The sequence below is a fragment of the Brassica napus genome, chromosome A2 (assembly GCF_020379485.1).
Source record: "Brassica napus cultivar Da-Ae chromosome A2, Da-Ae, whole genome shotgun sequence".
Classification (NCBI taxonomy): Eukaryota; Viridiplantae; Streptophyta; class Magnoliopsida; order Brassicales; family Brassicaceae; genus Brassica; species Brassica napus.
Window position 1 is genome coordinate 21,993,656 of NC_063435.1, and position 62,330 is coordinate 22,055,985.

Genomic DNA, 62,330 nt, shown 5'->3' on the forward strand with positions numbered 1-62,330 from the left:
AGATATTTATTTTGGATCTTTAGTAGTGTACATTTTTAAAAAGTTAATCTTATATTTAAATGTTTATATAACTATTTCAGATACAATAATTTTATAATTTTATAGTTTATATGTTGTAGTTAATCAATTATTGAAAACCGTCATATATTTTTTTTTGCTTCTTATTATATATTTACCTTATTGTATCTGCATTTGGTTATCAAACAAATTAATATATGCATGAAACAACATATTTAAAATTATTTTGTATTTAATTTATGCTAAATTTTGACCACCTTTCAAAGCTAAATTTCCTTTTAGCAATATTTTTTACATTTATTCATTTTAGATACTATACTATTGTATATATAAAAATCTTAACTCTATACATTTATTATATAGTTTGCTAATGTTAAGTCATTTTGTTAGCGTATTATATTTTTAACATGAATATTCACATGTCTTACCAACTTACTATATTTTGTACATATATATTCATAATTATGAAAATAAATTATATATAAATTATTAGTTTAATATGATTTTACCATATTTAGCTCAATACAATAATTTTATTTTGATACGATTGATTATGATTATATAATAGATAAAAATATGATATAATTTTTATTTTTTATTTTATAAACAATAACTAAATATATTAATGCATAATTATATTTCAAAACTAATTATGTAATTAGTGATAATATTTACATATAATTTTTGAAAATTAAGATCTTGTTAAAATCTTTTTAAACAGATTTTTTTTAAAATATATATTTAAAATGAAAAGATATCAAAAGATATTATGATTAAAGTAGTTTAAAGATTCTGTGTTATTAGTTTTAATAAAATACATTTAATAAAAATTTAAAAGATTGTCCAAATTAAAAAAAAATCACACATGAAAGAAACAGATATTTTATTACTTAAACGATAAAAGTAGATATTGCATTGATTAGTTATAACTGATTAGCACTTAATCTTGATTTAATGTGAATATTAAATAATATGTATATATTATTGTTGCAACTGAATGATAGTTTTTTATCTTGCGTTTGAAAATTTGTAACTACTAAGAGGTTGATTGGTTTCCCCGCTACCACACGCAAACGCAGCTTTTGCGGTTGGTAGCGGTTGACAGCGTTTCGAAACAATCATACAAACCGCTACAAATCGCTTCAAACCGCTCCGAACCTCTTAAAATCAAAAGCTGGTTCCAGCTAGCGTTTGCGGTTGCGGGCGGTTGCGGGAAGATAATTTTTTTTTCTTTTTCTTTAAAAACCATATAAATACAAAAATAAAAATATTCAATAATTTTTTTAAAATGGAATTATAAAAATACTAAAATATATCTATTATATTTTAATTAATATTATAAAATTTTAAAATAAAAATATTTTCTATAATTTTAAAAATTTAAAACTATAACTTTGAAAATATAATTTACATATTTATTATAATATTATGATTTTTGATATTTTTATAATTATATAAAATGTAAATATTATTAATTTATTATTTAACCGCTGCTGTATTTGGTAGTTAACCAGTCATAAGTATCCCGCAAACGCACCAATTTCTAACCGCAGAACCAGTCGTACAAATCTCTTAAAACCGCTAGAAACCGCAACCACCCGCATCCGCAAACGCCCGTAGCCGCAACCGCAACCGCTGCGTTTGAACCAGTCAGACCCTAAAATATAGTCATAGATAGATGGGTTTTAAATGATTGAGGTACAAATTCTTAATGACGTTAACAATGCACCAACTTCATCTTCTCCAAATGCTCAATGTGTTCAGTAAGTTATTAACAAATGTTCAAAGCTTACAATCAAATAATCTATAGTAAATGATAGGACAACTTAAATCAACGTAATTGTATCAAGCGAGCATAATTTAAATATTGTCTTCAAAACACAATAAGTCATAGAATCTTGGAAGACGTTTGTAACGGTCAAAATTGACATGAATTTGATATTCATTTAAAATCAGAAACTAGAAAGATGATATTAGTTTACTATAGAGTAACACTTCCGAGACGTGAATGAATTATAGACGTTTATGTCTTTGACCGAAGAATAAAAGTATTCATTTAAAGTCATGAGTTGGCTCGAAGATATGAGTTCATTTGGTTATAGAGTAGATATTGAGTAGATATCCGGATGTGTTTCTAATATTGTTTCTATTTAATATTAAGATTATTAATAATTGAAAAAATAATGCGATCAATTCTAGTAGATGGTACATTTAAAAATATCACACGTTAAAAGAGTCATGACTTCTATTTTAATAGAATAGATGTGCAGAATCGAAATATAAATATTTGTCTAGTATATATTCAGCAGTTTGGTCAAAAAATCATCTAATTGTAGAACAACAAAACAAGTTATTTATTTTATTAACCTACGATCTTGAGGTTTAGTTACTTAAGAGTATATCGACCAAAAAAAAAATATATATATATATAATACTTTACTATTCTAGTATATGTAAATTATGAATAAAGTAAAAATTGTTTGATTTATTAAATGATAAACCAGAAAACTTGTAATAAATAGTTCAAATCTCTCATTCTTACAATTATAAAAGCTAGATAAGGTATTAAGGAGAAACAAATATTAGACGAATGATCAAATCTTTCATTATTCGAACAAACTCAAAAGGAGGAGATTGTAATTTTTTCATGATATTTCATTAAAAGTTTTTTTAGGATAAAAATCAAGACTAAAATATTTAATTTTCATGAAATAATATATATATATATATATATATATGGCTTCCAATATAAGAGATTTGAAATAGTGTATTTATGAGATTTTCAGGATCAAATAACATATTAGAAACCACATATTTAAGAAATAATTTGTATTCATAAGAATATATACCGACTCATTTACTTTATATATATTTAAACTTTAGTGATATTGACATAAATATAAATCGATATTTTCATATAAATATTTATTACTTTATATATAAATATTTATTATTGAAATTTGTATATAACATATAACAAAAAATCTATTTTCTTATTATATGATTAATGTGATTGTTTAATTTTTTTAATAATATAGAATTAAAAAAGAAGAGAGAGAATACAAACATTGTTATCCAATATGTATTATTCAAAATAATTAATTGTCATATAAATGTTAATTAATTAGGTAATTCCGTTAGTTTACTAAAAAGTATAATATATATTGATATGAACCAACTTATTTTAAATAAAAAAATCATATTATATTAATTTTTACTACCTTAAAAAAATGATATTTAATGATAAAACGAATTTAAACCAATGATGTTCAAAGATATTTTAATGTTAACTTTTAAAATTATAAAGATTTTCTTTTAAATAAAAAAAAATATATTATCTAACAATTATTAATCTTTACTACCTTAAACCAATGAAAACAAATTTTAAACTATATAGTTTATTTTAAAAATTAAACAAAAACTAAATGTTTAATTATTTACTCGATAATATAAATTTATGAAGCGAATAGTTTACTTTTTAAAAAACTTTCTAAATTTGTGAAACGTTACAATATCTTTAAATATGACAATAAAAAAATAATTTACTAATCTTTATATATATAGTTACAATTTTAATAATAAAATAATAATCCGAAAATATATATATATAGATGAAGATACAAATACATGTGAAAGTTTGAAACAATCTATGCAATGAAAAAATAAACAGTAAACTTATTGGTGATGATTGGTTTGACTGTGGCTGTAAATTTTTAGCTGTAAAAGTTTAGCTGTAGATAAATTGATTGTAGCTGTAAAGTTGTTATTGTTGATTTATTTTTGCAGAGACTTTTCTGTAATTAAATTTGTTATAGCTGTAAGCTATACGCTGCAAATATTTAAAAATAAAATATGTGAAATATGTGATGTATATATAAAATATTTATTATTTTCACTTAAAATAATTTATATTAATATTTTTTAAAATTATCAAAGTTTATTGTTATTTAAAATGTGATATGAAAATAATATTTATATTATTTAAAATATTTCAATAATTTAAAAGCACCAAAAATTATAGTAAAATATTTATAGATGTGTTTTTATTATGATATTATGATTATCTTATTTATTTGATATTATAGATATTTTTTTTAATTCTACAGTTTCTACAACCTATAAATGAAAGATGTAGGTTTTTTTAACTAAAATACATAAGAAAAATGTTTGCTTTATTTTTTTACTGTGGCTTTAAAAATAAAGCTAAAGTATGATTGGTAAAAATTAATAGAAATTTGATGTAGGCTTTAACTTTGAAAAGTAAAGCTAAAGCATGATTGGTAAAGTTTAATGATTTAGAAAAAAATAGAGCCCAACCAATCATCCCCAATTATGTTTTAAAAACTGATAGACACATATATATTATAATATATACCAATTTATAATTGAAAACAAAATATTTATATAAAAATAAATAAAAACAAAAACCTGCGCGGTGTGCGGATCGAAATCTAGTATGTTTTAAATGTGAGATCACGATTTTGAAAAGGTTATGCAAGATTGATATTGTGTGATACACATACCAAATATTGCGTGATTTCTTACCAAATTTGGGTGTTTCTTTTGATATTTTAATGTTCTAAAGAAAAATTATTTAATCTAACCTTTTATTTTTTCACTTTTCTAATCTGTTTGGTTTGATTTTATATTTAGGTTTTCATTTTCGACATAACACATATACACTATGGTACAAATATACAGGAACATGTAAGTTTTTTGAGTACTTACAATCAATACTATTAAAACAGAAGACCTTTTTTTGAGGCCCCCTTGAAGTTTTCAAGTATTTACAAATTTCTACCACTGGAATATTTTTATGCTATGATTTTAATTAAATTTACTTTTTCAAAATATTAATTTTACGATAAACAAAATATGTAGAAATACTCGAACCATGAATCACGCTTTTTTTTACCTACCATATCTTCAAATTATACACGAGAAATTTATCTGAACAATTCTTAAATAATATTCGAACAGAAATACGTGAAATATCTTAAAAATATTCGAATATCCTTAATAGCTCTGCCGCGGTTAAGATGGCGAAACCATCTCAAACCTAACAGCAATGAAGATTTGAGGTGTTACTGTGTTTCTTTATGGTTTTCCAGTCATATTAGTCTGAATTAAATGGATGAAAGAATCGCATGCTACAGCAATGAAGATCGAAGAAGTTTTGTGAATCTCAATCAGTGGAGAATATGCAATTCTTAGCTCGGAGATTTCCATATACCAGCATAAAAGGCAAGGCTTGAGATGAGGTAAAGGTTTTGGTGGAATTTTTTATTGTATAGATGAGATTGTATGCCATTTCAAAAGAACAACATGGTTTATATACGGTTGAATTGGGGTTTACTCTGTTCTGATTTTTTTAGAAGAGCAGACATGTAATGGATTTGAGGGATAGAATTGTTATTCATAATAGGTTAGGGTGTAATAGGTAGTCTCTGCTCCTGTTTTTTTTTTCACTTTTATGTTTATTATAATTCAGTGAAACATGTTTCTGGGTTCAAAACGAACTGATAAATTTGATTATTCTCAAATTACAAATGGTACGGGTGATAAAGGTTTACTCCAGATGTCTTTTGAGTTGAGGGCTCTCTTTGAGTAGCACGGAAGTCTCCAATGGTCCTCAATAGAGTTATACAAAAGGCTAGGTTTTTTTTTGGTGGTGGAATGTTGAACGTAGATCATTGAGTTATACAAGGAAGTATCAGTTTTAAATCATCTAACATTTGACAAATTTGCCATTATGATATATCTCCTTTTGGGTTGTAGGATCTGTTCTATTATTTCTAGTATCACTTTCACTCTTCCGTTCTTGTACAGGAGAGCAAGGGTAATTTTCAATCATATTTAACTATGGATAGGGGTGTCAAAATGGGTCATGACCCATGGGTTGATCCAACCCAAGTTGATACATTAACCCAAAATGAACTGTTTATTTTTGATCCAATGGGTTAATGGATTAACAGGTTAATGGATTAACAGGTTAATGGATTAACAGGTTAATGGATTAACAGGTTAATGGGTTAACAGGTTAATGGGTTAACAGGTTAATGGGTTAACAGGTTAATGGGTTAATAGGTTAATGGGTTAATAAGTTAATGAGTTAGCAAGTTAATGGGTTTATTGGATTGGGTCAACTTTGACTCATTTTGTTTTCAATTAAGAAAACCATGAGTAAACCATCCAATTCTAAGGTTTGATAGAATTGAAAAATCATGAGTTTCTCAAAAGTTCAATCATTTATTCGGTGGTAAAATGCGTTTTCTGCTAAAACCACAAAAATAATTTTTTTTCCGCTAAAACCGCGAAAATACGTTTTTTCCGCCAAAACCGCGAAAATAAATTTTTTCCACCAAAACCGTAAAACGCGTTTTTCCGCCAAAACCGCAAAGCCGTATTTTCTGCCAAAACCGCAAAAAACGCATTTTTCCGGCAAAACTGCAAAACCGCAATTTTCCGCCAAAACTATAAAAATCAGTTTTCCGCAAAAAGGTGTTTTCCCACCAAAACCACAAAAATGTGTTTTCCCGCCAAAACCGCAAAAACGCATTTTTCCGCCAAAACGCAATTTCCCGCAAAAACGCAATTTCCCGCAAAAACGCGTTTTCCCGCAAAACCGCGTTTTCCCGCCAAAACCGCAAAAATGCATTTTCCGCCAAAATCGCAATTTTCCGCCAAAACTGTAAAAATATGTTTTCCCGCAAAAACGCAGTTTCCCACCAAAACCACAAAAACGCGTTTTCCCGCCAAAACCGTAAAAACGCATTTTTCCGCAAAAACGCAATTTCCCGCAAAAACGCAATTTCCCGCAAAAATGCGTTTTTCCGCCAAAACCCAAAAACATGTTTTCCCGCCAAAACCGCAAAAACACATTTTCCTCTAAAATCACAAAACGCGCTTTCCCGCCAAAACTGCAAAAGCTCGTTTTCCCACAAAAACGTGGTTTTCTACCTAAATCGAAAAAACTTGTTTTCCACAAAAACCACAAAACGCATTTTCCCGCCGAAACTGCATAAAACTCATTTTTCCGCAAAAATGCGTTTTTCCACCCAAACCACTAAAAACGTTATTTCGATCAACTTGGTCTTAACTTAAAAATAATTCATTATAAATATGTTGGGTTGATGAGTCAACCATTAACCCATCTAACATATTTAATTTAGATCAATGGGTTGGGTTGATCCATGATCCATTAACAGTAAACCCATTTGGGTTATGGGTTGGGTTGACCCATTTGATCCATTTTGACACTCCTAACTATGGATAAAAAAAGTTTATGGTTGTAAGGGTGGTTCTAAAGGCTTCTTTATGCCCACAAGAGTTTCAAACTTCAATGGAGATTATGGAACAAGGGGTTCAATTGATGGAAGTTTACGGTGATGGTTTTCTTGCCTCTGTTAGAGGGATCTACTGGTTTTATATTCGAGTGGCTATAATTCAAAGAATGGTACTCGATCTAATCAGTATTTTTGGATACTTTTGGAGATTCAAGGTACAAATACTCATGGGAGGAAATAAACAGTCGTCTCCATCTGGGTTTTTTGTTGCTTTTTTTATTGTGTTAGAATTTCAGAAGATTTTAATAATCTCAAGGTCTACTTTTAGTCAAATTCGAACCTCAGGTTTTCATACAAATAAAATTATGGAGCTAAAATGGTGTATGTGGGTGGGTGAGCAGTATGGGTTACAGAATGTATGGATATGAGCAAAAATACGGATGACCGGATGTGATACTGGCGAGTCTAATTCACAAATGATTTCAAACTTTCAAATGACCCATATATATATATATATATATATGCGGAAGAAAAGGTGCAAAGGTCAGAGATTTAATAAGAACTAGGTTGATGAACATTATATATACACACACATATATATATATATATGTATATATATATTATTTTTATGTATTATATGTTTTTATATATTATGAAATAATAAATATATATTAAATAATTAAAAAGTCAATAACTATTACGTATATAATTAAATTTGTGCAAACACATAAATAAAATTTATAAAATCCAAACAATCATTTTTTTCTATTTTATATGGTATATCATTAAACTTAAATGATACTAACATATATATATATATAATGTATATTTAATATTTATATCTATTAAATGATGTTTTCTACTCATATGGTTTTTGATCATTTATATATTTTAGTAACAAAAACTTTAAAACACTGACAACAAATTTTCATTTGTGGGATTAATAGTTTTAGTAATTTATATTTTTTTAAAAAAAATTCAATGCAAGGTTTAAAATTTAAATATTAAGTTGTCAATATTTGTTCAAAGTTTTTATCAAAAATAATTTTGTTCAAATTTTTTTTTTGAAATTAAAATATTTATGTATTTTTATATGGTATATATAGCTTATATTATTTTGTATCATTTGTATCTTCTCTTACAAAAAAAATTAAACCATGGATTACAAAAGTTTAAACGTGAGATTTTTAATAATTTTAGTAATTTATAGTCGTTTTTAAATTAAAATATAACATATATAGTCAAAAATAAAATATTATTATATGGTTAATATGGCTGTTTAATTTATTTTAATAATTGTTTGATCAAAAAAATTATTTTAATAATTTAAAATTAAAAAAATATGATAGATGATCTATATTTTATCAAATCTTTATTATTCAAAATCATTAATTATCATATATATTTTAGCCATATTAGGAAATTCTGTAATTTTTATTTAAAGAACTAATGAAGAACATTAGTAATGAATTTATGGTTAGTTTAAAAAAAAAATTATTATATATTATGATGAATCAACTTATTTCTCTAATGATTATATGTTTATAATTGTTTAATAATGTACGAACATGGTAAATCGTTCCCATTAGAGTGAACCAGTTTGGTTAAATGTTAGTTGATGGTTAATGGGAAAAGAATATCCCCTATATATTAAAAGAGAAGCATTACAACATATTTTTGTAGCCACATATCATCACCACAATCATTCTTAGAATCTTTAGAAAAATATGTTGGTCCATATAAATATATAATAAGTTTTTTATTAAACTAACAATAAATTAATCATAAATGTTCTTCATTGTTTCCTTAAATAAAAATCACAGAATTACCTAGTGTGGCTAAAGTATATATGATAATTAATGATTTTGAATAATAAAGATTTGATAAAAATTAGTCTATTTTCTATCATTTTTTAAAATGTTTAGCTTATTAAAATAAATTAAACAACCACATTAACTATATAATAAAATTTTATATTTTTTCCTATATGTTGTATTTTGAATTTAAAAAAACGAATATAAATGATTAAAGTTGTTAAAAATCTCACATTGAAATTTTTGTGATCCATAGTTTAAAATTTACGTTATAACAAGATACAAATGATTACGAAATTACATAAAATTTATGTTATAACAAGATACAAATGATTACAAAATTACATAAGTAGAAAGAAATGTTTGTCTGGATTAATAAAATTTATTTAAGTATTTGTACCAATTTAATTATATATGTAATAGTTACTAAATTTTTAATTATTCAATATATATTTATTATTTCATAATATGTAAAAAATATATATTACTTAAAAATAATTTATATATAATATTCATTCCGCGTAAAGCGCGGATCTTAACCTAGTTATTTTAGTATAAGAGATAAAATGTTTGTCGGTTAGTAATGAGAATTAAATGATATGATTTTAAATTAATGACTTTCTAGTGATAGTGATGGTCCATTTTTTAAATATCACACATGAATGATAAGTCATGACTTTTCTTTTAATACTAGATTTTGATCCGCGTTTTGAAAGCGCGGGTTTTTTTTTGGATTATATAAAAAAATTGTGAATTAATATTTTGAAAATGTTGTAAATTATTATGTTACAAAATCATATGATATCAAAAAGATAATTTATTTAAATTATATAATTTATGAATTAATTTATTTAAGATTTTGTATGTATTCTTTTTTGTTCAAATATATGTACACTCTTATATAACTCTCTCTTAGGTATGAACATTTTACCAAACCTGTAAGTTGTTAAAATGCTTCGATGAAAATACTAATTTGTTATATTTTTGTGATGAAAACACTGACTCATTTAAATAATAGATATCTAATATATGGTTCATTAAAGTCTTGTTATATGAAGTATAGTGTTGGTTTATAATAATTTCATACCATCATTCGATACAAACATATTATATAAACATTACTAATAGAAACAATGGTTCATACAAAACCTACTTACATATTTAAAAGGCTATAGGTCGACAGTTTAGATTATAATATTTAAAGTCAATAAACAGTAATATGTTTTATTTAAATGTAGGAGATTTTTATTTGGTTACTATAAAATAGGTTGGTTATAAGATTTAGTTATATATAATAGGTTAGACTAAAAAATAAAAGAGTCCAACAACCTTATTTAAGTAGATTTTTTTAAAATACTTTTCTTTTAATAGTATAGATAATAGATTGTGTTATAAAATTATGATAGTATAAAATATTTTAATTGGAACTCAAATAGAAACAAATAAATTATTTAACTGGTTTAAAGATAAATTTAATAACATTATAAAAAATATTAGTTATAAGCCGTCGTCGTGTTTCTTTTTTTTTTTTTTCTAACTTCATTATTTTATTAATTAAACCTTGATTGTACATAATCTTCATGTAGAAGATTTGTTAAGAATACAGGAACATAATTATGAAAACAATATGAAGACATATCATGTAACGGAGTTCTAGCCAAAGAATCTGCTACTTTGTTAGCTTCCCTTTTGACCCACTGAAATGAGATGTTCTGAATCTTCTCTGCCCACCACCGTATTTCTCTTTTCCAGTTGAAAGAATCAAAGTGAAGTACCAGATCATTTAAAATATCAATAGCTTTCCTGCAATCCGATTCTATGATAATCTTGTTGCAGCCTTTTGTCCAACAGAACTGTACAGGCATTAGAATAGCCTGAAGCTCACTCTCCAATGGAGAACATACCATATTGCCCTGTACTTGAACAGCTCCTTTGTAGATTCCGTGTTCATCTCTAATAATCCATCCTGCTGAACTTGGTTCTCTTGTATCGATAAATGATGCATCCACATTGCATTTTAACCACTGGTTTGGTGGAGCTTTCCATCTTTGTGAACTTCTGATTGTAGGAGAAATTCTATGTCCATCCGAAGCATTATTATCTTGTGTTTCAATATTTCTCCATTCCCTTGCATCACTCCTAGCAACAGACAGAATATTCTTCCAATGGAAATCTCGCTGTTGAAATACTAACACGTTTCTGCTTTTCCAAAGCCTCCAGAGAATCCAAATAGGCAGATCTTGATAATGACTCAGAGATGTTGCCGTTGAGACTTGTAAGCAAGCTTCTAATTTTTCTTCATATGTAGACTTTTCTTTTTTTTTCCTTTTTTTCTTTCGTTTTCCTTTTATAGTTAATAATCCAATTTCTAATTATTTTTTGCTTTTAAAAAAAACTAGATATGTGTTGGCAATTTATTAGTGGCTGGTGAACCAAAAAAAAACTCTTTAGGTTCACCAACCAATAGAATTCATTATTTCAAATTCGATATCTTTTGGAAAAGTAAACAAAATATTGTCAAATTATATTATATTTTTAAAAGGTAAAAAAATAATAAAAAATAGTAGTTACAGAAAAGAGAATTTAAAAAAGTATATTTTTAACGTTGTCAGCAAAACGCTAAACCCTAAATCTTAATACTTAAATCTTAAACCCTTGGGTAAACCCTAACCCCTTGGATAAATCATAAACTCTAAATCAAAAATATTAAACACTAAAACCCTAAATCCTAAACCTTAAATCCTTGAGTGTTTTAGTGTTTAGAGTTTTCGATTTAGAGTTTAGAATTTATCCAAGGATTTAAGTAGCCCTGCGACTTTTGTCCGAACCGAACGGGCCGAACCGGGGTGAACCGAAATTTTTGGTTTTTGTTTGGGTTTCGGTTTTTCGGTTCGGTTTAGTTCGGTACAATTTTGAAAAGTAATTCGGTTTTCGATTCAGTTCGGTTTTCAAAAAAAAAAAATTAAAATTAGAAACCGAAAAAATTCGAAAATAACCGAAAATATCTGAAAATAACCGAAAAACCTAACTGAATTTAACCAAAAAAACCGAAAATATCTGAAATTAACCGAAATAACCGAATTTAACCGAAAATAGTCGATTTGTTTTTGGAAAATTAGACCGAAATTAACCGAAAACCAAAAACGGTTATTTTTGGAAATAATTTTGAAAACCGAAATTAACCGATAACCGAACCGAACCGGAATTTAATTCGGTTAATTTCGGAATAGGTTTTAAAAATTTTGGTTAACCGAAAACTGACGGTTCGGTTCGGTTCGGTTTTAGAAAATCGAAGTCGTAGGGCTAGATTTAGGGTTTACCCAAGGGATTAGAATTTAAGGATTATGATTTAGAGTCTAGTGTTTTGCTGGTAATTTTTGTTTTTTGTAACTACTACTATTTTTTTTGACCTTTTTATTTTAAAAACATAATATAACCTCACAATAGTTTGTTTCTTTTTACAAAAGATATCGAATTTGAAATAACACAATCCTATTGGTTGGTGAACCCAAGAATATGTCATCTATAATCGACTACCAACAAAAGATTGATTGGTTGCCTGGAATCTTTCTGTTGATTGCCTTTGTGTACTCTGCAATCAGGAACTTGAATTTCGTGATCATCTATTCTTCAACTGCTCTTTCAATTGGGATCTCTGGTGTCTTTTTGCTCACATACTACATCTATCCTTAGCTCGAGATTGGATCGCCTCTCTCGCCGACATGCAATCCTTTCAGCTCCCTTTATTCTCTCTGGAATGGTAGGATCCATGCTAATTGCTTTAATCTACTGACTCCATCGTCCCAAGTCCCAACTATGGACATAACCATTGGAAACTGGATTGCTCCAAAAAGAGAAGTGAATCGTTCTGCCTCCTCCACCATGCTCTAACTCTGGCTAGCTTCATCTTCTTCATAACCCTTTCACTTGTTCTCTGTTATCGCCTATCATCTCTTCGGTATCGACCGCCGATTGACTTTTCTGCTCTTGTAATGTGTGTTTCTGATTGGGGTCAAGCACACAAACTTACTTAGGGTCTCAAACACTAGTCTTAGCTAAGTTTGTATTATTTGCTTTCTCTTACTTTTAAATTTGAAAGAATAGTTTCAAAAAAAGAAAAACAATACAGATCTTTTACTTGCACACTTCAAATATAACAATTTGCATTTTCATGAAAAATATAAACACCCAATCTTGAATTGTTACACAATTATGCTTATAATACATAGTTTAAAATATAAATATATAAATGAAAGGTTTCTTCCCCTCAATTCGTCCTTTCTCCCCCGCAAAAAAAAAGCAGAAATATAATTTTTTGTGATTTTTTTCTTATACGTTGAGATTGTTGAAGTGGTCGCACCTACGCCTCACTTCTCCTTCTCCATCTCCCTTAACGCCAACCGTGCCCATTTTCTCCATCGCACGAGCGAAATCTTCAAAGAATGCTTTCTCGTCAGTTGCGTAAAGGTCAACGAACGGTTTCGTGCTATTGTTTTTAATAAGGAGGTGGTCAGAAGCTAATAGCCCAAGTCCTCTTTTAAGGTTCTTAAAGTACATGTTGTCGAATTTTCCCGGAGTCATCACGTCATTAAACGCCGCGATTGTGTCGTCGACGGTGTGGTTTTTGCATAGTTCTTTAAGAGCGGTTGCAAATCGCGGGTTGATTTCTGGATCGGCTTTTGATCCGTAGAGGCGGTCACTAAATTCTTTGCAGTGAGAAAATCCAATTGTGTGAGCTCCACTTAATGCTACCATCTCACGTAGACTAAACCCATTTTTCTTGAACATCCCGTGGATGTCATGGACCGTCTGGTTAGGCATCGGGACGTTTCCTCGTACTTTATGGGCTTTGGATTCGAGTCCGTCTTTACGACCAAGCTTTACGTCGAAGTAAGGTCCTCCTACCATCGTGACAAGGTCACGCGTAGCCTGCGCTAAAATATCAGCGCATGATACCACACCGGGACAAGACAACTCTAGAGCTGTCTTGATGCGATTAACAATGTCAAAAGCATCTCCTGGGAGGGAGTCGTTGAGATCATCGTCACGTTCCGCTTTGTTAAACGAGTTGGTCGCTATCAAAACAGACGCATCACAGCCTTCGAGGAAACAATCGTGAAAGAAGAGACGAAGTGTCCCGGCCGCAGTTGTCGGTTGTTGACCTTGCTTGGCTATAACGGCATCACGCACGATTTTGTTGAAATCGGGGCATGTCTTTTGGTAATAATCCGTTCTCAAGATAGCTACACCAGAAGATACGGCTGGTGCGACAAGGAAGAGAAAAAAGAGGAGAATGAAGGGTGTAAGACTACAAGAGAGACGCATATTTTACTTATTTTGTATCTTTGATTATGCTTATTTTATTGTTAATATTCATACTAACTTCTTTTGCTCTTGCATTCATTAAAAACAAAATAATAAATAAGTAAAACTGATTTAATGGTAATTTTTATGACATATATATATTATGTGAAAGAAATATAAGCTTAATATGGAAAAAAATCTTAAATACAAAAAACTCTAAAATTAACAAAAAAACAAATAAAAATTAAACTATTATATCAATTGAAAGCTTCTTAGACAATATTAATAAAATATTTAAGTGATAATTAGACAAATTTGATTTTTTTTTCAGCCAAAAGTTTATTATTAATTAGCATCAGTTATTTCAAGATGTTTAAGAAATGATGGACTTAAATGATATATGAACTATGAATAGTAGTACTTTGTAAAGCTGACTTAGATAACACATCTGCACATTATTTCCAGTCTTTTTTTATGCCTAAATTCAATTTCTTCTGAGCAGTTATTCCACAAAGAGATCGTATGAAATATTGTTTTGATATTCAGATTTGTTTCTTGACTGTTAAGAAGATTGATAACTGTAAAATGTCTCCTTCGAATATTATATGTCTATAACTAAATCTCCGACATGAGACAACTTTGTTTAAAAAATAAATAATTTCATTTTTTTATACTATATAATAAATATATATTATTTACTGATAATAAAAATATAGTTATTCATCTATCACAAATATCTATGCAAATATGTGAATCAAGTACAACAATCAAATAACATAATGGTTTCCACAAAGAAAATTTATAAAATATATTTATGTTATGTAGTCTTATTTTATATTTTTTAAATAATGTAATACAATATTATACATTATTTTTTAGAATTAAAAAATACATATAATATCTTATCCGCGCGTAGCGCGGTTAAAAAATCTAGTATATACAACTTTTCAATTCAACGCTTAACTGTCGTAAGTCTATAGTAAATGTATTCCAAAATATACCGTAAAATAATTGCTTGGAAAGATATGAATATTTGATTGGAAATAGAAATTAAAGTGACTAGGCAAAAGAATGGACCACATTTACATATAAAAATATATATACTAGATGATAATCTGCGCGCATCGGGTAAGTTTTTTTATGCTAATGTTTGTTAATTAAATGGTTTCAATATTTTACATCAACACAATCTTTGTTCATTGTAAAATTGTAAAATGACGAATACAAATGTTGGTTTTTAAATGTATCATTGTTATTAAAGAGTTAATGTATTATAATTAATTTTATATATTTTTTAAGACTGCATATGTACAAAAAAAATAAAATTTTACGGCTGACACAAATCACAAAAACAAGATAGGCAACACCGATTGTAAAATGATGAAAGAGATTAGGTTTTCTGCTCTCGATTTGTTTACTATTGACTCTGCATAAGTAGTTTCATTTTCTACTTCTATAAAATTGTGCTTTCGTTCTTTCTGTTTCACTGATATGAGTTTTGTTTATTTTTTAACTTTTTCTGTAAATTCTGTGAATTACATAAGTGTCAATTTAAAAAGATGGATATCTGTAAAAATAAGTTACACTCCATATTCATATCTAAAAATCAAATTTTTGAAGAAAATCACCGGCAGACTCTATATGTTCAAATCTTATATATTAAGATGTTATAAAATATACTAAATCTCGACCCGCGCGGTTCAGTTTTGTATACGTAGATATTTATTTTGGATCTTTAGTAGTGTACATTTTTAAAAAGTTAATCTTATATTTAAATGTTTATATAACTATTTCAGATACAATAATTTTATAATTTTATAGTTTATATGTTGTAGTTAATCAATTATTGAAAACCGTCATATATTTTTTTTTGCTTCTTATTATATATTTACCTTATTGTATCTGCATTTGGTTATCAAACAAATTAATATATGCATGAAACAACATATTTAAAATTATTTTGTATTTAATTTATGCTAAATTTTGACCACCTTTCAAAGCTAAATTTCCTTTTAGCAATATTTTTTACATTTATTCATTTTAGATACTATACTATTGTATATATAAAAATCTTAACTCTATACATTTATTATATAGTTTGCTAATGTTAAGTCATTTTGTTAGCGTATTATATTTTTAACATGAATATTCACATGTCTTACCAACTTACTATATTTTGTACATATATATTCATAATTATGAAAATAAATTATATATAAATTATTAGTTTAATATGATTTTACCATATTTAGCTCAATACAATAATTTTATTTTGATACGATTGATTATGATTATATAATAGATAAAAATATGATATAATTTTTATTTTTTATTTTATAAACAATAACTAAATATATTAATGCATAATTATATTTCAAAACTAATTATGTAATTAGTGATAATATTTACATATAATTTTTGAAAATTAAGATCTTGTTAAAATCTTTTTAAACAGATTTTTTTTAAAATATATTTAAAATGAAAAGATATCAAAAGATATTATGATTAAAGTAGTTTAAAGATTCTGTGTTATTAGTTTTAATAAAATACATTTAATAAAAATTTAAAAGATTGTCCAAATTAAAAAAAAATCACACATGAAAGAAACAGATATTTTATTACTTAAACGATAAAAGTAGATATTGCATTGATTAGTTATAACTGATTAGCACTTAATCTTGATTTAATGTGAATATTAAATAATATGTATATATTATTGTTGCAACTGAATGATAGTTTTTTATCTTGCGTTTGAAAATTTGTAACTACTAAGAGGTTGATTGGTTTCCCCGCTACCACACGCAAACGCAGCTTTTGCGGTTGGTAGCGGTTGACAGCGTTTCGAAACAATCATACAAACCGCTACAAATCGCTTCAAACCGCTCCGAACCTCTTAAAATCAAAAGCTGGTTCCAGCTAGCGTTTGCGGTTGCGGGCGGTTGCGGGAAGATAATTTTTTTTTCTTTTTCTTTAAAAACCATATAAATACAAAAATAAAAATATTCAATAATTTTTTTAAAATGGAATTATAAAAATACTAAAATATATCTATTATATTTTAATTAATATTATAAAATTTTAAAATAAAAATATTTTCTATAATTTTAAAAATTTAAAACTATAACTTTGAAAATATAATTTACATATTTATTATAATATTATGATTTTTGATATTTTTATAATTATATAAAATGTAAATATTATTAATTTATTATTTAACCGCTGCTGTATTTGGTAGTTAACCAGTCATAAGTATCCCGCAAACGCACCAATTTCTAACCGCAGAACCAGTCGTACAAATCTCTTAAAACCGCTAGAAACCGCAACCACCCGCATCCGCAAACGCCCGTAGCCGCAACCGCAACCGCTGCGTTTGAACCAGTCAGACCCTAAAATATAGTCATAGATAGATGGGTTTTAAATGATTGAGGTACAAATTCTTAATGACGTTAACAATGCACCAACTTCATCTTCTCCAAATGCTCAATGTGTTCAGTAAGTTATTAACAAATGTTCAAAGCTTACAATCAAATAATCTATAGTAAATGATAGGACAACTTAAATCAACGTAATTGTATCAAGCGAGCATAATTTAAATATTGTCTTCAAAACACAATAAGTCATAGAATCTTGGAAGACGTTTGTAACGGTCAAAATTGACATGAATTTGATATTCATTTAAAATCAGAAACTAGAAAGATGATATTAGTTTACTATAGAGTAACACTTCCGAGACGTGAATGAATTATAGACGTTTATGTCTTTGACCGAAGAATAAAAGTATTCATTTAAAGTCATGAGTTGGCTCGAAGATATGAGTTCATTTGGTTATAGAGTAGATATTGAGTAGATATCCGGATGTGTTTCTAATATTGTTTCTATTTAATATTAAGATTATTAATAATTGAAAAAATAATGCGATCAATTCTAGTAGATGGTACATTTAAAAATATCACACGTTAAAAGAGTCATGACTTCTATTTTAATAGAATAGATGTGCAGAATCGAAATATAAATATTTGTCTAGTATATATTCAGCAGTTTGGTCAAAAAATCATCTAATTGTAGAACAACAAAACAAGTTATTTATTTTATTAACCTACGATCTTGAGGTTTAGTTACTTAAGAGTATATCGACCAAAAAAAAAATATATATATATATATAATACTTTACTATTCTAGTATATGTAAATTATGAATAAAGTAAAAATTGTTTGATTTATTAAATGATAAACCAGAAAACTTGTAATAAATAGTTCAAATCTCTCATTCTTACAATTATAAAAGCTAGATAAGGTATTAAGGAGAAACAAATATTAGACGAATGATCAAATCTTTCATTATTCGAACAAACTCAAAAGGAGGAGATTGTAATTTTTTCATGATATTTCATTAAAAGTTTTTTTAGGATAAAAATCAAGACTAAAATATTTAATTTTCATGAAATAATATATATATATATATATATATATATGGCTTCCAATATAAGAGATTTGAAATAGTGTATTTATGAGATTTTCAGGATCAAATAACATATTAGAAACCACATATTTAAGAAATAATTTGTATTCATAAGAATATATACCGACTCATTTACTTTATATATATTTAAACTTTAGTGATATTGACATAAATATAAATCGATATTTTCATATAAATATTTATTACTTTATATATAAATATTTATTATTGAAATTTGTATATAACATATAACAAAAAATCTATTTTCTTATTATATGATTAATGTGATTGTTTAATTTTTTTAATAATATAGAATTAAAAAAGAAGAGAGAGAATACAAACATTGTTATCCAATATGTATTATTCAAAATAATTAATTGTCATATAAATGTTAATTAATTAGGTAATTCCGTTAGTTTACTAAAAAGTATAATATATATTGATATGAACCAACTTATTTTAAATAAAAAAATCATATTATATTAATTTTTACTACCTTAAAAAAATGATATTTAATGATAAAACGAATTTAAACCAATGATGTTCAAAGATATTTTAATGTTAACTTTTAAAATTATAAAGATTTTCTTTTAAATAAAAAAAAATTATATTATCTAACAATTATTAATCTTTACTACCTTAAACCAATGAAAACAAATTTTAAACTATATAGTTTATTTTAAAAATTAAACAAAAACTAAATGTTTAATTATTTACTCGATAATATAAATTTATGAAGCGAATAGTTTACTTTTTAAAAAACTTTCTAAATTTGTGAAACGTTACAATATCTTTAAATATGACAATAAAAAAATAATTTACTAATCTTTATATATATAGTTACAATTTTAATAATAAAATAATAATCCGAAAATATATATATATAGATGAAGATACAAATACATGTGAAAGTTTGAAACAATCTATGCAATGAAAAAATAAACAGTAAACTTATTGGTGATGATTGGTTTGACTGTGGCTGTAAATTTTTAGCTGTAAAAGTTTAGCTGTAGATAAATTGATTGTAGCTGTAAAGTTGTTATTGTTGATTTATTTTTGCAGAGACTTTTCTGTAATTAAATTTGTTATAGCTGTAAGCTATACGCTGCAAATATTTAAAAATAAAATATGTGAAATATGTGATGTATATATAAAATATTTATTATTTTCACTTAAAATAATTTATATTAATATTTTTTAAAATTATCAAAGTTTATTGTTATTTAAAATGTGATATGAAAATAATATTTATATTATTTAAAATATTTCAATAATTTAAAAGCACCAAAAATTATAGTAAAATATTTATAGATGTGTTTTTATTATGATATTATGATTATCTTATTTATTTGATATTATAGATATTTTTTTTAATTCTACAGTTTCTACAACCTATAAATGAAAGATGTAGGTTTTTTTAACTAAAATACATAAGAAAAATGTTTGCTTTATTTTTTTACTGTGGCTTTAAAAATAAAGCTAAAGTATGATTGGTAAAAATTAATAGAAATTTGATGTAGGCTTTAACTTTGAAAAGTAAAGCTAAAGCATGATTGGTAAAGTTTAATGATTTAGAAAAAAATAGAGCCCAACCAATCATCCCCAATTATGTTTTAAAAACTGATAGACACATATATATTATAATATATACCAATTTATAATTGAAAACAAAATATTTATATAAAAATAAATAAAACAAAAACCTGCGCGGTGTGCGGATCGAAATCTAGTATGTTTTAAATGTGAGATCACGATTTTGAAAAGGTTATGCAAGATTGATATTGTGTGATACACATACCAAATATTGCGTGATTTCTTACCAAATTTGGGTGTTTCTTTTGATATTTTAATGTTCTAAAGAAAAATTATTTAATCTAACCTTTTATTTTTTCACTTTTCTAATCTGTTTGGTTTGATTTTATATTTAGGTTTTCATTTTCGACATAACACATATACACTATGGTACAAATATACAGGAACATGTAAGTTTTTTGAGTACTTACAATCAATACTATTAAAACAGAAGACCTTTTTTTGAGGCCCCCTTGAAGTTTTCAAGTATTTACAAATTTCTACCACTGGAATATTTTTATGCTATGATTTTAATTAAATTTACTTTTTCAAAATATTAATTTTACGATAAACAAAATATGTAGAAATACTCGAACCATGAATCACGCTTTTTTTTACCTACCATATCTTCAAATTATACACGAGAAATTTATCTGAACAATTCTTAAATAATATTCGAACAGAAATACGTGAAATATCTTAAAAATATTCGAATATCCTTAATAGCTCTGCCGCGGTTAAGATGGCGAAACCATCTCAAACCTAACAGCAATGAAGATTTGAGGTGTTACTGTGTTTCTTTATGGTTTTCCAGTCATATTAGTCTGAATTAAATGGATGAAAGAATCGCATGCTACAGCAATGAAGATCGAAGAAGTTTTGTGAATCTCAATCAGTGGAGAATATGCAATTCTTAGCTCGGAGATTTCCATATACCAGCATAAAAGGCAAGGCTTGAGATGAGGTAAAGGTTTTGGTGGAATTTTTTATTGTATAGATGAGATTGTATGCCATTTCAAAAGAACAACATGGTTTATATACGGTTGAATTGGGGTTTACTCTGTTCTGATTTTTTTAGAAGAGCAGACATGTAATGGATTTGAGGGATAGAATTGTTATTCATAATAGGTTAGGGTGTAATAGGTAGTCTCTGCTCCTGTTTTTTTTTTCACTTTTATGTTTATTATAATTCAGTGAAACATGTTTCTGGGTTCAAAACGAACTGATAAATTTGATTATTCTCAAATTACAAATGGTACGGGTGATAAAGGTTTACTCCAGATGTCTTTTGAGTTGAGGGCTCTCTTTGAGTAGCACGGAAGTCTCCAATGGTCCTCAATAGAGTTATACAAAAGGCTAGGTTTTTTTTTGGTGGTGGAATGTTGAACGTAGATCATTGAGTTATACAAGGAAGTATCAGTTTTAAATCATCTAACATTTGACAAATTTGCCATTATGATATATCTCCTTTTGGGTTGTAGGATCTGTTCTATTATTTCTAGTATCACTTTCACTCTTCCGTTCTTGTACAGGAGAGCAAGGGTAATTTTCAATCATATTTAACTATGGATAGGGGTGTCAAAATGGGTCATGACCCATGGGTTGATCCAACCCAAGTTGATACATTAACCCAAAATGAACTGTTTATTTTTGATCCAATGGGTTAATGGATTAACAGGTTAATGGATTAACAGGTTAATGGATTAACAGGTTAATGGATTAACAGGTTAATGGATTAACAGGTTAATGGGTTAACAGGTTAATGGGTTAACAGGTTAATGGGTTAACAGGTTAATGGGTTAATAGGTTAATGGGTTAATAAGTTAATGAGTTAGCAAGTTAATGGGTTTATTGGATTGGGTCAACTTTGACTCATTTTGTTTTCAATTAAGAAAACCATGAGTAAACCATCCAATTCTAAGGTTTGATAGAATTGAAAAATCATGAGTTTCTCAAAAGTTCAATCATTTATTCGGTGGTAAAATGCGTTTTCTGCTAAAACCACAAAAATAATTTTTTTTCCGCTAAAACCGCGAAAATACGTTTTTTCCGCCAAAACCGCGAAAATAAATTTTTTCCACCAAAACCGTAAAACGCGTTTTTCCGCCAAAACCGCAAAGCCGTATTTTCTGCCAAAACCGCAAAAAACGCATTTTTCCGGCAAAACTGCAAAACCGCAATTTTCCGCCAAAACTATAAAAATCAGTTTTCCGCAAAAAGGTGTTTTCCCACCAAAACCACAAAAATGTGTTTTCCCGCCAAAACCGCAAAAACGCATTTTTCCGCCAAAACGCAATTTCCCGCAAAAACGCAATTTCCCGCAAAAACGCGTTTTCCCGCAAAACCGCGTTTTCCCGCCAAAACCGCAAAAATGCATTTTCCGCCAAAATCGCAATTTTCCGCCAAAACTGTAAAAATATGTTTTCCCGCAAAAACGCAGTTTCCCACCAAAACCACAAAAACGCGTTTTCCCGCCAAAACCGTAAAAACGCATTTTTCCGCAAAAACGCAATTTCCCGCAAAAACGCAATTTCCCGCAAAAATGCGTTTTTCCGCCAAAACCCAAAAACATGTTTTCCCGCCAAAACCGCAAAAACACATTTTCCTCTAAAATCACAAAACGCGCTTTCCCGCCAAAACTGCAAAAGCTCGTTTTCCCACAAAAACGTGGTTTTCTACCTAAATCGAAAAAACTTGTTTTCCACAAAAACCACAAAACGCATTTTCCCGCCGAAACTGCATAAAACTCATTTTTCCGCAAAAATGCGTTTTTCCACCCAAACCACTAAAAACGTTATTTCGATCAACTTGGTCTTAACTTAAAAATAATTCATTATAAATATGTTGGGTTGATGAGTCAACCATTAACCCATCTAACATATTTAATTTAGATCAATGGGTTGGGTTGATCCATGATCCATTAACAGTAAACCCATTTGGGTTATGGGTTGGGTTGACCCATTTGATCCATTTTGACACTCCTAACTATGGATAAAAAAAGTTTATGGTTGTAAGGGTGGTTCTAAAGGCTTCTTTATGCCCACAAGAGTTTCAAACTTCAATGGAGATTATGGAACAAGGGGTTCAATTGATGGAAGTTTACGGTGATGGTTTTCTTGCCTCTGTTAGAGGGATCTACTGGTTTTATATTCGAGTGGCTATAATTCAAAGAATGGTACTCGATCTAATCAGTATTTTTGGATACTTTTGGAGATTCAAGGTACAAATACTCATGGGAGGAAATAAACAGTCGTCTCCATCTGGGTTTTTTGTTGCTTTTTTTATTGTGTTAGAATTTCAGAAGATTTTAATAATCTCAAGGTCTACTTTTAGTCAAATTCGAACCTCAGGTTTTCATACAAATAAAATTATGGAGCTAAAATGGTGTATGTGGGTGGGTGAGCAGTATGGGTTACAGAATGTATGGATATGAGCAAAAATACGGATGACCGGATGTGATACTGGCGAGTCTAATTCACAAATGATTTCAAACTTTCAAATGACCCATATATATATATATATATATATATGCGGAAGAAAAGGTGCAAAGGTCAGAGATTTAATAAGAACTAGGTTGATGAACATTATATATACACACACATATATATATATATATGTATATATATATTATTTTTATGTATTATATGTTTTTATATATTATGAAATAATAAATATATATTAAATAATTAAAAAGTCAATAACTATTACGTATATAATTAAATTTGTGCAAACACATAAATAAAATTTATAAAATCCAAACAATCATTTTTTTCTATTTTATATGGTATATCATTAAACTTAAATGATACTAACATATATATATATATAATGTATATTTAATATTTATATCTATTAAATGATGTTTTCTACTCATATGGTTTTTGATCATTTATATATTTTAGTAACAAAAACTTTAAAACACTGACAACAAATTTTCATTTGTGGGATTAATAGTTTTAGTAATTTATATTTTTTTAAAAAAAAATTCAATGCAAGGTTTAAAATTTAAATATTAAGTTGTCAATATTTGTTCAAAGTTTTTATCAAAAATAATTTTGTTCAAATTTTTTTTTTGAAATTAAAATATTTATGTATTTTTATATGGTATATATAGCTTATATTATTTTGTATCATTTGTATCTTCTCTTACAAAAAAAATTAAACCATGGATTACAAAAGTTTAAACGTGAGATTTTTAATAATTTTAGTAATTTATAGTCGTTTTTAAATTAAAATATAACATATATAGTCAAAAATAAAATATTATTATATGGTTAATATGGCTGTTTAATTTATTTTAATAATTGTTTGATCAAAAAAATTATTTTAATAATTTAAAATTAAAAAAATATGATAGATGATCTATATTTTATCAAATCTTTATTATTCAAAATCATTAATTATCATATATATTTTAGCCATATTAGGAAATTCTGTAATTTTTATTTAAAGAACTAATGAAGAACATTAGTAATGAATTTATGGTTAGTTTAAAAAAAAATTATTATATATTATGATGAATCAACTTATTTCTCTAATGATTATATGTTTATAATTGTTTAATAATGTACGAACATGGTAAATCGTTCCCATTAGAGTGAACCAGTTTGGTTAAATGTTAGTTGATGGTTAATGGGAAAAGAATATCCCCTATATATTAAAAGAGAAGCATTACAACATATTTTTGTAGCCACATATCATCACCACAATCATTCTTAGAATCTTTAGAAAAATATGTTGGTCCATATAAATATATAATAAGTTTTTTATTAAACTAACAATAAATTAATCATAAATGTTCTTCATTGTTTCCTTAAATAAAAATCACAGAATTACCTAGTGTGGCTAAAGTATATATGATAATTAATGATTTTGAATAATAAAGATTTGATAAAAATTAGTCTATTTTCTATCATTTTTTAAAATGTTTAGCTTATTAAAATAAATTAAACAACCACATTAACTATATAATAAAATTTTATATTTTTTCCTATATGTTGTATTTTGAATTTAAAAAAACGAATATAAATGATTAAAGTTGTTAAAAATCTCACATTGAAATTTTTGTGATCCATAGTTTAAAATTTACGTTATAACAAGATACAAATGATTACGAAATTACATAAAATTTATGTTATAACAAGATACAAATGATTACAAAATTACATAAGTAGAAAGAAATGTTTGTCTGGATTAATAAAATTTATTTAAGTATTTGTACCAATTTAATTATATATGTAATAGTTACTAAATTTTTAATTATTCAATATATATTTATTATTTCATAATATGTAAAAAATATATATTACTTAAAAATAATTTATATATAATATTCATTCCGCGTAAAGCGCGGATCTTAACCTAGTTATTTTAGTATAAGAGATAAAATGTTTGTCGGTTAGTAATGAGAATTAAATGATATGATTTTAAATTAATGACTTTCTAGTGATAGTGATGGTCCATTTTTTAAATATCACACATGAATGATAAGTCATGACTTTTCTTTTAATACTAGATTTTGATCCGCGTTTTGAAAGCGCGGGTTTTTTTTTGGATTATATAAAAAAATTGTGAATTAATATTTTGAAAATGTTGTAAATTATTATGTTACAAAATCATATGATATCAAAAAGATAATTTATTTAAATTATATAATTTATGAATTAATTTATTTAAGATTTTGTATGTATTCTTTTTTGTTCAAATATATGTACACTCTTATATAACTCTCTCTTAGGTATGAACATTTTACCAAACCTGTAAGTTGTTAAAATGCTTCGATGAAAATACTAATTTGTTATATTTTTGTGATGAAAACACTGACTCATTTAAATAATAGATATCTAATATATGGTTCATTAAAGTCTTGTTATATGAAGTATAGTGTTGGTTTATAATAATTTCATACCATCATTCGATACAAACATATTATATAAACATTACTAATAGAAACAATGGTTCATACAAAACCTACTTACATATTTAAAAGGCTATAGGTCGACAGTTTAGATTATAATATTTAAAGTCAATAAACAGTAATATGTTTTATTTAAATGTAGGAGATTTTTATTTGGTTACTATAAAATAGGTTGGTTATAAGATTTAGTTATATATAATAGGTTAGACTAAAAAATAAAAGAGTCCAACAACCTTATTTAAGTAGATTTTTTTAAAATACTTTTCTTTTAATAGTATAGATAATAGATTGTGTTATAAAATTATGATAGTATAAAATATTTTAATTGGAACTCAAATAGAAACAAATAAATTATTTAACTGGTTTAAAGATAAATTTAATAACATTATAAAAAATATTAGTTATAAGCCGTCGTCGTGTTTCTTTTTTTTTTTTTTCTAACTTCATTATTTTATTAATTAAACCTTGATTGTACATAATCTTCATGTAGAAGATTTGTTAAGAATACAGGAACATAATTATGAAAACAATATGAAGACATATCATGTAACGGAGTTCTAGCCAAAGAATCTGCTACTTTGTTAGCTTCCCTTTTGACCCACTGAAATGAGATGTTCTGAATCTTCTCTGCCCACCACCGTATTTCTCTTTTCCAGTTGAAAGAATCAAAGTGAAGTACCAGATCATTTAAAATATCAATAGCTTTCCTGCAATCCGATTCTATGATAATCTTGTTGCAGCCTTTTGTCCAACAGAACTGTACAGGCATTAGAATAGCCTGAAGCTCACTCTCCAATGGAGAACATACCATATTGCCCTGTACTTGAACAGCTCCTTTGTAGATTCCGTGTTCATCTCTAATAATCCATCCTGCTGAACTTGGTTCTCTTGTATCGATAAATGATGCATCCACATTGCATTTTAACCACTGGTTTGGTGGAGCTTTCCATCTTTGTGAACTTCTGATTGTAGGAGAAATTCTATGTCCATCCGAAGCATTATTATCTTGTGTTTCAATATTTCTCCATTCCCTTGCATCACTCCTAGCAACAGACAGAATATTCTTCCAATGGAAATCTCGCTGTTGAAATACTAACACGTTTCTGCTTTTCCAAAGCCTCCAGAGAATCCAAATAGGCAGATCTTGATAATGACTCAGAGATGTTGCCGTTGAGACTTGTAAGCAAGCTTCTAATTTTTCTTCATATGTAGACTTTTCTTTTTTTTTCTTTTTTTTTTTCGTTTTCCTTTTATAGTTAATAATCCAATTTCTAATTATTTTTTGCTTTTAAAAAAAACTAGATATGTGTTGGCAATTTATTAGTGGCTGGTGAACCAAAAAAAAACTCTTTAGGTTCACCAACCAATAGAATTCATTATTTCAAATTCGATATCTTTTGGAAAAGTAAACAAAATATTGTCAAATTATATTATATTTTTAAAAGGTAAAAAAATAATAAAAAATAGTAGTTACAGAAAAGAGAATTTAAAAAAGTATATTTTTAACGTTGTCAGCAAAACGCTAAACCCTAAATCTTAATACTTAAATCTTAAACCCTTGGGTAAACCCTAACCCCTTGGATAAATCATAAACTCTAAATCAAAAATATTAAACACTAAAACCCTAAATCCTAAACCTTAAATCCTTGAGTGTTTTAGTGTTTAGAGTTTTCGATTTAGAGTTTAGAATTTATCCAAGGATTTAAGTAGCCCTGCGACTTTTGTCCGAACCGAACGGGCCGAACCGGGGTGAACCGAAATTTTTGGTTTTTGTTTGGGTTTCGGTTTTTCGGTTCGGTTTAGTTCGGTACAATTTTGAAAAGTAATTCGGTTTTCGATTCAGTTCGGTTTTCAAAAAAAAAAAATTAAAATTAGAAACCGAAAAAATTCGAAAATAACCGAAAATATCTGAAAATAACCGAAAAACCTAACTGAATTTAACCAAAAAAACCGAAAATATCTGAAATTAACCGAAATAACCGAATTTAACCGAAAATAGTCGATTTGTTTTTGGAAAATTAGACCGAAATTAACCGAAAACCAAAAACGGTTATTTTTGGAAATAATTTTGAAAACCGAAATTAACCGATAACCGAACCGAACCGGAATTTAATTCGGTTAATTTCGGAATAGGTTTTAAAAATTTTGGTTAACCGAAAACTGACGGTTCGGTTCGGTTCGGTTTTAGAAAATCGAAGTCGTAGGGCTAGATTTAGGGTTTACCCAAGGGATTAGAATTTAAGGATTATGATTTAGAGTCTAGTGTTTTGCTGGTAATTTTTGTTTTTTGTAACTACTACTATTTTTTTTGACCTTTTTATTTTAAAAACATAATATAACCTCACAATAGTTTGTTTCTTTTTACAAAAGATATCGAATTTGAAATAACACAATCCTATTGGTTGGTGAACCCAAGAATATGTCATCTATAATCGACTACCAACAAAAGATTGATTGGTTGCCTGGAATCTTTCTGTTGATTGCCTTTGTGTACTCTGCAATCAGGAACTTGAATTTCGTGATCATCTATTCTTCAACTGCTCTTTCAATTGGGATCTCTGGTGTCTTTTTGCTCACATACTACATCTATCCTTAGCTCGAGATTGGATCGCCTCTCTCGCCGACATGCAATCCTTTCAGCTCCCTTTATTCTCTCTGGAATGGTAGGATCCATGCTAATTGCTTTAATCTACTGACTCCATCGTCCCAAGTCCCAACTATGGACATAACCATTGGAAACTGGATTGCTCCAAAAAGAGAAGTGAATCGTTCTGCCTCCTCCACCATGCTCTAACTCTGGCTAGCTTCATCTTCTTCATAACCCTTTCACTTGTTCTCTGTTATCGCCTATCATCTCTTCGGTATCGACCGCCGATTGACTTTTCTGCTCTTGTAATGTGTGTTTCTGATTGGGGTCAAGCACACAAACTTACTTAGGGTCTCAAACACTAGTCTTAGCTAAGTTTGTATTATTTGCTTTCTCTTACTTTTAAATTTGAAAGAATAGTTTCAAAAAAAGAAAAACAATACAGATCTTTTACTTGCACACTTCAAATATAACAATTTGCATTTTCATGAAAAATATAAACACCCAATCTTGAATTGTTACACAATTATGCTTATAATACATAGTTTAAAATATAAATATATAAATGAAAGGTTTCTTCCCCTCAATTCGTCCTTTCTCCCCCGCAAAAAAAAAGCAGAAATATAATTTTTTGTGATTTTTTTCTTATACGTTGAGATTGTTGAAGTGGTCGCACCTACGCCTCACTTCTCCTTCTCCATCTCCCTTAACGCCAACCGTGCCCATTTTCTCCATCGCACGAGCGAAATCTTCAAAGAATGCTTTCTCGTCAGTTGCGTAAAGGTCAACGAACGGTTTCGTGCTATTGTTTTTAATAAGGAGGTGGTCAGAAGCTAATAGCCCAAGTCCTCTTTTAAGGTTCTTAAAGTACATGTTGTCGAATTTTCCCGGAGTCATCACGTCATTAAACGCCGCGATTGTGTCGTCGACGGTGTGGTTTTTGCATAGTTCTTTAAGAGCGGTTGCAAATCGCGGGTTGATTTCTGGATCGGCTTTTGATCCGTAGAGGCGGTCACTAAATTCTTTGCAGTGAGAAAATCCAATTGTGTGAGCTCCACTTAATGCTACCATCTCACGTAGACTAAACCCATTTTTCTTGAACATCCCGTGGATGTCATGGACCGTCTGGTTAGGCATCGGGACGTTTCCTCGTACTTTATGGGCTTTGGATTCGAGTCCGTCTTTACGACCAAGCTTTACGTCGAAGTAAGGTCCTCCTACCATCGTGACAAGGTCACGCGTAGCCTGCGCTAAAATATCAGCGCATGATACCACACCGGGACAAGACAACTCTAGAGCTGTCTTGATGCGATTAACAATGTCAAAAGCATCTCCTGGGAGGGAGTCGTTGAGATCATCGTCACGTTCCGCTTTGTTAAACGAGTTGGTCGCTATCAAAACAGACGCATCACAGCCTTCGAGGAAACAATCGTGAAAGAAGAGACGAAGTGTCCCGGCCGCAGTTGTCGGTTGTTGACCTTGCTTGGCTATAACGGCATCACGCACGATTTTGTTGAAATCGGGGCATGTCTTTTGGTAATAATCCGTTCTCAAGATAGCTACACCAGAAGATACGGCTGGTGCGACAAGGAAGAGAAAAAAGAGGAGAATGAAGGGTGTAAGACTACAAGAGAGACGCATATTTGACGTTGGCAACGAGAATAGGGAATCAAATTTGAGAGATTGGTCTACGAGGTAGACTTCTCTACGGTAGATCTTCGTCGAAGGCAATTAGAAACGTAGAGGAAGAAAAGGCTTTGCGAGCTATTTCATGGCTTAGTAAGTTACCAAGAAGAGGCTACGTAAATGGGTGGTTTTTATTTCCTTATACGTTGTTTTTAGTTTTTCTATTTTTGTAATTTGTCTATTTTTTGTATGGTTTAAAGTTGCATTGAATATGGTTCTTGATTTGTTTTGGTATACATAACTGGCGTAAAAAAAGGAATACATGAACGTTTTGGTTATTTGTTACTTACAAAATCTTGCAAGTTATTATAGTTAGTATAACATGATTGTCTCCAATCGTTACTTTATTAGGTACCTACAAATCTTGCAAGTTATTATGGTTACCAAAACGTTCATGTACAAGGAATACATGAACTTGTTATAGTAAATTGGTTATGTTGGATGAGTGTTGTATTAGCTTGGTGACATGTATTATTAAGGTTGAGTTACGATATGTTTTATAATTCGATGTAAATTTTAGTAGAAAATATGTAATAGAAACTATACGTTTATGTGAAAAAATTGTAGTAAGAATAAGAGTTATCATTTTACTCTCTATTAAAACTGACAACTGATCACCTTTTGATTTATAAGTTTTAGTATGTTCTTATAAAATACTTGAATATATAAACATAATAATAATATATTTATTAAGAACTATCAATCTATTAATTTTTAAAATACATCTTAGTTGAATCAACAATACAATTGTTACATTTTTAATTTTACTACAATGTTGTAGTAGTACAATTGTATATAATAATTTTTCAGAAGTTTCAATTATTTTCTTATAAAAAAATATCATCATTAGATTACAAAATATAATTATTTTCCAAAAAAAATCTTGTTATATAGACTCAATTTATATCAAAACCTAGAGTTAAAATCTTCTATACGTGTAAAAAAAATGGCAATATAGGTTTAATCTATTAGATATGCTAATGTCCTTTTAGCAGCTAGACATATTAATAAAAACTAGTTCCATGTCCGCGCTATGCGCGGATAATGTGGTTATACGATTTCCTTTTAAGTTTATATAAATATATAATATCATTAATGTTGTTCAGGGTTTCCCTCGCTGGTTAATTGATCTCTTCGAAGCTGACAAACAGAGGTCTTGATCGGCTGTTATTATGGATGTGTTTAGGTGGTTTGGATGTTAGGTGGAGCTATGTGCTCAGAGCCTTGTTGGAGAAGTCTCTTTGTATTTGTTTTGGTCTTTCGGTTTGGTTGGATATCTATTCTTTCTGCTACTTTGAATTATTAATAAAGTTCTTTCAGAGTTAAAAAAAAACCTACGAAATTTGAGGTTGGAAAGTAAGTAGAGATCATGCAGTCCCTTTATTATTGTTTTGTTAATGATCTCCTTCCACCAAAAACTATATTTGCAACACATCTTTTATGTAAGTCAAATATCTGCACAAAATTTTGGAGGCAAAGATTTTTGAATATATCAAGAGAGTGTGGGAAATAAATCATACATATTGATCTAAAGCTTTTGTGCTTTTATTTAGAGAAACAAAAAAAATCATAAGAAAATCTGCCAGCAGTATAACTTTTAAAATAGCATGTAGTATAAAACTAACATGAAGAAATCTAAAAAGCCTTAAGTTAAAAATAATGCACCTGAAGGTATGTCCTCTTGTTGAGCGTAGAAGATCGTACCTTGGAATACCTTGTAGACATAAATGGAAAATTGTGAGATGATGGTTCGAGTTAGGCCTGAGATGCCATCTTCTTGTTGGTTGATTTCAACACTGATGTGATGCCTTGGACTTGCCCCTGATCTGTTAACAAAGATGAGGGGTTAACTAAATTTGCAACAGAGTGGCTGTATACTGGTTCGTGATGTTCAGTGTTATTTTTATTAGTGAATAAGGGGTTGCCTGTTTTATAGATGCATGATAACCTTATTTACTTTGTTTTGCTTATGGACTATATAGCTGTGATTTACTTTGTTTGTGGAACCACTGCTTGTACGATTTAGTGCATGCGCAGGTGATGCTTCAGTAGTTGCAGGGTAGATGGTGGAGCTGTTGTAGAATTTCTCTGGCCCTGGCCCTGCATAGCTTATGGCTATTGTCTAGGTTTATGTGTTATTTAATGAGAATTCGGCCAAAAAAAACCTCAACTTTACACGAATTGCCAAAACAAACATGAACTTTGGGGCTGGCCAAAAAAACACCAAACTTTCATTGACTTTATAATTAATTAACAATGTTTTCGCTGACTTGCCAATTTAGCACGCCGTCAACAAATTTAACAGAAATATTTGACGTCGTTTATTGTTGACGTTAAGTAAAACGACGTCGTTTTCAAATGAGATGAAACGACGTCGTTTTACACGATTTGAAATTAAAAATATGTAAACCCCTGGATTCGAACCCAGGTTGGTTGGTCAAATGGGAAGTTATTTTACCACTGGGCTACTGGCACTTTCAATGTACTTACTAACATGTTTACTTTTATTTGGTACATATTAAATATAAAAAATTCTCTAAAAACTTAATAAGATCTTTAAAATTCAAAAAAATTAAAAAATAAAGAAGATTTTTATAAAATTAATTTAGAAATTAAAATTAAAAATAAGATTTTATTTTTCTTTCTAAAAAATTAAAACGAACTTTAAATTCCAAAAAATTGAAAAAATTAAAGAAATTTTTTATAACATAAATTTTGAAATTAAAATTGAAAATAAAATTTTATTTTTCTTTAAAAAAAATAAAAAATTATTTTCCTTTAAAAAAAATAAAAAAATCTTCCAAAAATTTCATAAAATTAATTTTGAATTAAAATTAAATATTTGTTTTTCTTTAAAAAATCAAAATCATTCCAAAATTTTCATTTTTTTAAAAAAAATCCAAATTTTTAAAAATTATAATAAAATGCAAAAAATTAAAGTTAGAATTATCAACTTTTTATGTGTGTATAATTAATTTCAACTTTTAGCAAATGTATTAAAAAAATTGAAAATTTTGGAAGATTTTTTATTTTTTTGAAAAGAAAAAATAAAATTTTATTTTCTATTTTAATTTCAAAATTAATTTTATAAAAAATTTCTTTATTTTTTCAATTTTTTGGAATTTTAAAGATCTTTTTAAGTTTTTAGAAAATTTTGGAAGAGTTTTTATTTTTTAAAAAGAAAAATAAAATCTTATTTTTAATTTTAATTTCTAAATTAATTTTATAAAAATCTTCTTTATTTTTTAATTTTTTGGAATTTTAAAGATCTTATTAAGTTTTTAGAGAATTTTTTATATTTAATATGTACCAAATAAAAATAAACATGTTAGTAAGTACATTGAAAGTGCCAGTAGCCCAGTGGTAAAATAACTTCCCATTTAACCAACCAACCTGGGTTCGAATCCAGGGGATTACATATTTTTAATTTTAAATCGTGTAAAACGACGTCGTTTCATCTCATTTGAAAACGACGTCGTTTCACTTAACGTCAACAATAAACGACGTCAAATATTTCTGTTAAATTTGTTGACGGCGTGCTAAATTGGCAATTCAGCGAAAACATTGTTAATTAATTCTAAAGTCAATGAAAGTTTGGTGTTTTTTTGGCCAACCCCAAAGTTCATGTTTGTTTTGGCAATTCGTGTAAAGTTGAGGTTTTTTTTGGCCGAATTCCCGTTATTTAATGCTCTTGTCTTTGGAGGGCTATGACAGAGAAATGTGCTCCCATAATTGAAGTGATTCTAAATATAGTCTAATCAAAAGGTAACAATTATGGTAATTAAGGATCTATTTTGATTGGTCAAAAATTTTAAATGTTGAAAAAATTGTTTACTTTATTTGTAACAAAAACCATAAAATGTCTAACACAATAAATCATATGAAGATAGCTTGGAATTTTTGATTGTCATTTCTTGGATACCATTATATTGCTTGATTTACTATTTCATGGTTTGGATATTTTTTTATTGTTTTTTAGCTCATAGTAATGTATGATGTATATTTGGTGAGTGTATATATGTTGGATTGTTCCAATATTTGAGTTTTCATGTTAAAAATAGTATATTTGTCATATGACTTTTTCAGTAATTGTTTTAATTTAAATATATTATAATATATAATGTATGTTTTGTTTATTTTTTTGTATGAGTGCAATTTTTTGTTGTTTACTTTTCCGGAGAAATTTATTTTTGAATCATAGGCATATTAATACATATTTTTTATTCATCGGATTTCTTATTTGCATTTGTTTTGGTAATCTAGCTTCTTTTGTTTTCATAGACCTTTTTGTAAATTATATAAATAATAGGGTATGTATATAATTTTTTCTTTCAAAAGTTGTTTCGATCCCTAGGAGCAAAAGTCCTCATACATGGTTTCGTGTATAACCTTAGTTTCATTAGATTTACTGATTACGTGCATCATTAGAAACCAAAGCTTATCCACAGACAGCTTTGCCTATTGATTATGTAAAGGAGATTACATTGAACCTAAAATAATGACTGAACACCACATAACATTTGCACCAAAAAAAACACATAACATATATGTTTATTTGTGTGCGTGGAAGTATTTATAAAAAAGCAACATGCAATTGTTCTTATTCTCCTTTTTGATTGTTTTTTTCTAAAACATGGATTGATTGTAACTCATGTTCAAAAACTGGCTGTGTTCTCGGGTGAGTAGCCGTTTTTGCACGGGAAAGTTTTGTGTGGGATGGATTTTAAAACTCATGTCTTGTTCATTTGTCTATTAATCTCAGATTTCAATATAATAAAGTGAAGTCTGGAGAACTTATCGTTATGTGATTCTGTGTGTTGCATTGTATGATAACAAAATTCGATTTTCTCACATTATAGTATTGATGACTGATGTTGCTTAATCATAGGTAAGCATTATGCATCTAACAAAGTCGGTGGTTTTCTATGTGAATTCAGTATCGCTTGCACTTGAAAAAAAAAATAGAATTATTGTTATATGATGTTATCGACCTGAAGTCAATGTGTAAGAACATATACTCTGCTTCTGAAGTTCTGGATATAAGGAGATTGGATACTCTAAAACAATTAGTATATAGCTCACGGGAGGATTCTGAGATGAAATCAGAAAGTAAGCTTGCTTGAAATCACTTTGTTAAGAACTCTGATCCTAAATTTTACTGTCTCTATAAGGACAACCTAGAATCTGAACTGCTTAGTATATCAAATGATATCTCTAAATGTTTTTCGTATCTCCAGCAAAGAAAACAAAAACAGAGTTCGGTCCCGGAATCACAACCTCCAGGCACGACAAATAATTCAGGAGGTGAAAATAATTTTATAGTTCCTTCCCTTATGAGACTTCAATTGTCCAATCAAAACCTTCTTAAACTTTTAGGCTCTCCTCCTTTACCCAACCACCCGCTTTTCATTGATCTTCATCTTCTCCTTTAGTCTTCTAGCTTTATTTTACTTCTTACCATCACTCTTGTCATTGAACCACTTCTTCTACCACAACCACAACTGACTCCGCTGCAACAGATGAAATTAAATATATAGAAACAATCACTCTACAAAGGTGAATCTGATACAAACAGATATTTGTGAAAATCAAACCTACATTGCATTTCAAAAATCGACCTTTGAAGATTATTTACAGGAATAATGTTAATGAGAAGACCAAAGAGATAACCACTTAAAATCTACATCAAATCCTTTGGAATACATATCGATGAGTGAATTACGCACAAAAACATCTCCCAAATCAAAGCCTTTACGTATAGAAAACCCATGAACTGATCTTCCCATATTAACATCCTCAAGAACAACACAGCCTTTGAGAACACTCGTTACAGTTACACTATCAGGCTCTGTTTCCCCCTCACGAACCATCTCTTTAAACAACTTCCACCCACAAACAGGTTATTGACTTTGCACATAACTTCGAATCACAACACTCCATGAAATAACATCTCTTTCAGACATTTCGTCGAACAGTTTGCGTGCGCTTAGCGAATCACATTCTCCGTATAAGCTCAATATCGAATTTTGAACAGATGAAACCCCACAGAACCCACTACAGATCACGTAGCTATGAATCTTCTCTCCGTCAACGTACAATCGCAAACTACGTAACGCGTGGATCACAAGAACCAATGTGGAGACGTTAGGCTCAAACCCCCAAGCTCTCGACTTCCACAAATAAACGATCGAGAAGATAGAAATAAAATCTCAACTCACGAGCAAAGAAGATGCATTCTTTACCTTAAAAAGAAGTCCTGAAGAGCATTAGTTTAGATGACACTTGAGTTCAAGCTCTTGGGTCCCTCAGCCGTGGCCAATGCTCCAGCTACCTCACTAATAACATCCATATTTCTTCCCGCTTCTCTTCTACATCCAAAAGCTCCAAATCAAGTTTATAACAATTAGTTTGAAGAAACGCATTGCAAAATTGGGGATGTCTTGTAAACTTACCTTCTCCCATCGTCCATGGAAAGAGGAGACTCACTGAGACGAAGGAAAAGCTGCTTATTAGAAAACCTTGTCTATCTCTCTCTGCAGGACCATAATGTTCACAAAAACACAGCTTTCTAATAAATCAATCACAAGTTCTTACTTTCATGTTTCATGTTTCATGTTTCATGTTATAAAAGAAACAAAATTCTCGGTGGGTTTAAATGAAAGAGTTATAAACGAAACAAAGACGTAGTGGGCGTAACAAACATTTGTAAGAAATACAAAAACCTTTTATTGCTTACAACTATATTTGGTTGAGACTTGAGAGTGATTCTTGAGAAGCTTAAGCTCCTCCTCCAGCTCCTGGATATGAGTTTCAATACGCCAAAGTAGGAAAGTCATGAAGCAATCAGCTGATTGTAGAGAAAGAACCGACTAAGATCATGTGATGAAAGAGATGGTGTGGCACAATATTAACAAAGAAACTAACCGATATTGACAAACCTTTGAGGCGATGCAATCAGAACCTGGGAAGAATCAACAACAACAGTCATTAGTGTGAACTGTGAACGCCAAAACAAAAGTCGAATTATGTGACTAATCGACGAATTAAGATGATAGGTTTACTACATATTTAGAACGATTCAGCTTGGACAAAAATTTGGTTACCAAAAACGTATAAGAGGAATCAAACATAACGAAAGGAAAATTTGATTACAAAAGGAGTTAACTAATTAACCTGTTTATCCGCGAGAAGTTGTATCGAGATTAATAGCGACTGAACAGGCAAGAGGGATTAGTTTTTCGTGTTCGAAGAGATAGAGGAGAGAGGCGTAGTTCGTCGTGTTCTCCGCCTTGGGAATTTTTTTTTCAATTGAACCCGATAGCTCAGCCCATTGCTAACCGATAAAGCCCATGAGAACAGATCAGAGCCCATATGAAATCATCAGTTGACAGAGCAGATCCTACATGTATTAATGAAATATTTTCATTGGCCAAATATAATTGTCGACGTGGACATCCTATAATCTCTTTATATTTGGCTTTCAGTATAGGATAGATTGGATATAAAAATTAATTATAAAATAATTTGATTTCTCAAATAAGTAACAGAACAAGAGTTATCCAGCTTTAAAAAAAAAACTTGCATGTCTCTTTCTCTAGAAAAAAAAAGTAACCGCCCGAACAAGAGTTAGTGGACACAAATTTATCTTTTAGTATGGAGACAACAATTATCAGTTTAAGAAATAACATTAAATTATTATTTTTATATAATTAATTTTTATATCCACTTTCTCTAAATGCTATACTACGTTTGCCATTAGCTCTGGTAACCATCAAAGGAACATTGAAATAAATAAGAAAATAATGAACATGAATAATTTGTTATATATTTTTCTACAATAAAAAAAATTATTAAAAAGAAATGGAAAAGAAAAACAATTCTTTATGAATGGTAAAAAATTTTAGAAACATTTAGGAATGCATTATTTCTTTTCATTTCTCGGTCACTATTTTAGTTTCTAATATAGTTTTAGCGTAAATTTTGTAAAAATAGGTCAAATCAATGGATCTATATAAGGCTAAACTCGTTTACGGTAACAAGACATGTTAGATAATTATAATTTATAACTCACCATATTTTGATACACATCGTTTTTTAAAAATGTTCCTGGAGTAAAAAAAAACACGAGACTTTTTCTCTCTACTTGACTTGAAGAAACCATAGCCGCCTCCACCTTCCGCTCCGGCTCGGCGCTCCTTGCCGGTGCCGGAGGCTCCGCCCCTCTCCCTTCTATTTTTTTTCCATTTTGCTCTCTTCAACACCTCCACATCCCCATCCGATATGCTCTCTACTCTGTTTTCGTCGGGAAACCAAATACCGAAAATCTGCTTACGAGGATCAATGGCCGGCAGTTACTGACGCTTATGGAGAAGCGGCAAGGTGAAAGGAGTGGTGGATGTTCAGAGAGTCGGCTTTTAGGGCTGATAGCTCGTCAGATCTATTTTCCCCTTCAGATTTACGGCGGTGCTCTCATGGCGGCGGCGCGTGAATTGCTCAGGAGCTTCCTCCTTCTCAAACCCTCCAGATCCAAAAGCGATGAGGCGTTTTCTCGAAGGAGTGGAACTTAGGTCAGTGGTGGTTTGCTCCGACTGTAGTTTGGTAGGTGAACACTCTCTGGATCTTTGTTTGGGAAGGCCTCCGGTGGTCCTGCATAAGGAGGACGCGTGCAGGAGCTCTTGGTCGGCGCGTGTCGGTGAAGATCCACTGAAGACAGCGCGTGCAATTACAATCGACTGAAGTTAGTGTCTGAGTCGTCTATGGCTTGATTTTGTCAAGAGTTTGTCTCGCTCTCTCTAGCTCCTCCAGTCACGGTGTCCTCCATTTCACTCCTTGTCGTAAAACCAGGAGTAGCAAACCGACAGGAGTGGGTTCCTTTTGTATCAACGTGTTTCAAGCTTGGATTCACCCTCGGGTGTTGGAGATAACAAGAGTTTTGTTTCTCAACATATGGAAGGTTTCCACATCTTAGGAAGTTGTCAGCCAGAGGAGTGGAGCTTTGAAAACCATATGGTAGAGTCTCATTATCCCGACGCCGGTGTTGGCTTTAGAGCTAACTGGTGGTTGTGCTCTACACTCTTGTTTATTGGGGACCCGATTGAATTGTTGACACAGCACTCTCCAAACTCCGGTTTTGGATCCGTTGCTCTCCTTTCGGGCTTCAGGTTCAGAGATGGCGAGTAACTTTTGAGGCAGCTTCCCTCGAGACGATGCACCTGGGTGTTGTTGCTGCTTGAGCCGTGCTCTCAAATCAAAAAATTTGGTGCCCAAGAGCTAGGAGTTAAATGATAGTCTCGATTGGATGCTTGTCTTCAGGTTAAAATCCCACCTTTCGAAACCAGTGGTAATGAGCTTCAGATTTTTTTACAAGACTCAAAGTTTGAGTCACCTGTGAATTTGATTGTCCTCTTTGAGCAAATGCACCAGTTTTGGTGTTGTAGTGATTGGTCTTGCACTCCAATCCTATCTTTCGATACCAACTGCTCTGGTCTTTATATAGTGCTCTTTGCTAGGATCTCTCAGAGGAATATGATTGCTCATGATAGCTTTGTAATCTTGTCTATTAGTGGTAGAATTAGTTGATGTAAGGAATGGTTCATTTCGGGTCGTGGGATGAATTCATTTCGCTGTGGTGAAAAATACATTGACGTTTACGATTGGGTACTGTAAGATCCTTCTAAGTGCTTATAGGTGGTACTAGATCTTGTTGATGTATGTGGGATTAAAAAAATTTCAGGGTTAAAATCTTGTATTCACTTAGTTGGTTAATGAAAGTTGAAGTTGAGCCAGAAAAAAAACGAATGTTCGTGGAGTTACAAGAGTAACACAAAGCCAAGATCAGAAGTAAACGACGTGGGACAGGCCCAACATGACATTGCGGAGGCCCATTAAGTTTAGAGCATGGAGCGTGTAGAAAACAAACAAATTTTGCACACGCGCCCCCTTTCTTCTTCGTTTTATCACTAGCGCATAGCCCTAACCCTAACTCTCTCGTACTTAAACCAAAAACCAATCGACCAAGAAATCGAAGAGCGACACGATCGTAACCTAAGAAGCTTGATTCCCATGGATTCGCAACCGAGCGATCTCTTTGATACGGCATCTCAGCCCGATACGGCGGTGGACGCGTACACCTTCCTTGAATTCAATTCCCAAGGCGATTCGGAGTTCGATTTCCCAGAGTTCCGTTCACCGAACGCATGGCCTACACCGTCTGATTCCATCTCCGCCGTGGAGCCTTCCGATCGCGGCGGCGGAGGGGTACCTGCCGCGGATCACCATTCCGAGGCCTCCTCGCCTTCTTCCCTGTCTGCCAAGGCCGGGCGCGGTGGTGGTGGTGGTGTTAGTAGCAGCAGTCAGGCGGATGCGTTGGCTGCGGGGATTGGAAATTTGAACTTCGAGGAGACTGGCGATGATGATGGTTTCGATTACGGAAAGAATGATTTCACGGAGCACGCGTGTAAGTATTGTGGTATCTCGAACCCGGCTTGCGTTGTTAGGTGTAATGTGGCCTCCTGTAGAAAGTGGTTCTGCAATTCAAGGGGAAACACCTCCGGCTCCCACATCGTCAATCATCTTGTTAGTAAACGTTTTTGTAATCTGAAAGTGTTTTAGTTATCTCGTTTTGTTTGTTTGCTGCACCTTTGAAGATTTCTAAATGGATTGCCTTCTGGTTTTTATTTTCAAGGTTCGAGCCAAACACAAGGAGGTTTGTCTCCATAGAGACAGTCCGTTGGGTGAAACAATTCTCGAATGCTACAACTGTGGATGTCGGAATGTCTTTCTTCTCGGTTTCATCTCAGCAACTACAGACAGTGTTGTCGTCCTTCTCTGTAGAGATCCTTGTTTGAATGTGAATGCTCTCAAGGATATGAACTGGGACCTAAGCCAGTGGTGTCCCTTGATTGACGATAGGTGTTTCCTCCCCTGGCTTGTTAAGGTTTGTTTCTGTCATTTTCTTTTTTATTTTATTTTAGTTAGAAGTTGTGATGAAATTTATTGTTATTTTTTTATTGCAGGTTCCGTATGAGCAAGAGCAGCTGAGGGCACGACAAATTAGTGCACAGCAAATAAACAAAATTGAGGAATTATGGAAGACAAATCCGGATGCTACCCTTGAAGACCTTGAAAAACCTGGCGTAGACGATGAACCTCAGCCTGTTCAACCTAAGTATGAAGATGCTTATCAGGTATACGTTTTCTCAGCTTGTTATGAAATAAATTAAGATATGCTGAAGAGAAACACTTAATCAATTCTTCATGCCAGTTTATTGGACGAGGTCATTGTTAGTAGTATGATTGTATATTTAATCCTTTTGGTGGTTTTCCTTCTGCAGTATCAAAACGTGTTTGCTCCTCTTATTAAACTCGAAGCAGATTATGACAAGGTGTGTATTTAGTTTCGGGTGGTTTATTTTCCATGTCCCTTCTATACTTGTAGTGTGTTGGTGCTTATCATTTTGACTGTAATGTAGATGATGAAAGAGTCTCAGAGCAAGGAAAACCTCACAGTTCGGTGGGATATTGGTCTGAACAAGAAGCGTGTTGCCTACTTCGTCTTCCCGAAGGTGGTTGAGACCTAGTAGTCGTGTGATTATGACTGGATTAAAACATTGTCTGATTTTTAACATTTGCGGCAGGAGGAAAATGAATTGCGATTGGTGCCGGGTGATGAACTACGTCTACGCTACTCAGGAGATGCTGCTCATCCAGCTTGGCAATCAGTTGGACATGTGGTATGACTCTTTCCTTGTGCTAATATCATTACAACAATCTATTCTGTTATCAGGATCGATCATGTAAGTGAGAGCGTTTCGATCCTTACCGATATATCTTTAAATTTCTGTAGGTCAAACTAACTGCCCAAGAGGAGGTTGCTCTTGAACTCCGAGCTAATCAGGTTAGTTTAAATCAATTGTAAGCCTTGCATTTGACATCCGCTTGTAGAAATATGTTCAACGGTTCAACCTTACTTGTGTGTAGGGAGTTCCGATCGACGTGAACCATGGATTCTGTGTTGATTTTGTTTGGAAAAGTACAAGCTTTGATCGGATGCAGGGAGCCATGAAAAATTTTGCTGTAGATGAAACGAGTGTGAGTGGGTATGTCACTCAACTGAAAGCTTAGTTCCTTCTTGGCCTGTGCCCCTTTGGTACTGCACGTTGATTAACCACTGAATTACAACGTTTCTATTTTTTGAAGTTATATTTACCATCAGCTATTGGGACATGAAGTTGAGGCCCAGTTGGTCCGGAACCCACTTCCTCGACGTTTTGGGGTACCAGGTCTTCCAGAACTGAATGCATCTCAGGTAATTAATGGTTTTCAGCTTATTATGTTCACAAAGAATGTTTGTCGTAACTGCCTTCTAGGAACCTTCAGCATCGTTTTGATCTCATGTGCCTTGTTAACATAATGAGAAATTATATTATGAATATGTATAACAGATTTCTGACAGCTTATATCATCCTTGTTCAGATTAATGCGGTGAAGAGTGTCCTTCAGAAGCCCATCAGTTTGATCCAAGGTCCACCTGGCACAGGCAAAACTGTGACTTCTGCTGCAATTGTGTATCACATGGCAAAACAGGGTCAGGGACAGGTAAAGCTGATTATTGATCTTTCAGGATACTTTTTCTGAGTTGACTACCAGAGATTTAAAATAATTGTCTGACAGGTTCTCGTTTGTGCCCCAAGTAATGTTGCAGTCGACCAGCTAGCAGAAAAAATTAGTGCTACTGGTTTAAAGGTAAACATTTGGACCTCCCTTACCCACCGTCTTCTGTTTAATTTTAATTTTCATAAAAGGCTGGACACTCTTGTTTATTATTCATTTTGGGAAGTTACCACCATCCAATTCTGTTGAAGGTTCCTTTTTAAATTATATTCTTGTCAAATTATATTGCTTCCTTTTTAACCTTTTCCTACTCTGATGTAGGTTGTTCGACTTTGTGCAAAGTCAAGGGAAGCTGTAAGTTCTCCTGTTGAGCATTTGACACTTCACTACCAGGTTAGTTCACATGGTGGCATATTTTTAACTCCTTAATTCTGTCTGCCCCTTTATCTCTCTATTTGAAGATTATTCATATAAATTGTTGCTTGCAGGTACGACATCTTGACACTTCTGAGAAGAGCGAGCTGCATAAGCTACAGCAATTGAAAGATGAACAAGGTCCTGCATTTTTAACGTGTTATCTTTAATTGACATTTTATAATCTTCGTTTACCTTTCTATTACCAGTTATCTGTAAGTAATTGATTTGTTGTAGTTTTGAAGTGAACATAACTTGTACATATCTTTGCTTTTTCGTTTTTTAATGTCACTAGGTGAGCTGTCAAGCAGTGATGAAAAGAAATACAAAAATTTGAAAAGAGCAACAGAACGCGAGATAACCCAGAGTGCTGATGTCATTTGCTCTACTTGTGTTGGTGCTGCGGATCTTCGGCTGTCAAATTTTAGATTTAGACAGGTTAAGATTAATTACTTAATTTTTACCATCTCTAGTTCTGTGGAAGCTAATATACCCTCCCTCTCTGATAGGTCCTTATTGATGAGTCTACTCAATCTACAGAACCTGAGTGTCTTATTCCTTTGGTCCTCGGGGTAAAACAGGTATTAAGGCTCTCAAGGAGCGGACTTGTTGCTGTTTATTATTGTCCATTGCTTACGGAATTTTTTTGCTTTAGGTTGTTCTTGTTGGTGATCATTGTCAGCTTGGCCCCGTCATTATGTGCAAGAAAGCAGCTCGTGCTGGCTTGGCACAGTCTCTCTTTGAACGCCTTGTGCTTCTTGGCATTAAACCAATTAGATTGCAGGTACTACTTTAGTCGCTTTGCTCTAACCTAGCAGATTTACCTCTTGAAATGGAATTTTTGTTTATATAATATATATATTTTGTAAGAAGAAAGTTGTGAGACTATAGAAGATAATGTCGGCTATTTCCCTCTCACAATTTCTATACGTCTCGCTGTCAACTAAATGTTGTCATATTCTTGATTTCAGGTTCAATATCGTATGCATCCAGCGTTGTCCGAGTTTCCATCCAATAGCTTCTATGAAGGAACACTACAGAATGGAGTCACCGTTAATGAAAGGCTAACAACAGGGATTGATTTCCCCTGGCCCGTGCCTAATCGGCCCATGTTTTTCTATGTCCAGGTATCAATTTTTAATTTGGATTAGTTTAAAACGTTCTAAAAACATGGGCCCCGCCGTCTACTACCCATTCAAAAGTAACCGTCTTCCATTTATCTTGTCTTTCAATTTACAGCTGGGGCAAGAGGAGATCAGTGCTAGTGGAACATCATACCTAAATAGAACCGAGGCTGCTAATGTGGAGAAACTTGTGACCGCTTTCTTAAAGAGTGGAGTTGTCCCCAGTCAGGTGAGTGTACTAGGATTGTTTACCATGTCTAGTAAATTATTTTGCCATATGTTGACGTTATCAAATTATGCTCGTTGTTACCAGATTGGAGTGATAACTCCATACGAGGGACAGAGGGCATATATTGTTAATTACATGGCTAGAAATGGTTCTCTCCGACAACAACTTTACAAGGAAATTGAGGTACAATTGTTAAACTCGGTTTTAAAAAGGTTTATTTGATCCTGTCACTTATTTAACAAGCTCTCGAATTTACACTTTTACAGGTTGCCAGTGTTGATTCTTTTCAAGGAAGAGAAAAAGATTACATCATATTGTCCTGTGTCAGAAGTAACGAGCATCAGGTTTGTGGGTGCTCTGTGGATCATTGCTTCTTATAAACATTGTAGGATTTGACTCGTAACTCCTGTTTTTATGGTTTTCAGGGCATTGGATTCCTTAATGATCCACGGAGGCTCAATGTTGCACTCACACGTGCTCGTTATGGAATTGTTATTCTTGGAAACCCGAAGGTCCTTAGTAAACAGCCTCTGTGGAATGGCTTGCTGACACATTACAAGGTACACCTATTTTTTAAAGAAGAAGTGAGGTCTTTTACCGGATCTCTGTCTTCACCTTCTGTTGCCACTCAGGAATCAGTTGTTACAGTCATTCTTTGTGAACCTTGGCATGTTAACCTTTTAGTCCAATTTGATCATTTTGTTTGTTTTCCTTATATGGGCAGGAACATGAGTGCTTAGTTGAGGGACCTCTTAATAATTTAAAGCAGAGCATGATACAATTTCAAAAACCAAGAAAGGTACCAGATAGACATCGATGCCCATCAACATAGATTACAAGGATAGAAATATGAACGTTAATCATCTTTCCTACTTGTTTTTTAGATGTATAATGATCGCAGACCATTTTATGGTGGTGGGGCTGGCATGATTGGAAATGATAATCCCAATGCTGACAGAAGAGGCAGCCGTGGAAGGGGTAAGTAAATGTCCAGTACCTTTTTGTAATTTCGGTGATTATATGTGTGCTTTTTTTCATTCAATTGATTCAGCCGGTGGTTGTCATATGCCTTCTGGCCCCACCTAGTGTGGGTCCCCATTTTAAAATCTTTTCTTCTATTGATTCAGCTGGTGGTTCTTATATGCCTTCTGGCCCACCTAGTGGTTCGAGATTACACCCAGCTGGCTACCCAATACCCAGGGTGCCATTTTCACCGTTTCCTGGTGGTCCTCCTTCTCAGCCATATGCTATTCCAACTCGTGGACCTGTTGGTACTGGTCGTGGAAGTTCAGTTGGGGGCCACCTTCCCCACCAACAAGCCACCCAGCATAATGTTGGAACTATTGGCCCTAATGTGAACTTCCCCCTTGATAGTCCAAATAGCCAGCCTTCACCTGGTGGTCCGCTATCCCAACCTGGATATGTAAGTATCGCCCTCATCTCTTTTAATTTTTTTCTTTCATCTAGTAGTTTCTGAAGCATTAGAGCTCGATTGTTTTTGGTTGACTTTAAATCATCATACGATGTTGCCTTTTCAGGGAAGCCAAGCATTCAGGGATGGTTTTATGGGCGGCATTTCTCAGGTTGTCTTCTCGTTTTATGTTACTTAGTGATCAGGGGCAGTCTTTTCTACTTTTGTCTGTTATTTAATATCTTCTATGTCAATACCACCAGGATTTCTTAGGTGATGATTTCAAGAGCCAGGGATCTCATGTTCCTTACAACATGGGCGACTATTCTACACAGGTAGTTTCTCTTCTGCCTGCTTTAGTTATTAGACATGTAAATATTTTGGATAAATGATAGTAGGACTACGATAAGATGTTTTTGGAAATGTGAAACCAAAATTCCGAGGTTGGGCCAGATATATATAATCATGTGTTGCAAAGTTGATAATTCTTGAATTTCACAGAGGAATTACTGACTGTTCATGTTTTTTTTATATGTTCTTCGTTTCTGAGCCATATTTGTATATAATTTCTTTGTATGCCTCACAGGGAGGATATGCGGTTGATTATGCCACACAAGGAGCCCATGGAGCTTTTCCTGGAAACTTTATGAACCAAAATTCTCAAGGGGGTTATTCTCGTTTCAGTGGGAGTAATGATTTCATGTCCCAGGTGTGTTTCACCTAGCCTTTCCTTTTAACACAGTTTTTTTTCCTTAATTCCTAGACCTTCGTCTGAGTCCTCTATTGTTGACACAGGAGTATATGGCGCATGGAGCACAAGGTCTTTTCACCCAAGCTGGCTTTATCGACTCATCTCAGGATGATGGACAACAGAATCCTTTTGGTGTGAACAATCCTAATCTTCAGTCTCAGGTTTGTCCTTAATCCTAATCCTTGGTAGTTCGTTTGCATTAACGTTTACAATTAACAAAAAGGAGGATTCTTAAGATAGCGAAGGTTGTGTGTTAATACACACTAAACATTAACCCAAACTCATACAAACAATTGAGGCCTTTCGAGTTTGTGTTCACCATATTAATCTTTGGTACACATGTTTCTTTTCAAAAGATGCTAACGACTCTTCGTCTCACAGGGTCTCCCGAATTCACTCTACTCGCAGCCTTTCTCACACTACACCCAGCCACTAAACCTTTCAGGCCCACAGCAATCTCAACCTCCTAACCAAAGCTCACAAAACCCAAAACTTCCTCACAACGGCTAAAGATGACACATGCAGAAGCTGAATGCAAACGGGTTTGTAAACCTTTTTTTTTGCAAATTCAGCAGCTTGGTATCATGCTATCACGGCTCCAAACAAACATCTGGTGGCTTCTCGGGGTGCTTGCAAGTTACGTGCCTTTCTGGCTCGCTTAGCAACAGGTAATGATGATGCAGAGAGACATGTACCTAAGTAACCCGAGGAGATTCTTGGTCCATACATCCTCTGGGCTTATATAAATGTTTGGTTTTGCCGTGTAATATTATAATATCATCCTCTTATTGTAGTCTATATCTGAAGCTACCCTTAGTTAAGAATCGGTGGTGGTGTCTGGTGATATTGATATGAGTACTGCAAACTCTCTTGCCTTTATTTTTTCTGGATATTTTCGCTTAATGCGTGTCTGAATTATTGTTTCTGCTTCCGTGGTATTTATTATATTATCATCTATGAGATATGTGCAAGTTTTGGTTCCAGATAAGTGTCCTATGGGGATTGTCCAATCGGTTTTGGGTATAGGATATATTAACACCGACTTTTTTAGGTGATACGGTTTCAGGAAGTACTGCTTGTGGAACCATCCATACAAGCAGCGGATTTTACCCCCGGGTGTGATCCCACAAAGTTTGGTTTTACAATTTTTTTTTTCTCAAAGTGTAGTTGGAAGGAATATCAAAATAAAATGTACGTTTTCACAGAAAAAACGGCATGTTATATTCATATTGTGCGTATTTTTGGCTATGGTGAAGGTTATATGTCCAGAAAGAAAAAAAAGCTTATTTGGGTTGGTTTTGGACACGAAAGGGATTGGGCAGCATTGGTAAATAGTGGTTAACGTTCGTCTATCTGGTCCGGTGTTACTAGGCGCTTTATAGAAGACTATCGACTAGGCGGATTATTCGGGATCTAGGCGAAACTTAGGCGTTAGCAAATTATTGATTTATTTTATTTATATTATACATTTATATGACATTTTAGTTTTTATGTTTAATTATAAAATTATTATGAAGAATTATAAAAATTAGATATACAAAAAATAAAAAATTAGATAAATTTGTAGATTTGTAATAATATTATTGCTTAATTTCACATATGTAGATAAATTTAAATCGATTTAAACCAATTTGAATCGTATAAATCAGATTTTAAGAAAATCGTTTCGGATAGGAGGCGGGGCCTAGGCGCCGTCTAGACCGATTTTTAGAACCTTGCTCTCATGTATGGCAAATGCCCTCCCTCTTTAAATCAAATAACGGATTGGAAGCGGTCCTGGGTTAGAAGCATCCGTTTCTGGCCGTTGATAATTAACAAAATTTTCGGCCTATTTATAAAGTATGTCAGTAGGTTAGATGGTCAAACTAGCTAGCAAATCCTTTCAAAGTAACAAAATTTTAGGCTTTCTAGTCTCTGTTTTTGCAGAGCTTTTCAGGGTCGGACCTGACTGGAAGTCAAGAAACATAAATAGATAGAAACGTGAGATGCCCAGGACTTTATGCCTGCTCTCTCTCTTTCTCGAGTCACTTTTATAACCTGGTTCGGGTTAGGTTAGGGACATTTTATCTGGAACTCAAAAACTGTGAACAAAAAAAAACTGAGGCAGGATCAATGCTTTTAAAAATCTACACATTTCTTATTTTCCAAAACCCAAACAAACAAACCAATCGAAAACCGAACAAACGAATATTTTAATTTTACTGAAAGTATTATTTGAATTTAATTTTAAAATAATTATAGAGAAAAAGACTAGGATAGCACCAAACCAAGTTTTTGTTCCCAAAGTAGCACTCAAGGCTCAAAGTCACAAAAATAGGTTTCATTAAAGAGGTAAATATACACTTATACCCTTTGGGTTAATTAATCCAAACTTTAGGGTTTAGAGTTAAGGGGTGGGGTTTTGGAATTAGGGTTTAAAATTTTATAAAAAATAAATACTAAAATAAAAAATAAAAAATTTAAAAACAGTTTTAAAAAGTATTTTTAAATTATAAAAAGAAAATTTGAAAAAAAATAAAAAAAATTTCAAAAAAAAATTATAAAAATTTCGAATCTGAAAACATATAATTTGAAACCAAGAGTATAAATTATAAAATTTATTTTTTAGTTTTATTTTATTTATTTTTATTTATTTTATTTATTTATTTAATTTTAAACCAAGAGTATTAGGGATATTTTATCCTTTAATGAATGTCATTTTTGTGACTTTTTCTTTCTAGTGCTATTTTTGAGACATAAACTTTAAAAGGTGCTATTATTGACAATTGCCCGTAATTATATGTAAATATAGTTTATAATTAAAATAAGTACATTTATAATTAAACTGAATTATCCGAACATATTTTTTTCAGCTACTAGCCAATTCTCGATATTTTTAGCAAAATCGAACTGACTTTTGTAGAAACCCTTTCTAAACCTGAAAGCACCGAAAACCATAAACTCGAACTGGAACCAAACTGTAATGCCCTCTGCGTGTTTGAAACATTAAACTAAAACTGAACCTAAAGCCGAATCCTGCTCACCTGATCAAAGATGGTTGCTAAATCAAACACTGAAAATCTGAAACTTTGTAACCCCATTTGATACTTGTGTTACAGGCTTCACGGTACACAGATATATCCTACTAATTAAATAGTGGGCTTTAAGACAAGGCCTTTCCAGTTTTTGTGGGCCGAAACTGAAAATAAAATGCTACACTTGCCACCAGCGAACCTGAGCATCAGAGTCACAGAGAACAACAACACTTCAGAGTTATAAGAAAGAGTTCCCTATCGTCTCTCTCTCTCTCTCTCTCTTCCTCTCATCACCACCAAATCGCCGCCATGTTCAGACAAGCTTCTCGCCTCGTCTCCCGATCTATCACCGCCAAATCGGCGTTAAACCGTGCGTTTTCAACGGAAGTGCCGTCGACGATCGATTCGAGTTTCGTGGAGGCATGGAAGAAAGTCGCACCGAACATGGACCCGCCGCAGACTCCTTCTTCCTTCATGAAGCCTCGTCCATCGACTGCTTCCTCGATTCCGACGAAGCTCACCGTCAATTTCGTCCTCCCTTACGCATCTGAGCTTTCCGGGAAAGAGGTCTGCTTTCATTTTCCTCGTTCGATGACATTCGCATTTAGGTTCCTAGGGTTTGATCTATGACTCTTTGTGTAAGGTTACATATTGGATTGTGTTTGATTTCATGATAAGATAATGAGAATGTGGTTAATTAGGTCTGAAGACTTTTGATTTTTGGTTAGATCTGAAAGCAAATAACCATTTTGTTTTCTCTGCAAAATGTTGCTTGCTGAAAAGCACTGCCTCTAAAATTCTTTGTTGATCAATCCATTAAAATTGGATATTTGCATTGAAAAGAGTTTTGTTATCTCTGTTCATAACCAAATGATCCTGTTGTGTGTGTGTTTTTAACGGTTTCTAATACAATGTGATTGGCAAATAATGTTTGTTTCATATATCTTCTATTGATATATGATGTGGTACACATATAGACTGAATGTTACCTTTGATTTTAATGAGTTCAATCTCCAAGGCAAGTAGTAATCTGTTAATTGTTATGTTGTAATAATAGTATTCAGATTCTCATATGTAGGTAGTGCATTCACTGTGATATCTCTTCTGTAGGATATACATTCAGTACTTAAAAGTTCTTATCGTCCCAGACTTACTTTCTGATGCATCCATTATCGTAAACCTATTTCTTGTATATATTTAATTACAACTCAAAGCTTATTGGCTTTTTCTCTTTTGTCTACTTCAAGGTCGACATGGTCATCATTCCCGCAACAACAGGACAAATGGGTGTTTTGCCTGGACACGTTCCAACAATCGCTGAGCTCAAACCCGGTATCATGTCCGTTCACGAAGGAACTGACATAAAGAAATACTTTGTGAGCAGTGGCTTCGCATTTCTTCACGCAAATTCCGTCGCTGACATTATCGCGGTTGAGGCCGTGCCGCTCGAGAACATTGACGCGAGCCAAGTCCAAAAGGGTTTAGCTGAGTTTACACAGAAACTTGCTTCTGCCACAACAGATCTTGAGAAAGCAGAAGCACAGATTGGTGTCGAAGTTCACAGTGCTATGAACGCAGCTCTCTCGGGCTGATGATGAGTGAAAGTGTCTCTTTTTTACTACTACAAATGATGGAATAAATTAGAAAATGATTTTATTTTTCCTTGTCGTAATTGTGTTGGACTTTTTGGAATAAATGATTTTGTTGAAGGCACAAACCAACAGAAAGTTATTATTCTTCTCGACTTTTGTTTGTTTTGAGATTGAGAAACTAACTTCCCGAATTGATTTATGGTTTTCATTTCCTAAAATTCCTTTTTTTCTCACTTTGCGTTATTTTTGCAATGTCACTTCAGAACGATTAAAACTTGTTCGTTTTTCTTGTTGATTGAAATATTTCTGACATTATTTAAATATCAGAAAATGGGTTAAAAGAAATGCGCCGTGGAATCAGAACAATGTAACTTTGCAAGTACCTAACTAAAAGAGGAACTGAAAAGCCTCCTCTCTCGAAGTGACAATATTAATGTTTCACAGTGACCTAGAAATAATATGATTTGTTATTTAATAATATCGAACAACTCATATCATACTGTAAGAGTACTGAATTTGTAAGAGAAATAATTAAATTAGATTGTCATTACATACACAAACTTACAATATAGATGAGATGTGAGTGAGAGTGAAACAATGAAAGGAGATACCCTTGAAGACGAGAGCTTTGAGAGGGATACCCTTGAAAGTGAGAGTGAAACAATGAAAGGAGATACCCTTGTCATTACATTACATACAGCAGACAGTCTGATGTACCAAATGAGACAAAGACCGTAGGTGAGTCTTACAGCATCTAAATTTTCACTTCATAATTTACTTTAAAATTGAGTGAGAAATAGAATGATAAAAAAATAAAAAGTGATTACTCCATAAATAGAATGATTTTTTATTTTTTGTTCATACTACATTTTCTACTTCTTTTTTTGAGTAAATTATTGAGTGAGGATGGAGATACCCTTGAAGACGAGAGCTTTGAGAGGGTTACGCCATGGACAGACTCCTTCAAATGCATTCTCCAGAACATCTCCAATTCTCTTTGCCAATATCACATGTTCATTCAATACCAATGTACATCAAAGTCTAGTTTCTAGGTATTTCATAGAAAAACACATGTTTTTTCTTGTTTTGGTGGTTGACCACAAACTAATCTGCAGAACCACCAAGCTTAGACTCTAGAAAACGAAGGCCAACCCAGAGCCGGGCTTAATATTGACCAACCTGAGCTGAATTAGACCAGTGCAAAGATACTAACTCTGTAATATGAGGCACTTCATCAACTCTCTTGAATCACAGCATTGACATTACTTTTACTAAAATCACAATCAAAATTAGTGCAAAGGTAAAACGAACCTGCTATGCCAATGAACTTCCTTCTGAACTTTAACATCAGGCTTTTGAGCATATGTTGTGCCAAAAAAAACTGATTAAAAGGACAATGTCACAGCTATTGTACAAACGTATTTTGATTCATTTATGCGATTTAACATTAATTCTAAATAAAAAAAATTATTATGCGATTTTCTTGAACTTTATTATAGCATTGAACTACTTCACATAATCGGTCATGAATACTCTACTTGGAAAGATCCAGTTAACATTTTCGGCCTGCACGATGTAGGAATTGTCTTCAGCCCTCGACCCAACTTAGACCGTGTATGCAACAACAAAAATCTTACATTCTAAATAAAATCATCCACAAGAATAGAAAACTTTCATATATATATGCGTATCTCTATATAATAATATTAGAAATTCAATACGTTTAAAAATCTTACAACTACACTTATACTGAAACAAAAGTAGTAGATGTATAATTTAATTGAATTATCTTTCAGCATTTTGTCTGTTATTTCGCATAAAAAAAGGCGATTAAGTTATTGTATTTTGATGTTTTAAGTAACAAAAAATCATATATCGGTGGTTGATAATTTCTTCGAAATGATTAGAACATGTTACATGCGTCTCTTCTCCACCATCACGATACGAATTCATGATTTTGAATTTCTAATACACCAATTCTGGCTATAGATATATAGGTTGGATTACTTTGATCTTTCTTGTTCGATTCACCCATAACGTTTTCGTTAAATCTTGTTGGATTAAAATTAGTTTGGCCATACCCTAAAACATGGTTGGTCCTTGGTCCCCCTCATAAAGAGTTACAAGAATTTAAAGAGAAGTAAAAGATGGATTGATGGTTGCGGAAATCTAATAATAACAACAACAGATGGTATCCTTATTTAATGGTTTTCCTTCATTGCCTTGTCAAACCCAATCTTCAAACTTCTCCTTTCATTCCTCCACCAATGCCCCTATTCTATTTTGTTGAAGATTTGGTATAAATCTTGCAAGATATTTTCTTATATGGAATATAAGAAAGTATATATGTATCCTAGTGGTTTATTGGGTCTTGGATTACTGAGCTAGAGATAGATGATCAATTTTCATTGGATATATTATTTAACTATGTTTATTTATGATTTTAAACCAACATTGTAATACAAAAATAATGTGGTATAAGATTTATATTATATTGTCATGATAAATAAGTAAAAAAAAATGCAATGCATATATTTTTTTTTGTTTATCAAACTCTAAAGTAATTACTCATCATACTTGTACTGCTTAAAAAAACTTGTACATCAACATATATTTTAGACTCGTAAAATGGACCGTAGATTAGATCGAATCTTATCTATATTTTAGAACTTAGTTCTGTCGTAGTTTTGGTACCATACACGTTGCTAAGAAAAGTACGAATTTGGGTGTTGGATTTGATTTTGGATTAGTACCTAACGAATATGAAAAGTTGGTTCATACATATGCATATATATATAAAATTTGGTACTGCCTTGTTTTTCATCAAATGAAAGATGTGCCTTGTTTTTCTCACTTCTGACCGTTCCTACCGGAATCATTAGTCTTCGAAATTCAAAAAAGTGGGTCCAAAAGATAACATTATAAAACCAATGGGCATCACAAGTAAAGAAACTAGATACGCACGTATTTAAAGATGATCAAAATTTTCGGATCAACTTGATGATGATGATGAATAGAATCTGTTTACATGCAATTAGATCGTACTGAATGAATATAACAGTATAAGAATCCATAGCAACCCATATAGATATATATGATACACAGAAGTACTGTTGATTAATTAGTTTGCTTTTTTTTGAAAGCTACAATTTGGGTAACCTTCAAACCCCTTTGATAAAATAAAGGGAAATTTGCCCCTATAACCATAAAAATATAGAGATAGAAGGAAAGGAACAAACAAGACAAAGTGTGTACAAATCTCTAAATTTTGTTTTAGTACAACAAAATAGTAATTTCTATATTAACAGCAATATGTGTACATACTTTTGGCTAGCTAAGTGACCAAACTAAAGATGGTTTTGTTGGTGATCTTACTTTCATTTACATGTTATCCATCACTCATATGTTACCCTTATGCATTAAATTGGGGGAACTGGACTTTTAATTTTGTCTTCGAGTATTGCAATATATTTCGTATTTTGTTAGGTTCTTACGTGAGGCACCCATGGCACAAGCCACACCTTTTGGAAAAATATGGAACAAACAGCCATATTTCTGAAATATACTGACTAATTTTTAACAAGAACTAGATTCTGAGTTTCTGACCATATGTTTTATTTTGTTTAATTTATTATTGAAAAATAAAATTATTGTGAATGTTAAATTGTTAGATTTTATGTTTGGTTGTTTGGACTTGTGTTACTACTTTAGTGGTTAAAAAATATTTTTTAAACTTATACTTTGTGTAGTTGTTAAGATCCAATTTTTAAAGTGGCTTATCTATTATTTTAATTAAGTTAATATAGAAATGATGGCTAGATATTTGAAAATTTTTGATCAGTTTTATTGTATAAAAATTATGTGGTTTATATTTCTTTCAATAAGTAAAATATCTAAATTTTCTTATGCTGAAATTTTCATAATCGTTTAATTCTTCATTATCAATATAATTTGTAACCTTTTTAGAACTATATATATATATATATATTGAATATATTTCTAAGATTCGTTAGCTTTCAAAATTATAAGAAAATTTCTTAAGCAAATTTTATGTTTATCCTTAATATTAATGTAACTGATAGTTGCATTTATTTATAGTTAAGATCTGTTTAACCAAGCAATTAGACTATTGTGTTATGATTTTATTAGATTTCATTCATAATATTAATTATGTATTTTTTTTTATTATGTGATACCTGATATATATTATTATAGATAGTTATTTTGATTATACTTTATATAATGGATGGATTTAAATGAACTTAACGATTTAAAGTAATGGAATGGATAAAAATTTCTTATGAAAACGTACGTAATTCATATGAAAAATTGGTATACGAAGTAATAATTCATATTCCATTACGCAAATATCGTTTGTATACATATTGTATATACATACGAAGTAATATGATTCTTTCTAAGGAGGACTTTCACAACTTCCACAAATTCAAACATGGAGACAATGGGGAGAAGAAGAAACAAATGAAAAGTGTGTATACATATTGTGTAAATATTTGTATATTTTAATATATAGTAAACAATCATACGATACAATTGATTAATGAACTGTCGAAGATTAAAATATAATTTACTCATGCTTGGACATATAAAGGTGAAGATTTAATTATGGATAGTCAACGATTTTTATTAGAGGGGAAGTTATTTTGTATTGTTAATCTAATAATAATGAATGTTATATTTTCTAATCAAATGTAAATAGGTTCAAACTCTAGAAAGGGTCCAATTTTAAATCACAACTTTCAAAGGTAGATAAAAAAATAAGACTCTATTTTATAGATTAGATACAAATCTTCTTTTGTCTACTTTTCATTTTTCAGTTTCAACAAACAAATATATGGACTCATGAAACCGTAGTCACAAAATAAAAACTAACGAGTAACTTGACCTAGTAGCTAAAACTTTTGGATCACCTAGCAAAAGTGCAAGTGGTCGAAGGTTCGATTCTTAATAGGAGAGCTATGAACTCCTAAAGAAAGTTAACATAGTTTGGACCTTTTCTATAGAGATGTACATCTTCGGATCCAGAACTTCATAATTATTAATAAAAAGTAATAAATTGATAAGCTCTAAGTGCTCAACGACCCAAAGTCAATTTTATGGCGTGGTTTTTTTTTTTTGTTGTCATCCGTTGTTATATTGATTTTAAACTAGATTAGCCAAAAGACATGTTACAACGGCTGTCGTAATGAAACGACACTATGATCTAGAACCAACGGTTTAAAAATACAACTCTGGAAACATAAACTGGCGATTGCACAATTACAATTCCAGAGATAAAATCATACTCGGACACACTTAAACTAACAAGAAAGGACTACAAAGACAGCCAATAACATAATAAGAGACCAACAACTACAACACCCTAGATAAGACTCAAACCCAACCACAAGGAATCGATAGTTTATGGACAACTGTTGCTGTGGATTGTGCCTTATGGTGGTTCTTTAGTAGACAGCAAAATAAACAAACCATAATTAGATTACTTAAATTCATATGGAAACTTGAATTAGACCAAATCATGTATTGGCTCCAGAGATGCCATTCCCTTACATCAATGTTTTTGCCCACCTGTCTAGCTCTTGCCACCACATTGTCTACTCCTACACCTTTTGTCAATATAAAAAGATTATTTATACATAATACTATATATATAAATACTATATATATGTGTATGGTCCATTCTCATATTATTATCTTAGTTACGGAGTTTATTAATTAGACTCTAATATTATTACATCTACCATTCGTTGTCACTACTATTTTTACAAATATAACAAAAACTAATCGTCATCTTCAAAAAAAAAAAATTGTCATCTTCGTTCCCAAATAATAAAATGCAAAATGTAAAGATATAACTATAAGTGTGTTTCCAAAAATGTAAGTGTTAATTTAAATATAAACTAATGTTTACCACATTTTAAATTTATAATGTGCTCAGAGCACCTCAAATTTAAGTAATAAAATAACTGTTCGATGTCAAAAAAATAAAAAAAAAATAAAAAAAATTTTATAATTGCAACTCAACTTAAAAGGTATAAACGGAACCTAATTTTGAAAGAGACCAAATTAATGTACAAAAAACATCATAAGTAATTCAAATATGATTGGTATGTTACATTTATAAATCCAATAACAAAATTTTAGTAAGGTGACTCAAACAGGCATGTAAAATACAAATAAGGATCGAGACAACTAAAATAAAAACGAAGAACGGAAACGATAGAGATGCGTGATGGGTTAAATAATGAAAATGTTTGGTCTTTCAGTTGATGACCAATGCTAGAATTCAAAGCAACTTACTTTCAAAGATAAGTATATATATTAACAATAATTTAACTTATTTTCGTGAAGTTGATCTTTTTGCTTATCAACCTATTAGGCTAAATTTTCATTTTCAATAAGAAGATTAATAAAATTACAAGCAAGTTTAGCTAACCTACTAGTCATTTCTGTCAATAAGTTCTATCGGTAAACAGTGACAAGCTAAAATTTCACGAACACATTCGGATGGAAAATAACTATGCTAATATTTGATGGCTGCTTATCACTCCTTGGTTTCTTTTTATCATCATCATTTTTAAAAACCAGTTTTTATTTCAATTTAATTCTAACGTATCCTTTTGTGAAGATTCTGATTTGCCTACCAAAATATTTAAAACACACAAAAGTATTCTTTATGAGATCATGTAATAACTGTTATCCACAAAGGAATAATCATAAAATGATCACATACATTATATATATATATAATCATGCATTAAACTAAAATTTAAAATATCCCATTAACTGGATTTTTATAGAGGAAAATTAAGTATTCAAGCCGTCAAGAGAGAAAAGAAGAAGAAAACTCCAGATCATCCTGATCTTCTTCTGTGGTTGACGGTATTCTTCATCGTCACTATGTGAGGGAGGATCTCCTCTTTCTTTTTAGTTTAATCTAGGTTTTGTATGGTTTATGGTGGTTTAGGTGAGAGTCGTTGTTGTCAAATCGAGGATTGCCTTAAATTTAGGTTGGGGTGCTTCTGTCTCTCTTCGGTTGCTTGTAGTTATGGTTAATTCTTTTTCGCTTTGTTCTAATTTTTGGATTCGTCGGTGTGAAGTATATCTGCTGTGGAGGTATCTACTAGACCTCTCCTTTATCCACCATAGATTGGGCCAACGTTTCGAAACGAAGTAGTGAGTTTGATTTGCAGGTTTTCTCTTGTGAGGAGGTGACCAGTTTTAGCTATGTAGATCGCTATTCTGCCTAACGAGTGTCTGCGTGTAAGACCTGTAAATCTTTGCCGGTGTTTTTTCCTTTAGCATTTCAAGTTCTTGTGTCCTTGAGCCTAGGTGTTTGGTTTTGACTTGGTTCTTCTTTGGCTCCGGTTTGCAACAGTTTCTAGTGTTGATGTAAGTTTATCCTCGCACATGCTTGTCCCGATGGTGCGCCTGTTTTGGCTTGGTGGTATACTTTTCAGGGTTGAGTTTTTCTAAGTTATTGGTTCTTTGGTTATCTTTGGTCTCATGTTTCTCATGAATGTCTGCCAGTTATGATCAGTCCATCAGTTACAGCTTTAATACATATGGCTCTCTAATATTTTTTTCTCGTATTATTCTACTTTATTTTTACTGTCTCCTTTTTTTGGGTAATTGCTTCCGAAAATATTACCATTTTCTGCCAGCATTTGTAATTCACGATGCGTTCTATTATAAAAGATTTGATAAAATTTTGAGTGGAAAAAAAATCATGCATTAAACTACACAAAATGTTTCATAAACAGCATAAACTCATGGAAATGAGTTGTAATTAATGCAAATTTTATGAGTATACAAAAATGAGAACTTTGCTTTTATTTATTTTTTCTATTTATATACTATATATAAAATATGTGATACACATAAAATAAAACGAGATTACATGTATGATTTTATATTACAGTGTCACGGTTAATTAATGACCATATGACATGCGCATATGTATATGTTCATATATCCTTCGTTTTGAAGAAGACGATAGCGACGTTTTTGGTTGAGAATGTGACATTGTATAGTGTGAAGCAGTGCCGTCCCGTGTATTTGTTGGATTGAGCTTGAAGACAAAAGAAGCTTAGAGATAAACATGAGACCTAATCCTATTGTGATATGGACTTAGAATATATTTAGGAGTTATCTAAATGTATTGTTTAATAGGATTAGGACATAATAAACTCTATATAAGGAGATGTCAAGTTGTGGCATAACTTATAGAGTTTAGGGATTGAGAACTTGAGTTTTGAGATATTTTCTCAGGTTATAATAAGAGAGTCATTCTTGTTTGCGTCCTTGAATTCTATATTTGGTATCAGAGCCTTACGGAAATCAATACTTGATAGTCATAAAGCTTATTGAGAATGGGGGATCTTTCAGTTGTGACAACACCGAATTTGAAGGATGGAAAACATTCTTCCATTAAGTGTCCGATGTTGAACTCGACGAACTACACTGTATGGGCCATACGAATGAAGAACATGTTGAGGGTCCAGAAGGTGTGGAGTGTAGTCGAGACAGGAACGGATGAAGAGGATAAGAACGATATGGCAATCGCTCTGTTGTTTCAGGCGATTTCAGAGGCTTTAGTGCTACAAGTTGGGGAGTTGGATACAGCTAAGAAGGTGTGGGACGCTATCAGGATGCGTCATATTGGTGCAGAAAGAGTGAAAGAGGCTAGACTGCAGACTTTGATGGCAGAATTTGACAGATTGAAGATGAAGGACAGTGAGAAGATAGATGACTTCGTCGGCAAGGTATCGGAAATTTCTTCAAAATCTCATGCCTTAGGAGAAGAGATTGAAGAATCAAAAATTGTTAAAAAGTTTCTGAAGAGTCTTCCTCGCAAGAAATTTATACACATAGTAGCCTCTCTCGAACAAGTTCTTGATCTCAAGAACACAAGCTTCGAAGACATTGCGGGACGTCTGAAAGCTTATGAAGAGCGTGTCCAAGAAGAAGAAGAAAGTCAAGAAGATCAGAGCAAACTGATGTACTCTAATACAGAGCAACAAACCAATCGTGATTATCATGAGGAGTATAAAGGAAGCAGAGGAAGAGGAGGACGGTTCAATAGGGGCAGAGGCCGTGGTCGTGGGGGAAGAGACACATCGAGGATAATGTGTTTCAGATGCGATAAGATGGGCCATTACGCTTCTTCCTGTCCAGATCGTCTTCTCAAACTGCAAGAGGCACAAGAACATGATAAAGATTCAACACAAGATGCAGACGAGCTTATGTTGAATGAAGTGGTATACCTAAACGAAGAAAAGGTGATGCCGACCAAGTACGAGTCTAATGGAGAGGACAACATGTGGTATCTTGATAATGGAGCTAGTAACCACATGACAGGAGATCGTAGGTACTTCAAGAGGATCGATAAAGAGATAACAGGGAAGGTTAAGTTTGGAGATGACTCACGCATCGACATTAAGGGGAAAGGCTCGATTGATTTTGTTGACCAAAACGGAGAAACAAGGACAATGTGTAACGTCTACTACATACCAGACCTAAAGAGCAACATCATCAGCCTTGAACAGGCCACTGAAGCAGACTGCGACATAAGGTTGAAAGGAGAATGCTTGACAATGCATGATCAAACCGGGAAACTACTTGTCAAGGCAACAAGGTCAAGGAACCGATTGTATAAAGTTCGGATGGGGATAAAAGAAACAGTATGTCTACTGTCCACAACGACAAGCGAGCCGAGCAGATGGCATGCACGATTGGGTCACGTGAACCTAGATACAATCAAGGTAATGGTTCAAAAGGATCTTGTGATCGGAGTACCTCACATTAATTTTGAGAAAGGGATATGTGGCTCCTGTTTGCTTGGCAAGCAAACAAGACAAGTGTTTCCACAAGCAACTGCATATAGAGCAGACAAAGCTCTTGAGCTCGTCCACGGTGACCTGTGTGGACCAATATCTCCGAGTACAGCATCTGGAATCAGGTATGTCTTTGTACTCATCGACGACCATACTCGTTACATGTGGACAATATTCTTGAAGGAGAAGAGTGATGTGTTTGATAAATTCAAAGTCTTTCGAGTAATGGTGGAACAAGACACAGGACACAAGATACACACGTTCAGAACTGATAGAGGAGGAGAATTTGTCTCAACTGAGTTCAACGCATACTGTGAACAAACAGGAATAAGAAGGCATCTCACAGCCCCATACACACCGCAACAAAACGGGGTGGTAGAGAGACGCAATAGAATGATGATGGAGATGACCAGAAGTATATTGAAACATATGCGAGTTCCTAACTACCTATGGGGAGAGGCAGTGAGACATACAACATATCTTCTGAACAGAGTTGCAACCAGAGTACTCAAGGAAAGGACGCCATACGAAGCACTGCGAGGAAGAAAACCGAACCTCAGTCACATTCGAGTTTTTGGCTGTATAGGCTATGCAAAGACAGTAAAACCTCACCTGAAGAAGCTCGAAGACAGGTCTCGAATGCTAGTCCATCTAGGGACAAAACCAGGGTCAAAGGCCTAT

The 62,330-nt window shown here is 31.7% G+C and overlaps 4 protein-coding genes and 1 long non-coding RNA gene across 6 annotated transcripts; 2 read left to right on the plus strand and 3 right to left on the minus strand.

Annotated features, from left to right (window-relative positions):
* Positions 1 to 13,262: 13,262 nt before the first annotated feature.
* On the minus strand, positions 13,263 to 14,443 carry LOC125589270 (peroxidase 65-like). The gene has a single exon (XM_048761813.1). It carries the CDS (start codon positions 14,441 to 14,443, stop codon positions 13,448 to 13,450), a length of 996 nt encoding a protein of 331 aa, XP_048617770.1. The 3' UTR covers positions 13,263 to 13,447.
* Positions 14,444 to 29,419: 14,976 nt separating this feature from the next.
* On the minus strand, positions 29,420 to 30,770 carry LOC106413495 (peroxidase 65-like). Its single transcript, XM_022692699.2, has one exon. It carries the CDS (start codon positions 30,598 to 30,600, stop codon positions 29,605 to 29,607), a length of 996 nt encoding a protein of 331 aa, XP_022548420.2. The 5' UTR covers positions 30,601 to 30,770; the 3' UTR covers positions 29,420 to 29,604.
* Positions 30,771 to 36,946: 6,176 nt separating this feature from the next.
* On the minus strand, positions 36,947 to 37,934 carry LOC125581461. Its single transcript, XR_007319068.1, has 3 exons — positions 37,382 to 37,934; positions 37,098 to 37,178; positions 36,947 to 37,013 (listed from the first exon to the last, which is right to left on the minus strand). It is a non-coding gene; the product is annotated as an uncharacterized LOC125581461 (long non-coding RNA).
* Positions 37,935 to 40,593: 2,659 nt separating this feature from the next.
* Positions 40,594 to 48,143, plus strand: LOC106400530 (regulator of nonsense transcripts 1 homolog). 2 transcript variants are annotated; one of them, XM_013840886.3, is made up of 29 exons: positions 40,594 to 41,220; positions 41,330 to 41,581; positions 41,661 to 41,831; positions 41,979 to 42,029; positions 42,117 to 42,209; positions 42,282 to 42,377; positions 42,491 to 42,541; positions 42,625 to 42,743; positions 42,844 to 42,952; positions 43,120 to 43,242; positions 43,318 to 43,389; positions 43,579 to 43,650; positions 43,746 to 43,812; positions 43,967 to 44,109; positions 44,181 to 44,252; positions 44,327 to 44,455; positions 44,643 to 44,798; positions 44,911 to 45,024; positions 45,109 to 45,207; positions 45,291 to 45,368; positions 45,450 to 45,584; positions 45,749 to 45,823; positions 45,909 to 46,002; positions 46,152 to 46,447; positions 46,563 to 46,607; positions 46,699 to 46,770; positions 47,022 to 47,144; positions 47,231 to 47,347; positions 47,568 to 48,143. In XM_013840886.3, the coding sequence occupies exons 1-29, from the start codon at positions 40,708 to 40,710 to the stop codon at positions 47,694 to 47,696; spliced, it is 3,666 nt and encodes a 1,221-aa protein (XP_013696340.1). In that variant the 5' UTR covers positions 40,594 to 40,707; the 3' UTR covers positions 47,697 to 48,143. The 2 variants fall into 2 exon arrangements, with proteins under 2 accessions (XP_013696340.1, XP_048617777.1); XM_048761820.1 differs by having other exon boundaries at positions 44,911 to 45,207.
* A 2,247-nt stretch (positions 48,144 to 50,390) lies between these two features.
* On the plus strand, positions 50,391 to 51,946 carry LOC106400519 (ATP synthase subunit delta', mitochondrial). Its single transcript, XM_013840876.3, has 2 exons — positions 50,391 to 50,767; positions 51,448 to 51,946. The coding sequence occupies exons 1-2, from the start codon at positions 50,510 to 50,512 to the stop codon at positions 51,790 to 51,792; spliced, it is 603 nt and encodes a 200-aa protein (XP_013696330.1). The 5' UTR covers positions 50,391 to 50,509; the 3' UTR covers positions 51,793 to 51,946.
* The last annotated feature ends 10,384 nt before the right edge of the window (positions 51,947 to 62,330 follow it).

Coding starts and splice junctions, on each gene's coding strand:
- LOC106400530 (XM_048761820.1), top strand. CDS start 40,708: ATGGATTCGCAACCGAGCGATCTCTTTGATACGGCATCTCAGCCCGAT. Junction 46,003..46,151: donor AAGAGGCAGCCGTGGAAGGG/GTAAGTAAATGT, acceptor CTATTGATTCAG/CTGGTGGTTCTTATATGCCT. Junction 47,145..47,230: donor GTAATGATTTCATGTCCCAG/GTGTGTTTCACC, acceptor TTGTTGACACAG/GAGTATATGGCGCATGGAGC.
- LOC106413495 (XM_022692699.2), bottom strand. CDS start 30,600: ATGCGTCTCTCTTGTAGTCTTACACCCTTCATTCTCCTCTTTTTTCTC.
- LOC125589270 (XM_048761813.1), bottom strand. CDS start 14,443: ATGCGTCTCTCTTGTAGTCTTACACCCTTCATTCTCCTCTTTTTTCTC.
- LOC106400519 (XM_013840876.3), top strand. CDS start 50,510: ATGTTCAGACAAGCTTCTCGCCTCGTCTCCCGATCTATCACCGCCAAA. Junction 50,768..51,447: donor CTGAGCTTTCCGGGAAAGAG/GTCTGCTTTCAT, acceptor GTCTACTTCAAG/GTCGACATGGTCATCATTCC.